This window comes from Carassius gibelio, chromosome A23 (assembly GCF_023724105.1).
Source record: "Carassius gibelio isolate Cgi1373 ecotype wild population from Czech Republic chromosome A23, carGib1.2-hapl.c, whole genome shotgun sequence".
Classification (NCBI taxonomy): Eukaryota; Metazoa; Chordata; class Actinopteri; order Cypriniformes; family Cyprinidae; genus Carassius; species Carassius gibelio.
In genome coordinates, this window is record NC_068393.1 from 20193229 (window position 1) to 20262758 (window position 69530).

General features: G+C 35.8%; 1 protein-coding gene and 2 long non-coding RNA genes across 3 annotated transcripts; 2 read left to right on the top strand and 1 right to left on the bottom strand.

Moving 5' to 3' along the window:
• The first annotated feature begins 17250 nt into the window (after window positions 1-17250).
• LOC127944926 (SLAM family member 5) lies at window positions 17251-21289 on the top strand. Its single transcript, XM_052541352.1, has 5 exons — window positions 17251-17377; window positions 18781-19107; window positions 19248-19307; window positions 19792-20043; window positions 20351-21289. The coding sequence occupies exons 1-5, from the start codon at window positions 17341-17343 to the stop codon at window positions 20488-20490; spliced, it is 816 nt and encodes a 271-aa protein (XP_052397312.1). The 5' UTR covers window positions 17251-17340; the 3' UTR covers window positions 20491-21289.
• Window positions 21290-32921: 11632 nt separating this feature from the next.
• On the top strand, window positions 32922-35884 carry LOC127944927 (uncharacterized). The gene is made up of 3 exons (XR_008150478.1): window positions 32922-33558; window positions 34241-34335; window positions 35265-35884. It is a non-coding gene; the product is annotated as an uncharacterized LOC127944927 (long non-coding RNA).
• Window positions 35885-37591: 1707 nt separating this feature from the next.
• On the bottom strand, window positions 37592-47095 carry LOC127944928 (uncharacterized). Its single transcript, XR_008150479.1, has 7 exons — window positions 46661-47095; window positions 41028-41115; window positions 40254-40356; window positions 39226-39353; window positions 39004-39084; window positions 38331-38458; window positions 37592-38210 (listed from the first exon to the last, which is right to left on the bottom strand). It is a non-coding gene; the product is annotated as an uncharacterized LOC127944928 (long non-coding RNA).
• Window positions 47096-69530: the final 22435 nt, after the last annotated feature.

Below are 69530 nucleotides of genomic sequence, written 5' to 3' on the forward strand. Positions count from 1 at the left end.
GTTTGCCATTTATTTTCCGGGTCTGTTGCTGTTGGTCGGTCGTCCTCTTTTTCAAACCTGCATCTGTGTAGAGCGATATGTAGGGGTTCTCCATCCCGTGACCTTCTTGAAGTTCAAACCTATGAAATACCGGTTCACCATAGCCGTCATCGGATGGATTCTGAGCATTACCTCAAGCCTCGTTGTTTCACTGAACATCATTGAACTTTATCATCTACTTTTGCCAGAACTGCTAGTTGATTTATGCATCAAAGTCTTCAGCTGCTTGATGGTCCTGAAGGCTCTGAAGCGCCCTGGACCAGGTGACAACTTCAAGAAGAAAGAGGGAGTGAATCAAGATAAACTCAAGGCTTTTCGGATCATTCGGATCATGCTGGTGTCCGCAGTGCTTAATTACAGTCCTATGATTATTTCTCTTGTGCTTTATTATTTAATAGATTTAAATAGGTTTCTTTTGATCTGGTCTGTGGCCTTGTGTCTTGGGCTCTTGACAGGGTTTGTGCATCCTTTACTCTATCTCAAAAGAGTTGGAAAAATCCCTTTTTGTTAGAAGAACTTCACACATTTTGGTGTCTTAAACACAAACAAATACTGAAAATAAGAAAATAATACTAAAATTACTATAATCTAATATAAAATTGAAGGGATATATCCTCCCTCAAAAAAAAAAAAAAAAAAAAAAAAAAAAAAGTAATTATTTACTACCCTTATGTTATTCCAAAACCACATTTTATTGTTCTGCCGAAGGAAGAGGAAGACATGTTAAAGAACATTGGGGTATAAACAATGCTGGACCCCACTGACTTCCATGTTAAATAATTTTACATAGAAATAAATGTAAACAGATTTGACATTACACAAGGGTAAGTAAAGTAGATCTTTCAAACTACAATTTTGAGTGAACTATCCCTTTAATCCTCTAGCAAAAGCCTGTCTAATACAGTAGCGTATAAGAGATTTAGCAGAAGTGTTGTGCATTGAATGACAAACTTCCATTTTCTGAATACATGCATCTCATTATTTGTTAATTATATTAAGATTTTTTTTTTATGTACTTAAAAAGTACTACAATATATTAATAAAACAATAATTTAACGGATATGTGATTTAATTTTTTCATTAAATTGCCAATTGAAATATTCCTGCATTTGGGTTGATTGACTGACATTTTATGTGCATGCTGCAAATTAAGTCAGACCCCCTGAAAAAAACCAACATGCAACCACAGCAAGGGATTAGAGAGTTAAGGTTTCTGCACAGTTTACATAGTTTCCAGTCATTTAGTTTGGTGTTTTATCAATTGTGCTCTACCGTGACAGCTAACAAGTGTGTTTCATCTTAGAAAAACATCATGCAATAACATTTAAATGTCACAACCTGAAAGGTGTACACCTATCAACTTAATGTCTGTGGTTTCACCTGTGAATTTGAATTTTTACCATCTATAATTTATGAAAGAGCAATATGCACTGAAATGGCATTCAATGAATCAGAAGACGGTCACAGTCATGTGTACCTGCTGCAATAACACTCATATCCCATTCACCTTTGGACATATTCAAACGTGCCATATTATGTTACAATAAACACAATGACCAATGCATTTATCTGAATTTAAATATGTTGTGGAATCTCAGCCATTATTTTTATTTTTCTCAATAGCTTGACCAATGTCATGCCTAGTTGGACAACAAAGGGAAAATGGGAGGATACATCTGCTTTTGTTGTTATTTGTGTTATATGCTGTGGTATTTGTGTTTTATGTTTTAGAGTGTTTATTTGTCACATTATACAAACCCAAGAAATTTGCTTATGCAAACTAGGTAGACCATTGTGGATGTTAATTGAATGATCGTTTGAATATATTGAAATATTACACACATTAAAATAAATGTTATTTTTAGTGCTATCAAACGATTAATCACATCTAAAATAAAAGTTTTTGTTTATATAATATGTTTGTGTACTGTATACTACATAAATACACACACATGTACATATATATTTAAGAAAAATGTTTTGTTTATACATAAATTATCTAGATTTATATATCATTTAAATATATATATATATACGTACACACAAACTGTAAATCATCAAGGAATCACTGTATATTTAATGAACCCTGATTCTGGATATTGTATTTTTTCAGTAGTACACTCTTAGAAAAAGGGTTCATTGGGGTTCTATATAGACTCATAGGGTTCTTTACTCAACTCCAAAGAACCTTTGATGCTAAAAAGGTTATATAATGACAAGAAAGAACCCAGATTTTTGGAGAAAAACTGAAATGGCACTTTTCTTGTGATATTGATTAACTACATAAAATGATATAAATATATACATTTTCTAACCCCCATATCTTGAATTTTGTAATCATTCACATGCATTCATAAATGCATTTGAATACACGGAATAATGCAGTCATCATGTAAATTTACATTAGCCTAGATGCATGCACTTTTTAGGCACGATTTGTTTAGTTTTTGAATATACTTGTTACTGTTAAAAGGCACATCATTAAAACCAAAAATACGAGTTCACATACCAAACCTAAACACGCTTGGAAAACGTAATTAGAGCTAGCTACTAAATTAGTTAAAAATGCCTATCCATATACAGCTATGATTCGCGAACCCCAAACTGACTCAAATGATTCGCGGACCCGCTACGAACTCCCGAACTGTCTCAAATGATTCGCGAACCCGCTACGAACTCCCGAACTGACTCAAATGATTCGTTATCCCCAAGCTTATTAAAATGATTCGCGATCCCGCTCCGAACTCCCGAAATGACTCAAATGATTCGCGAACCCGCTACGAACTCCCGAAATTACTCAAATGATTTGCGAACCCGCTTTGGACTCCCGAACTGTCTCAAATGATTCGCGAACATGCTTTGAACTCCCGAACTGACTCAAATGATTCGCGAACCCGCTTTGAACTCCCGAACTGTCTCAAATGATTCACAATCCTGCTCCGAACTCCCGAACTGATTCACATGATTCGCGATCCCCAAGCTTATTAAAATGATTTGTGGTCCCGCATATGAGCCAGTGTTTAAATGTCTTTAGAGAAACAGAACTCTACTGTAATATCAAAGTATATGTTTCAATTACTTTTCTCACTCGTTTTAAACAACAGCGTTTAGTTTCATCCAACTTCAGTTTATTTCCAGGTTTAAATTATGTCTGATTCTCTTTTGAAGAAATCTTTGACCAGACTGCTATTGCTTCATTTTGACTTCCCACCTTTAAAATATTTGGTTTTATAAAAAACCTGGAAATAAACTGAGTCCCATTTCCTCCATTTACATACAGTTATGGACTATGGTGATACAAAATCCATGAAATAATTAAGTTGTTTTTAATGATAAATTCTGCCAAAACGAATAATAGGCTACTATGTATAAGAAAAAGATGTCTTACTTTATTTATTGTTGAATAGCCAAGACTTGAGAGAATAATTTTATAAAGTCAAAAACCTTCACTAAAAATGTTCACGTTTTGTGTGTGAATATAATTTAAATAATGTGAAACACAATTTCCACTGTTAAACAAACTTTTATTTCAAACTAACTGTTAAATCACATCTACCAAACCGCAGGTACACAAGATTATTTGTTACACAAGATGCAAAATTGAAACACAATCTCACAAACATAAAAACAAATATGTAACTTTAATATAAAGATATTTTTTCATTGTCCTCCATCTATCAATTCAATCCCATTTCTCCATATACTAACTATTCAACCTTCTATACTGTCCTGTCTCCTCACATGTAAGAACCAAACACATGCTTCCTGTAGTCATGTTTTCTTTGCTGACTTTATTCAGCATTTCTTTGTGGATGTGACAGACTGCTACATTGTTCATTCGAATCTGCAACATTGTGCTTCTCAGCCAGGTGTTCAACCTCCTCAGAGCACTGACGCTCCTGTCTGCTTCCGCAGAGGCAGTAGGAACAACCATAAGTAGTCGAACAAGTGCTTCAATTTGGTTGAAAAGTCCACGGACTTCAGGCGACTGCTTCCTCAGAATAGTTGCGGCCTCTGAAGTGGTTGTGTATGAGTATTGCAGCTTAAACATGTTCAGCTGCACCTTCAGTGACCTTTCGTTTAATTCAGGATTCTGGTCCACCACAGCAGTGCCTACATCCCCAGTCAGGAGGGCTTCCTCCAGCTTCATCAGTGTTTTCAGACTACCCTGATCAAACCTACAGTATCTACAGTATCCAGCACCTTGAAGAAATCAGCTCTGTAGTGTTATTCTGGTGTTGTAGGTGTGAGTGCAGTAGTGACATTACCAATGAAGCGTTTTGGTGGACGGCGGATGTGGGGCATGGTTATGGGCTCAATATTTAGCATGGTAATCATCTCTGTTGCATGGCTATATATCTCCTGGAACTTCTCCTCAGTTCTCTTTGCCCTCAGGGTGGTCCTTACACAATCTGCTGCAGAGATCATACCAGACACTGATTCTGTTCGCTTCTGCAGTGTGCAATTAAGGCACTCCAACTCTTGAATTACTTCAGTGGCCATCATGAGCCCTAAAACTGTGGTACCTTTTCCAAACATCTCCAGCAGCCCTCTTGCTGTCACACCAGTGTTTGAGGCATCTGTATGGGCCATGTCCTCTAAGCTGAGTAGCACGGACTCGTACTGACGAAGCACAGACCAGATTGCTGGAGTCCTGGTCGTCCATCTTGTTTGACACAAGGGTTGCTAACTGTCCCAGATTCAAGATTCAAGCGCAACAACACATCTGTGGCAACGTTTGCTAGGTTTTCTCCAGTAGTGCATGAGACTTCGTAAAACCCCAAGAAGAACTTGTGAGGGACCAAATCATGGTCTACATACCTGACACATATGGCTTCCTGTTCAGTTCCTTCAATGTCCTGTGTTCCATCAATAATAATGGAATATTGGAGGAGAGGCAGCATGTGAATTGAGCTAATGATTTCCCTAATTATGCTGTTTGCAAATAGATTTAAAATTTCATTATGGATTTTGGGGGATGTGTAATCATGTTTTCTTGTTGACAGCCTTTTCTCTAAGCCAGTGACATCTGCACATCTTACTTTCAGTAATTGGTTTAAGTTACCCTCTTCAGCTTCATGGCCCCTAAGAGCAGCTCCCTGGCGTGCCAAGAGCTGTACAGAGCCTGCAATTTTCAGGAGACACCGTTGTAGGGGAATTTACAGTTAAGACCCAAGGACCAGATATATTTCGCAATGAAGACCAGGACTCAGAGATGAGTTCAATTAATAATAATAATTTTACTTGAAGAAAATAGTTTGCAATTTCATCAGCAGAAGTCAGCTTCAACACTCTCGAAGGAGTTCGCAGGCCGCCCCCAGTACAATACAAAATCAACCACAGTTATACCCTGACAGAGGATACTAATTGCGTCAATACATGAGTCAACAAAATTCTGATTGGTTCCAAAACCTAGATAAAACTCTCCAAAGACGTAGATCTGATACGCTGGACACTGGCAGTTGATTGTTTGTCCTGGGACTGTCTGAGCTTCTCCCTGTACAGACAGATACTAACACACATACACAGAGAACTTATCTAAAATTCAAGGCTTTCTAGCACTGGCAAGTGTCTTATCATTACGGTTGGATACACACACATAATATGTGGACATTAATCTTGAGGAAAAGAAATACAGCACACATAAGGTTACACATTTCACTCTTGCTATAACTTGATTAATAGTCAAACAAGAAATCATGTAATAATATAATATAATATCAGTATGAAGCAGACATGGGGACTTGGTCCCATCTCTGGTATGAAGGATATGGCAACTCGGCATCCACTCCTTCAGTCCCCCGTTTTAGATCAATGTGGGGTCTAATACCCCACATCTGGTCTAATAAATGAGGTCAGGTGTCGTTGTGATGCATGCTAAGAATGCAGACTGTTGGTCAACTTAAACATGTGCATACTTAAAATCTCTGGTACTGGCTGACATTTCTAGTAATAAACACATTATTTTGTACAAAATACTTCCCATATACATTCTTATTTCCCATATACATTAATCTACTTACTTAATCCCACAATATCGGCACTTGCACTAGTCTTTCTTCACATAATGTCTTTTCCAGTGAATCATTCTGTGTGTCCCTCTACCTGGAAAAGTGTCCTCACTTTCATCAACATATCTTTGTAAATACCTCTCTTCCTACTACAGCTACTTCACACTTACCCTCTAAAACCAAACATTTATCCAAAAGCCTTAAGACTAAATTTGCATATTCATTAACCAGATTTAACAAATCATTAAATAAAAACGCATACACTATAACCAATTCAAAAAAAAAAAATTTAACCCTTAAGAAGGATATTTGTCTTATTTGTTTTCTTTTAACATGTCTTATACAACTATGATGAATTTTAGTTAATTTGGTAATATAGTAAAATAAACTCATTACAATAAACGTATATATATTATTCTCTGGAAGCCGGGCTAAATGAATAACCACTGTTATTGCATTCCTGACATATGTCAGACCCTCAGTCACCTCACAGATACCAAATACAGACATTGCTTATAACCTAAATCCCAGTAAAGATACCCTTATTTTATGAAAATCTATCATTTTCCCGATCAATGGTACAATTATAGAGATTGAATATCCATTTTACCCTTTCATTCCAAACTTGGTGTTAAAAACACAAAAATAAACAAACCAAAAATAAGTAAGATCAATATTGAGCCATCTTTAAAAATAAAAATAATCATAATCATTATTTCCTCGAAAACCTAGAGCAGTTCCTAGTTTATTACTTAATAGCCCTTTTATTAAGCTTTACTTTCACCACAAATCCATTTGCAGTCATCATAGTTCACATGCTGTTTAAACATATATTAACCATTAACCCAAACTTGTCATTGTTAACAACATTTGATCAAAATTACATTTTAAGTATCGAAGTGTCTAACTTCAAAAATACAACTAACCTATCCACTTATTGTCATGCATATTTTATACCAGGACATTACTGTTAACCATACTCATTGCCTTATTATTACCCTTTTTTTTTTTAAATGTAAGTCTTGTCAATTATCATACCATATTACTGTACTCAGACTATATTAATGACACATTCAGAAGCAAATCCTCAATACCTCGTATTAAGTCAATTTAGTTCTCACTGTTTTGTCAGTTAGAAATGCTTACACATCAGCTACGTGATCAATGTCTTTAAAACCCTCGTTCATGTTTGTCAATTGGTAGTGATATTTATTTACTCATAAATTATTATAAACTAAAAAAAAGAGCACACAGATTTCCCAATACTATTACTAAATGAACAATACTATTACTTAGTTCTAAACGGCCAAATATTTATTAAAGAGACATCATCAGTTTCTGTAAATCTGTATTGAAGCAGTATACATTATCAAAAAGACCTGTCAGTGTTCACAGTATTAATTTGACTTGACAAGTGTTCATAAGCAGCTCCATAGAGCCTATTACAATTGTGTTGTTTAAACAAAATTTATTATTATAATTTTTTTTTTTTTGCTGTGCTATTTCAATTAATTCAAACCTCTTGTTATGGATTTGCTCCATTAAGGGGCTATCCACACGTTTTTGTTCAACTTATCTCTGTTCTACATAAACCACTACATAAAGCTTTTGCACTATAGTACACAAGCAGGATTCACTCCTTTGTTTTCCCACCAGGCTTCTTTATGTGAGGGTGCTCTCTGGATAATTTGGTTAGTGACGTAGCCAATCTGTCACTGTTTTTCTGCCGTCAAGTCTAAAATATTTACCTTCACCATTCAAACAACAAAGTGTTAACTTGTTAAAATTTAGACCCTCATTTAAATTTAGGCATGGATTTTAAACCCATTTTGGACGGCAAACTTAAATTTCACAAATCCAATCATATAAACACTCTTTAACATATTAATCCAGAGAGTGATTTAAATCAGTATTATAAAAGACCAAATAAGTCATTATTACCAGTAGCAGACAGAGCTGGATAACCAATCCTCTTAAAGCTCGTCCCATGTTTGGCATTGTCTTTTCATTAGTTCCACTCAGAATTATCGACTTCTGTAAAGTAATTTCACTTAACACATCTGTAATGATAAAACACTCATTCCAGAGGTTAGTGACTCAATTGAAACAAAACAGGAACAGAATTGTCCCCCAATAATATATATATAGCCATCCTCATGCATGCACATACTTAACACATTTATATTTTAATAGCTCATATTTAAGGTTTTCCTTTTGGTATTACATCGGAAGGATTTAAACTCAAACATTGTCTGTGCATTTTACCAAGTTTGTACCTAATCTCTTATCTAATCTCAAAGTTTGCCTGTTCATTAATGATTTTTATTTTGAGAAAAATCAGCTGGGTTGTTTTGGTCTTAAAATTATTGCTCTGTTTTGGTTACTCTTTCTTAGCAGGCCAATAATAGAAGAAGAGCACCATCCCTGCCTCCACTCAAGCACTCTCTCTCTCTCTCTTACTGTGCAAAATATTATTTATTTATTTATTTTGACAATTTTTGCCAAACTTTAACTTAGACTATAATATAAAATTCATTACAACATATAACCCTAAATTATTCAAATAAGTTAAAAATGTCAAAGTTTCTAGATCTAAAATCTCAGTTTAAACTGTTTAAAATACATAATGCTAGGAACATTTCTTTAAAATTATTTTTACCTTACATGCTTAATTCCCTTAACCTTTGTTATCTAAACCATCTCTTGATTAAGCAGAAGCAGTCTTCATTTTTAGCCACCACCATATCTTGTAATCATCTTATGCCATGCCTAATGACCTGCATGAGTAAAGACTATGATATAGACATATTAGTTCAATATAATTTTAGCCTCATAAGAATTTTTTGTCTCAGAATAATGGCTGTCATCACATGGTCTCAGATGGTTCTTGAAAGCCCATTGCCATTAACTTTTTATAAATAAGCTCCTTGTCCTCAGGGTGTGATCCACTGGCATAGTTGCATCAAGTTGTGGACGCTTGTCACAACAATCAGTCAAGGAATGCGGTTGCTGGTGATCAGGTCTGGAGGAGCTCACATTTTGAGGCAGATTGCTGTACTTCATACAGTTCCCCTCTTAATGATGCTCTAGGCCTATCAAGCATCTGCTCAACTCCACTACCATCTCACATATAACACCTCCCTTCAGGGCAGGTGCCCAGTGGCGGTGACCCCCTGCCTTAGGTTGTCCCCTATTGGCCAGAAGAGGATCTTACCCGTCATTGAGAAATCACCTCATGCACACTGGTAACCACTTTTTCCCGTTGCAACATCCTCGACAGTCTTCTTCCAGAATCCAGTATTTCCTGCAGCTTAGGAAAGGTGCACTCAAGAACCATGAGAGCCATTGACAGCACCTACTAGTGTTAAAACATTGAAAAAGGTTAATCAAACTAATATTTAATCGCTTAACTCAATTGGATACCTCCAAACTATCATGCTGAGATTACTCAGTCAATTAATTTTTCACACCCGTCCATTCATTGTAATTTTCTGTTGCTTCTGTAGCTGCAGCCATCAGGCCCTGTATGATGGTGGAGACTAAAAATAAGACAGATAAGTTACTGGTCATAGAACAAATAGCAATACAACTGTTTAACTATTCAAAATTATTTACATCTATAGCTCAGGGTCTGTATTATGATTTTAAAGACCTCATGTCTCTTCAACAATTGCTCCTAAATTGTTATTCATTATTTTTATAATCTCTTATTTCTTACATGCATTGGGCAGTTGAACATTTAACTACCAATTGCCCTCTTAATGCATTAAATCTGAACTCTTTTTATCATGTCCTTTAGCATCTCAGTGCCTATGATTTGACTGAAACACTGTGCTGTACTATAAATATCTTATCACTTAAACACAGGCTCAGATAATGGCATTTTAGCTTACTTTGAATGAGAGAGAGAGAACTCTGAGGGATTCAGGACTCGTAACAATGCATTTTCATTCATTTTTAACAATTTCATCGTACTATCATTTAACTCTAGCCCAGTTTAAAACTTGTCAGAAATTATATGCATTTTAAAAATAAACATCTTTATATTTGTATTTTTACTTTATTTTCGCAACTCAAATGTTTCTCAAAGTTCTTTGCAGTCATTGTCATTACTTTTACATCAACTTGTATTTATCCATTCACTCAATTCTGGCCATGGCTTCTGAATTTCAACATTGGTTTTAAATCTGTCAGAGGTTATCTGACCCAGGTATATTACTTTGGGTCTTGCTAGCATGCTGTCTTCAAAGTTACTTTGAAACCCCCGTTTATGTTACTTGTTTACAACTTTATCATCTCATAAACAAAAAATAATTTTCTTTTCTCTTCTTTTTTCTTTTTTTTTTTTATGATGCTGCGTGACTACAATTTTGCAATCCAACAATAAAATTACTCTTTTGGCCAAACATTAGTAAATATAGGAATTACATTTTTTTTTTTTTACTCAGAACATGTTTCTGGTACTTTTAAAGCTTAAGCCAGAGTCATGGTGGGGGTCAGCATGAGATAAAACAACGGCTTCATTGTAGTCAAAGTAATTTTATCTTTTTTAAAGCAAAACATAAGCTTCTAAGTTTTTCCAAAATGCCACTGCCAATTTGTGTGCCTTCAGTTGTTTTTTTCACTAACCCAGAATTCTGTTCAGTATTCCTTATCAGGACTTTCAACAATTATATTGCACTCAGTTACTTCGGGGATTATTTTTAACAAATCGGCACATACATTTATAAATGTTTATTTCTCTGGTTCTGTCTTTGTTTAAAGCCAATACATTTTTTAGTTTTAACTTTCCAATCAGAATCAAAGCTCAGACTGACCATTCTTTCAATGAATTCAGAGAATATTTTTAAAGTCAGAGCTTCAGAGCCAAACTGTTTACAGCATTTGCTCTCTTCTGTTTCATTATTTCTATCAGGGCTTACCAGGTTACCTAATTTGTCAGTCATATTTCTATCATAAACCAAAAACATATTGAGGCGGCGATCTTACCAACAGCACTTGACTTCTGCGTGATGAAACTGCAAAGTATATTCCAGAATTTCCATATACTGGTCCAATCCAATCAGGGTCATGAAAACTACATTTTAGCTCTTTTGGGGTTGTTCCTGAGGCATCCCAGATCAATCAATACTTTCCCTTTGCATATATCCCTATATTTTTTATAGGTGCACATATGAATTATCACTATTTATTTTTAAACACTAATTTTGGATACTCTGTTCCCTAACCACTGACCTGGCCTATTTCTAAGCTCGGGGCGCCCCCGTCTGTAATGGTGGGTGATCGAGAGTTGGAAGAGCGAGATACGACTAGAACCCCCGTCTAGCGTCTTACATTCTTCTCGGGATTTCCCATACCCCTACTTTGGCTTCCCTGGCCGTAAATGCACTGCCCTTTATGGCCTCTCGTGCTTTTCGGCTTTCTGTGCTTGACCCAGCACTGCCTATTTACGGCTCTATGTGTCCCTTGTCCCTCGGTGCTTGACCCAGCACTGCCCTTTACGGGTTCACATGCCTGTTAAGAATGCGTTTTTGTCCCCCCCTGGACTGTGCACACCTAGAAAATTTTTACGTCTCTCTCTAAGACCTATAGGTGTGCACCTGTTCCCTCTGTAACTGTACACATCTCTAAATATCTTATATCAAGACCTACCGATGTGTACTTGTACCCCTTATACTCACAAGGTTACTTATTTACAGGTATATTGTGACACCAATTTACCTTACTCCACCCTGGAGCTGGTGTCTACCCCCTCACGTCTGAGTGAGTCTATCGTTCCTCCTTCTCTCGACCCCCTCCACTTACAGACAGTCCCTAACCAATAATATTAAATCTAAAATCTTTCCTACCTTGGTTTGATGATTGATCAGGGATGTCACCAAAGAACTATTGCCCGCCGATCCTCCACCATTAACTGTAGGGGAATTTACAGTTAAGACCCAAGGACCAGATATATTTCGCAATGAAGACCAGGACTCAGAGATGAGTTCAATTAATAATAATAATTTTACTTGAAGAAAATAGTTTGCAATTTCATCAGCAGAAGTCAGCTTCAACACTCTCGAAGGAGTTCGCAGGCCGCCCCCAGTACAATACAAAATCAACCACAGTTATACCCTGACAGAGGATACTAATTGCGTCAATACATGAGTCAACAAAATTCTGATTGGTTCCAAAACCTAGATAAAACTCTCCAAAGACGTAGATCTGATACGCTGGACACTGGCAGTTGATTGTTTGTCCTGGGACTGTCTGAGCTTCTCCCTGTACAGACAGATACTAACACACATACACAGAGAACTTATCTAAAATTCAAGGCTTTCTAGCACTGGCAAGTGTCTTATCATTACGGTTGGATACACACACATAATATGTGGACATTAATCTTGAGGAAAAGAAATACAGCACACATAAGGTTACACATTTCACTCTTGCTATAACTTGATTAATAGTCAAACAAGAAATCATGTAATAATATAATATAATATCAGTATGAAGCAGACATGGGGACTTGGTCCCATCTCTGGTATGAAGGATATGGCAACTCGGCATCCACTCCTTCACCGTCTTAGGGTAGTAACAGCAACTTTGTGTGCATTGCTTTGGACATGTTCTGCAAATTTTTGAGTTGCCTTTTTCCAGTTTCGGAAACCAGTTTTGACAAATGTTGGATCTGCATTCTTGGCCAAATTTGATTTTTCATGCCCAAAAGCTTGAGCACAGAAAAAACATAGGATTCCATTGAGTCCTGAACTGTAGTGGAGCCAAGGAAATTCACGGTACCACTTTTCTTGGAACCTTAGCGTTTTGTTGGTGAGCTGCTGCACTGCAATGAGCTTGGGGTTAGCATTGTTGGGTTCAGCATCCTGCATTCTGCACGCTGTTGCCTGTCTCACCTATGAAATATGAAAATGTGCTAGCCTGTTTCTGACATGACATGATTAAAATTAAATACCCGACCCTTTAAACAGCACATACCTGCAACTCTGAGCTACTTTTCCCTGTCTCACCCTCCCTGTCTTTAAGCAGCTTTACCTCATCTGTTCTCTGATATGAAAGCATGGCATAAAAAATAAATAAACAAAAGTTCAACACAACTGAAACTATATTTTAACAGTCAACAGAAAAATATCAGGGCCTGATTCTGTTTCTCTCCCACCACACAAGTGAGCAGGTAAATAATATGAAACCACACCCATGTGATGATGTGAAAAATATTCTAAACAAATAACAACATGCAATTTGGCTCCTACAAGAAGAACATTTAATTTGATAATATTCAAACTGTATTCACTATTTATCATGTACACTTCTTCCCTTTTATCACCAACAAATCAAAATCACCTGGCCTTTCATACAGCACATAACCTAGCTGTAACGTTGTGCTGCTACTGCTTTTCCCTATCTCACCCTCTCTGTTCTGAAGCAGCTCCACCTCATCTGTGCTGTGATATGAAAACAACTGAGTTATGATCATATTGAGTCCACATAGCCAGAAAAGAGTGTCTGGATTTAACATTTTAAAAACTGGGTGTGCTACATTCATTTTCAGATTAATGTGTTAAAAAAAAACTGAGTATCAATAACTTTACAGACTAGATTGGGCTGATGTGTAAAACTATACTCAGGCTCACCACATAACCATAACACTATTTATAATATAGGCTAACTCAGGCTAGCTCGACATTAAGCCTTTTCTTTGAACATGTAAATCACAGTAAATAACTTCCATTTTAAATGAACAAATATTGTAAGTGAACAACAATAGCTCAATTTTAGAAAAACATTTATTATTAAGACTTGTTTTATTTCTGCATCTGAGTATAATGAGTTGAGTAGCCTATAACAGCAGCCAGAGTCTGCTTGTCATACATTGCTGACAGAAAACGCTGCTGTTTAAAGTGGACACAGAATGTTCTAGGCCAGTGGTCCCCAACCTTTTTAGCACCAAGGACCGGTTTAATGTCAGACAAAATTTTCACGGACCGGGCTTTAAGGTGTGACGGATAAATACAAAATAATTCGTATAAAACTTTATTGGCAGCGTCCTCTTAACATCATGCCAACAACATAACATGAATAACATCCTCTCTGCCCCCTAGCCCACTTTTTTTCACTGATTATGGTCACTATGGTGACGTTTAAACATGCCTAAAAAATAAGATGCACCACAAAAACGAATATAAATCCATGAAAATAACACAGAGCATCTGGCCTATTTCCAAAATAAAAGATCGCTATGGCTCAGCACACTTCTACCTCCACCTCTGTTATTTGTTTTGTAAAAATCCACCGCTCACGGCTCTTCTGGTCCAGTCAGCGCAAGGCTGTGCCACAGTGTTGTTTTGTGTTGAAAATGTAAAAAATATATATAATGAGCGAGTAAATCATGAATCCATTTTGCAAACCGTGTTTTTGTCTTATCCTGAATCACTACGGTGCACCTATAATAAGTGTTTATATTCAGACTTTCAGTCTGGTTGGGGTCGGCAACGCTGCAGAGTAGCACAGTACCTGCATGATGTAAACAGAGAGAAGTAGCTCCGGCTACAATGTTCTTCCGCCAGACGCGAGCGCCAAAAGTTACCGCCTGCAGGCTGCAGCTTTAATGTAAATTATTTATTCCTTCTTGTGCGGCCCAGGTACCGGTCCGCGGCCTGAGGGTTGGGGACCACTATTCTAGGCAACATTAAATGTTTAGGTTAGCTAGCTAACGGTCTGAAGTTAACTAGCAACACAGTGTATGTTAAGGTTAACTCATCAACAGGTGTAGACCATAGACTGTAAAAAAAAAAATAAGTAGACAGATATTTTGATTACCCTGACCTGAGCTAATTTACTGAATCAACCAACTCACATCTCCTTTCTTTTTTTTCATCCATGAAGAAAGTAATCTGTTGCTGGTGTTTCATGACTGACTGCGATACCGGCAGCTCGAGACTGGGCTGCTCAGTAGAACTTTCAGTGCGCTTAGTTACACTATTTAGAGTGTGCACGAGACATCCCTGGCTGTACACGGACGCGCGCATCGCCACAGACAGGCAGGATGTTTGTTCTGCTAGGTCCTTCTCCTCCGTTACGATGACGGCGCGCGGTTAAAACAAACCCATAACAAACGGGATTTTGAAAAGTGTGTGTGTGTGTTGGGGGGGGGGGGGGGGGGGGTGCTGTGAATCATCAAGGAATCACTTTTAATCCTTGATTCTGGATCTTGTATTTTTTCAATAGTACACTCTTTAAAAAAGGATTCATTGGGGCTCTATATAGAATCATAGGGTTCTTTAATCAACTCCAAAGAACCTTTTATGATAAAAAAGGTTCTATAATGACAAGAAAGAACCCAGATTTTTGGAGAAAAACTGAAATGGCACTCTTCGTGTGATATTGAATAACTACATAAAATGATATAAATTTATACATTTTCTAACTTCCATATCTTGAATTTTGTGATCATTCACATGCATTCAAAGAATGCACTCAAAATGCACACACGCACTATACTTCAACATGTAACTTTACATTAGCCTAGATGCATGCACTTTTTAGGCACGATTTGTTTAGTTTTTGAATATACTTGATACTGTTAAAAGGCACATCATTAAAACCAATAATATGAGTTCACATATCACACCTAAACACGCTTGGAAAACGTAATTAGAGCTAGGTACTAAATTAGTTAAAAATGCCTATCCATACAGATATGATTCGCGAACCCCAAACTGACTCACATGATTCGGGGACCAGCTTTGAACTCCCGAAATTACTCAAATGATTCGCGAACCCGCTACGAACTCCCGAAATGACTCAAATGATTCGCGAACCCGCTTTGAACTCCCAAAATTACTCAAATGATTCGCGAACCCGCTACGACCTCCCGAACTGTTTCAAATGATTCGCGATCCGCAAACTGATTAAAAGGATTCGCGAACCCGCTACGAACTCCCGAACTGATTCAAATGATTCGCGATCACCAAACTGACTTGCGAACCCGCTTTGAACACCCGAACTGACTCAAATGATTCGCGAACCCGCTACGAACTCCCGAACTGATTCAAATGATTCGGGAACCCGCTAACTCCCGAACTGATTAAAATGATTCGCGATCCCGCTCCGAACTCCCGAACTGATTCAAATGATTTGTGATCCACAAACTTATTTAAATGATTCGCGACCCCGCTCAGAACTCCCGAACTGACTCAAATGATTCGCGAACCCGCATATGTGCCAGTGTTTAAATGTCTGTAGAGAAACAGAACTCTACTGTAATATCAAACTCGCGAACTAATGACAAAATCTGTTCACAATCTGTGTAGAAATCCAAGACGCCAATGATCCTTCAAACTGCAATGAAACGGCTCTCACCTTTAGTGCACTCTGTTTTCCCACCCCTTCAACCCTTTTAACCTGTTAACTGTCACCCGTCCTCTCTGTGGGACGCCTACATTTACTTCATTACAATTAAATCTAATCTAATCGTGACTATATGTATATATATCGTTGGAAAGGTCTAAGACTCCCAAATATATATTTTATCAATGTTTTTTGTTAAAAATTATGTAGGAAAAGTAATAGATTAATTTATGACGAGAGTGCCCCCTCAAAAATCTACATTATAACAGGAATTTTGACCTTTGACATTTGAATTTGAATTTAAATTTAATTTCGTTTAAAAACGATTAAAAACGTTTGTTTGTTTGTTTGTTTATGACGTTTATAAAACTAAGAAATGAACGAAAAATATTTCATATTCAACACAAAAGGAAAAACTTAGATATGTAATTTAATATAATAAATGTAGCCCTACTAGTTTTTCCTCTATTTATTTAAACATTAGCCAATTACAAAACAGTCTAGCATTCCTTGTTCTGTTTTCTTGTTCCTCAGACATAACAGAAGGCTCTAAAAAGGGGGATAATAAATAAATAATAAATAACTTTATTATTATAAAAAATAATAAAGTTAGTAGGAACATTAACATATTAACAGGTTGATTATTTTCTGGTAAAAAAATAAATAATAATAATAATAATTATGTTTCCCGCACATCTGTCTGCCTGTTTGGTGTCTAAGCCGATTAATGCATATGGATCAGTTGGAAAAAGTTATAAAGGTGAGCGGACAGGTGTTTGAGAGGCAGTTTTCAGTACAGCACTGCCCTCTTCTGGTGGAAGCCATGTGACTGATGTCATTACAGGTCACTTCCTCCAAAGACCATCTGCTCAGTTGAGTTTCAGGTTCATCATCGAGAGGACAACAACTCAACGCAATATCAACAAATACATTCATCAGTATGTGGCTTCTCATCTTATATTTCATCTGTATAGAGGGTAAGATGACACACATTACATGCATATTTTAATTGGAATTGTATTTAATTGTCCTCAATGCAAAAGGTTTCACTTTAAAATGTGTCTTGAAACTCAGCACAGTTCCATGCTACTATGAACATTCACAGATAAGCGAATATTCTTATGACTTGCATAACCATGAACTTGTGAGAAAATGCAGCTGAACATATGGCCTGTAAGCACATAAGCAGTATAAATTATTGATTTCTGATCTTAAGTAAATATACACAATTCATAACAAGTCTATAACAATATATGCAATATATGAATGTTCTTTTTAGTAATTGTTTTGTAGTAAATAATAAAAAAAAAAAATCAGCTGTGGAATCAAGTCATGGCAATACATTTCTTGATGTTGCCACGACACCAACAAATCAGGAAAAAATATATATTTAAAAAAATATATAGCCTACACAAGTCACCTTAGTGGAAACACTGACATAACCATTTCCTGCTGACTTACACTCTGCATCTTTACAGTCACACAAAGCTAAATTTAGAAAAGGAAAGAAAGAAAGAAAGAAAAAAAGAAAGAAAGAAAGAAAGAAAGAAAGAAAGAAAGAAAGAAAGAAAGAAAGACATTGAATTTATATATTTTTTGGTAATCCCCCCCCCCCCCAAAAAAAAAACTAATCTGTTAATAAGTTAATCTAAAGAGAGCCATATTTTCATTTCTGCTGTTGGTTTCACTTTTCAAGGTAAAGAAACCACTTCTGTCCTTTACATGCAGTATTGTCTGAAACCGCAAAAAGACTTCCTTTCTCCATCTTTAGATCATGTTCTGTCAAACCACAGACCTGCTGATACAATACAAACAATCATGAGAAGAAGAAATCAAAGATCAAGCTATTAATTCAAAACCTTTTCATCATTTAATCAGTTGTTTGTTGGTCAGGGAGTCTTGATTTTTAGCCACTCGACCACACTTCAAGTTTAGATCTGGTTAAGACAATTCATATGAAATTAACTCTATAATCTTCTTCTCTGAAGGATCTTGCATCTAAGTCTATGGTTTCAAAAACAGTAATCCTATAATAGTAACTGCATACTTCATGCATGCTGCAGTGGATTTTAGGAGATTTCAGCAAATCCAACATGAAATGGTTACAACCATGCATGTTTTTGATAGATAAAATAATTCACATTTGTGATTCAAAAGATCCCGTAAATTAATAATTTGCATGTATTGAAATGTATGCATGAAAATATAAAATGACCTGAGCTTTGGTTTGTGTCGACCGCAGTGGGGTTATGTGGTGAACTGTCGGTTCCCCAGAACATCAAACCATTGAAATTCAACCGAGGTTTAGAAACTGTAATTATCATTACCATATTAGTCATTTGTTTACCTGTATAATTCACCTGTCTTCACACTGTTTCAGTGGGTGGAGATGTTGATGATGCTGAAACAGTTATAGTGATGGAGAGAGGGGTTCTCAATCTGCAACCTGGAGTTGATGATCTGAAGGGAGATGTTCAGATACTGTGGTCTTTTGAAAGTGGCAGACAAAATACACGTGTCGCGCAGATGCATCAAGGGAAAATGTACACTCATTATAACACGCAATTCACTGGCAGAGTGCAGTTAGAGCAAACAACTGGAATTTTAACCATCTCAGACATCAGGACTAATCAGTCTGGACTGTATGAAGCCTTAATCATCACCAGTGCACACATCACAGCACAGAGATACATAGTTCATGTTTATGGTAAGTTACAGCTGCATCCAGTAAGTTATAGGATAATAATTGTTAGATTTGGTTCCATAGTGATTACTGCACTGCAATATTGGCCTCTTTAAGAGAGATATGGCTTTAAGATGATGTGCATGTTTCCCTTTGTCCTAAAGCACCCGTCTCTGTACCTTCCATCAGGAGAAACTCATCAGTGAGTGTGCACCAATCAACAGGTCTGTCTATTTACTGGGGACACTTGTAGCTTACAATTCACACTTTTTTCTCTCAGTTGTGAGTTTATAATTCTGCCTTTTTTTCTTGGAATTGTGAGATTTTATCAGAATTACGGGGGGAAAATCAGAACATGCTACATATAAACTCAGAATTCTGAGGAAGAATGTAGAACTGCGAGATGTGAACCTAAGATTCTGAGAAAACTTATTGCGAGATGTAACTTTAGAATTCTGGTGAAAAGTCAGAATTGTGTGACATAAACTTGGAATTCTGGGAAAATAAGTCAGAATTGTGAGATGTAAAACTCACATTTTTATTCCATGGTGGAAATAAGCTTCCGTAAAATTACCCCAGAACTTCTGCAACAATACTAAAGAAAACATTACAATCATTTGAGCAGTTTCTATATAATGAAATTTGTTAGGACTCTTTTTTTTTTATTATAATAGCAGTAGAAATATCAGTGTCTTTCATGTATTTCAGGTACACAACACGAAACGGAGGATTTCTGCTCTGTGTTCTGCTCGGTGAAGAATGATCGTGACGTGTCTATCTCGTGGTATAAAGGGAGTGAAATAGTGAATCAGAACAGCAATCCTGATCTCAGCATCAACCTCAGTTTATCATTAGATCTTCATTATAATGATTCAGAGACCTACAGATGTACGGCTGTGAATCCAGTGAGCAATAAGAGCGTCCGTCTTCACAAGAAAGAGATCTGCTCACCACAGGAAGGTATGAGAAATACTACCTTTAGATCTCTCTTCCTGCCACAATAGCCTCTGTACAGCGTTTTCACAAAGACATTAAATGGCACAGAAGATTGTTACGTCCAGATTCGTAAGTTTCTGTTTGTGTGTTCAAGCAGTGATGTTTCTCTCTCCATCCCGGACGAGCCCCCATTTACTCTTACGTTTTCCTGATTGATCTAGTGCTGCTGCACATTCATTTCACCACCATCCATTTTTGCTGTTTCATTCCTCCCCTAGACCAGTCAGGAAAACGTAACAAGATGTTTCTGAACACGTCTCATCTCTTTCAGATTGTCTGGATCACTGTGGCGTCACTGAGGCTCTGGTTCGTCTGGTTCTGTCTGGTCTGGTGGGAATCACCGCTGTTGGATTTCTTATTGAACATCTGATGCTCTGCTCATCTCAGAGAAGAGCTGCTGCTTCTGTGTGATGGTGGTACTTTTGTTAGATTAGATTCTGCGTAATTGCTATTTACATTCTCACTCTTAAAATATAGATTTTGGTACTGTTGTATTTTATAACTGTGAACCAGTTTCTATAAAACAAAAACAACAAAGAAGTTCTGTAAAAATGTACAGTAGTATGGCATATTTCGATTATGTATTTCTATTATAACAAAGAGGCTTATTCATGTGGTCTGTTGTACATCTATTATTTAATTAGAGAATGAAACTAATGAATGTAGTTTTAGAAATAGTTCCTTACCTGATTGGTTGAGCAGTGTTTAACTGGTAACTAGTGCCATATTTAGTGTGCATAACATTGCTGCATTTTTTTGTTGTTAGACAATATACACATATTTTTTTTGCATATTTTTATGTGGGGGATTTAGAATGTAAGAACTAGGAATAGTTTACAAAATGTAGTTTTTTCCTGTTTTATTTATTTAATAGCACATCTCTAATGATAATTAGGGACACTAATATAAAATCTGATCATTTCTTTAATGAGATGCAGATGTTTTTCTCTGTATGTTTACTTCCTGTTGTTACGTCAAAAGAATCAGTTTAGCCAACACACAAGTTACTAACAGAAAGGAAAGCATTTGAGATGATAAAAATGTTTTTATTTAATCTTTCAGATGTTTTGGTTCTGCTTCCATCTTTTAATCAAATCAACTGTTAATTCTGCATAACCAGTTTTACTCTGAATATATTTTTTGTATGATTATGCAGATTTTAAGAAATACACTGTTGTAAATCTCTTTATTCAGAGAAGTTTAACAGAATGCACAGACAATACAAAAATCTTATAATGCTCACATTTCATACAGGAACAACAAATAAACTCTCAAATGCAAAAACCATCTTGGTCCAATACCAACAGCATATATCAATGATTAAAAAATACTTTCAGAAACAATCTTGAATCTTCACTGCTAAGTTAGGGTTTGAAGAAACAAATCAGAAAATGACACACATGATCCCAAAGTCAGCAGCTGATTTTCAAATCAGAATCAGAATGAGAATAAGCTTTATTCGCCAGGGGTGCGTAAACACACAAGGAATTTGTTGTGCTTCTGTACATACATACATACATACACATCTGACATGAGAACAGAAACAAAACTTTAAATAGTAAAACTTCGCAATAAATAATGTGTATGAAATGGACTCTTACTTCACTACTCAGAGATCACAAAAGCTAGGATAAGATTTATATGCCTTTATACACCAAAATGAAATGTGTGCTTTTTCTTTGCAAACTATTTATATAAAACAAAGGAGGTATTTTAGTGTACATTGGTGCTACATTTAAAAGCAACAGTTATTTGGCCATTCATACTAATGCTTAATTATTAGATTAAAGAGTATTTCTAAACATTTGGCACCATCTGGTGGACAATCTTCAGAGCCCTAATTATCATGCCCCCCCAAAAAAAAATCATAAAATGCCAAACATGACACCCTACTGTCTTGTGGAGTTCAAGGAAAGATAAGCATTGTTTAAATGAACAGCTGTGTGTCAGTAGCTGCCTCGCAATCACTTGAGATCTCTTGGTAAAACAGCACCAGAGTAACAGAAGAGGCACAGTGGTTACACTCCTGAGTGAGTGAAACGACATTTGATTCCTTACAGTAGACCAGCCTGTTATTTCATTCAGCTTACTCCTGCACTGGATGAGTTTTTATAGTAGGCTAATACAGTAACTATAAGTAACTTCCATGATCACTTTGGGAGTGTTGGCTGAGGCACTTCCTGTAAGTCAACAGAAAAACTCAACTACAGGATGCAATGCAAATCCAGTGAAAAATATAACTACTTTATGGTTAAACAATCCATTGTCAATGCACAGCAAAAATTACACAATCCTGCATCATATTTGCTGGATAAAATCCAGTAGTCCTACTTGTTTCTTACTAACTTCTAACAAAAGAAAACATTATTCTTGTCTTCCTTTGTACTGTTTTTCACATGTATGAATGATCCTGAAGACATTATTTGATGACTAATCCTGATTTCAAGGCCAGATGTTTTGTGTTAAAGCTGTGGATATTTTACTGCATCCTAACAGCAACAAAGAATTGTGTAATTCAATAAACCTGTGTCTGTGTTAGGTTCTCTGAAATTAAAGAGCATACGACATGGTCCACTCTTCTTCTTCTTCTTCTGCTTATTACGGGTCTGCTCAGGATCCGCTGTTTGACGGCGCCGCCCGGAGGTGGAGCTGATCCTCTGGGAGGCAACCAAAACGAATTTGACAGTCACTCGGGTTTGGTGACTTGAAGGCGGATCCGCCTAGGAGTCTCCTGCTGTGTGGGAAAGATGTTTTTAACATCAAATCTTTGCATCCAGCTAAAAAAATTCCATAATTCTCTATAATTCGCTTTCTCTAGTGAAAAAATGCATCTCCTGTTGCCTCTCACTTTACAATCCAGCCACATATTTGTTTAACTGTTTTAAATCTAAATCTGATTTCTCTCCTGATTCAGACTAGACCACTTTTTCACTGGAGGAAGTGTTTTTTAATGGATTATGAACTCCTATTTTAGCTGAAAGCAACAGTCTGAAGTTAAAAACATCTTAATGCTTCACAAGACATTTACTGATGGACTGGAGTGTTGTGGATTATTGTGATGTATTTATCAGCTGTTTTGGCTCCCATTCTGATGGCACCCATTCACTGCAGAGCATCCATTGCTGGGACACTGATGCAATGCTACATTTCTCCAATTCTTGATTTAATCAGTGAATGATTAACCCACAGATGCAATAATTGTCCTCATTATAACTGATCTGGAAGATTAATAAACCTCACAATGCTAAATTCTCTGTGCCGACCTAATAGATAATTTGTATTTTCCTTCAGTTTTTAATTTGCAGTTGAGGACCCTGGGAATCCCATGATGGTCCTGTGCTGTTTTAACCTCTACAGAACAGAATGAAGGAGTTTAATGTAGACGGATTGTAACCAGGAGGCTCTGATAGACCTATTTTAAGATGTCTTCTAACCATCTATTTGACATCTGATAGGAAACGATCTATAGATGTATTGCAGATGAGTAAACACTTTAAAGATTACGGCTTGCAGATGCAAATGCAGACGTCATATAGACATCTCTGTGATGAACGATCGCTATCAGTGTTGAGCATTTTTTCAATAATATATGATCATGTAAATGTTCTTTGCTGCTTTCTGTAACTTATTCGCTGTTTGAATAACTTTGGAGATAAAAGCATTGTGATTACATTACATTCAGTTGTAGTAAAATGATTTTATTATTATTTTATATTGGGTACTTGTCTAAAAGGCGGCATGATGTGTGTATTTGATAGATTACACTAATATAAGGCTACTTTTAGCCTTACACTGGAGTTGGTTAACCCCCTGTCTATGACACAAACCATTTGTTAATGTACAGTTTGTGCTTACATTTGCTGATAAGTCACTTATGAGATAAACATTCATCCTGTGAAACATCTAACCTCTGACCTAGAGTCACTAGACGCTAACATCCTGCAGAGGTGAGACTCTCTCTCTCTCTCTCTCTCTCTCTCTCTCTATTACATAATCACATAAACACTGCTCCGGGTGTGTGCTCACAGTGTGTGTGTGTGTGTTCACTGCTCTGTGTGTGTGCATTTCGGATGGGTTAAATGCAGAGCACAAATTCTGAGTATGGGTCACCATACTTGGCTGAATGTCACTTCACTTTCACTTTCACTTTCTAATCACAATGGGCATGCATTCAGCATTATTATTACATCATCATATCACCATCACCATTACATGACAATTGTCATCACCACATTATCACCACTATTGCCATAAAATCACCTTAATCATCACATTATCCTCACAATAACATCAGCATTATCATCAAATTATCACCAACAACACTATCGCCATAACATCACCATAATATCACATTGTTGATGGCGCAGTGGATAAGACACATTCCTTTGGTGTGAGAGACCTGGGTTCGAATCCACTGTGAAACACCAATGTGTCCCTGAGCAAGACACTTAACCCCTAGTTGCTCCAGAGGCATGTGACCTATGACATACATAGCAATTGTAAGTCACTTTGGATAAAAGCATCAGCTAAATGAATAATGTAAACACCTTTTTTTGTATAATATAACTGTATAATCTAAATGCACTCTCAAAAAATAAAAATCTGAGACTGTGTAATGCTGAACAACCAAACGTTTTATTAAGATAAATTATTATGTACATTAGTATTTACACTAACAAAAAATATTCTGCCACAAGGAAACAAATCTAAATAAATATAATAATATTTTTATATTATAAACACTATTTACCCTCCTACACTCACGTTTATGTTGACTGCAAGATCCTAAGTTAAGGTAACTTACAGGCTAATTGACGTTCAGTTACTTGCTAACGTAGCATTCTATCTGGGTAATACTATCACCAGTTAATACTATTTTCCACAGAATATGCATTTGTAAGCCTGGTCAGTCACTACTGCTAGTTTTTTTGTGGCTAGCTAGTTATTTTGCCTACTTACACTCTGATCTGCTTTATGAAAAAGCTTCTTATGTCCCCTTTCTTCTTCTTGGGTGGCATCTACAAAGTACAAAAAGGGGCAAAAAAAAAAAAAACCCGGAATATTAAAATGTCTTTACTCTGGCAGAGAGCCCTTGTAACTTACCGTCGGCGTCGTCAACATGCGCGCGCACACAAACCACCCGCTCGCTGCTAGTGCAAGCACAAAAGTAAGTAGTGCAAGCCCGCGCGTGTAGCCTGTCAGATACCCCGCCGCCAATCAAATTACGGGGTTTCTTATACTGTCGTCGTCCTGGCCGTTAGAATCGATCCAAATAGCAGTGCAAAGATCAAATTGCAGTTCAAAGGAGCTTGCTAAATATTGGTAGGGACAAATTTGTCATCTCAAAATATTGATAGGGACTAGTACCTAGCGTTAGGGGTGGGCGGATCGATCTAAATATCGATAGTATCGATGCCAACACTGGTATTGGTATCGGATCGATACAATTGTAATTTAATCGATATTTTAATTTAAATATATCTCATCTATGTTCATTATACTTTGCTCGTGTCTTCTACCTCTACAATCCTGAGCAAACGCTGCTTTCGCATCCTGGCCCACTTTGCTACACCTCCCCCTCCTGCTGCTCTGCTGTGATTCGTTGTTGTGTCGCCACGTGACTCACTGACACAACACGCCGAGGAGCAGCGAACAGAGTGAGCGAAGCTGATAGCACATTTAGAAGGGGGGTTCCAGGGAATGTAATTGCACAGGTATATTTGTTCTGTGTTTGTTCTTCAGTAATAATTGTGTGCACTTCATTTCATTTGCTTTTAAAACCAGAAAAAAAGGGAGATTTTTTGTATTCTTTATTTTATTATTAATTTTTCTTAAAAGGCTGTAAATAATTAATTCTACAGTGCCTAATAACTAATAATTTTGTGAATTCAATACATTAATAACAAATATTGGCTAAATAAGTGATCATTCATCTACCTCAGAAATAATGACATAGACCTACTGCACTCCCCTACACAACAGTTTTTTTTTTTTTTTTAAGTAAAAAGTATAGTATTGGTATCGGTACTGACTCTATATTTATTTGGTATCAGATCGATACCAAATTTCTAAGTATCGCCCACCACTACCTAGCGTCCCCCCTAAACCTACGCCCATGAATAAAACACAACACATGCAACTGAGGTACAAGAAGGCTTTACTTTCAAAAGTCATTGAAATCATTTAAAAATCAAATCGACAAGCAAAAAAAAAAAAAAAGCCTCAAGTCCAAATATTCATTTATCACCAATGAACTGTTTGACAAAAACTTCCTGCTCCGATGTCCAGATCTGAATTTTAAAAAATCACAAACAGGCTCCGAAGTCCCGATCTGAATCCACCGAGTCGCGAACAGCCTCCGAAGTGCCGATCTGAATCAAAACAATCAACAATACATCCTTAAAGAGTTCTATTTTTTTTAGAAAGAAAGAATAAATTGTACTGACCACAAACTGATAACTGTAGTGTTTATTGTTAGAAAGACTTCCTTTTTAAATAAATTCTCTTCTTTTTAACTTTTCATTCATCAAAGAATCCTGAAAGAATATCACAGTTTCAGCAGCACAACCCTGATAATAAATCATCATATTAGAATGATTTCTGAAGATCATGTGACACCGAAGACTGGAGTAATGATGCTGAAAATCACAGAAATAAAAAAGATTTTAATGTATATTAAAATAGAAAAATGTTGTTTTACTTCATAATAATATTTCACTTTTTTCAGTGTACTTTTGATCAAATAAATGCAGTTGTGATGAGTAAACTCCTTAAAAAAAATAATAATCAGTTTTTTCATCAAAATAAATCATTCTGATCCCAAACTCTGAATGGTGTGTGTGTGGCACTTACAAACTAATCCCCAAAATAATAAAGATGTTAAATACTCACCTGAAGAGGAAAAAATGTTGCATCACAATGAAAGGATGTGTGAAGTACACTTTTCTGTAAACTGAGCCAAACATTTTTTTTTACTGAGAATATTTACTGTATTGCGCAAGTTAGTTCATACTTAGATATAATTTTATATAGAATATTACATTTTCTTTTCATCATCATCTTTAAGAGTTCATGATAATTTCTATTTAACTTTATTCCTCAGTTGATAAATCCATCCACAATTAATAAAACACAACACATGCAACTGAGGTACAAGAAGGCTTTACTTTCAAAAGTCACTGAAATCATTTAAAAATCAAATCGACAAGTAAAAAAAAAAAAGCCTCAGGTCCAAATATTAATTTATCAGCAATGAACTGTTTGACAAAAACTTCCTGCTCCGATGTCCAGATCTGAATAAAAAAAAAAAAAAACACAAACAGGCTCCGAAGTCCCGATCTGAATCAACCGAGTCGCGAACAGTCTCCGAAGTCCCGATCTGAGTCAACCGAGTCGCGAAAATGCTCCGAAGTCCCGATCTGAATCAACCGAGTCGCGAACAGTCTCCGAAGTCCCGATCTGAGTCAACCGAGTCGCGAACATGCTCCGAAGTGCCGATCTGAATCAACGGAGTCGCGAACAGGCTCCGAAGTGCCGATCTGAATCAACCGAGTCGCGAACACTCTCCGAAGTGCCGATCTGAATCAACCGAGTCGCGAACATGCTCCGAAGTGCCGATCTGAATCAACGGAGTCGCGAACAGGCTCCGAAGTGCCGATCTGAATCAACCGAGTCGCGAACAGGCTCCGAAGTGTCGATCTGAATCAACCGAGTCGCGAACAGGCTCCAAAGTGCCGATCTGAATCAACCGAGTCGCGAACACGCTCCGAAGTGCCGATCTGAATCAAAACAATCAACAATACATCCTTAAAGAGTTCTATTTTTTTTTTAGAAAGAAAGAATAAATTGTACTGACCTCAAACTGATAACTGTAGTATTTATTGTTAGAAAGACTTCTTTTTTAAATAAATTCTCCTTTTTAACTTTTCATTCATCAAAGAATCCTGAAAGAATATCACAGTTTCAGCAGCACAACCCTGATAATAAATCATCATATTATAATGATTTCTGAAGATCATGTCACACCGAAGACTGGAGTAATGATGCTGAAAATCACAGAAATAAAAAAGATTTTAATGTATATTAAAATAGAAAAATGTTGTTTTACTTCATAATAATATTTCACTTTTTTCAGTGTACTTTTGATCAAATAAATGCAGTTGTGATGAGTAAACTCCTTAAAAAAAAATAATAATAATCAGTTTTTCATCAAAATATATCATTCTGATCCCAAACTCTGAATGGTGTGTGTGTGTGTGTGTGTGTGGCACTTACACACTAATCCCCACAATAATAAAGATGTTAAATACTCACCTTAAGAGGAAACAATTTTGCATCATAATGAAAGGTTGTGTGACGTACACTTTTCTGGAAACTGAGCCAAACATTTTTTCACTGAGTAAGAATATTTACTGTATTGCGCAAGTTAGTTCATACTTAGATATACTTTTATATGCTATATTACCTTTTCTTTTCATCATCATCTTTAAGAGTTCATGATAATTTCTATTCAACTTTATTCCTCAGTTGATAAATCCATCCACAATTAATAAAACACAACACATGCAACTGAGGTACAAGAAGGCTTTACTTTCAAAAGTCATTGAAATCATTTAAAAATCAAATCGACAAGTAAAAAAAAAAAGCCTCAGGTCCAAATATTCATTTATCACCAATGAACTGTTTGACAAAAAATTCCTGCTCCGATGTCCAGATCTCAATAAAAAAAAAAAAAATCACAAACTGGCTCCGAAGTGCCGATCTGAATCAACCGAGTCGCGTACAGGCTCCGAAGTGCCGATCTGAATCAACCGAGTCGCGTACAGGCTCCGAAGTGCCGATCTGAATCGAACAGGCTCCGAAGTGCCGATCTGAATCAACCGAGTCGCGAACACGCTCCGAAGTGCCGATCTGAATCAAAACAATCAAAAATACATCCTTAAAGAGTTCTATTTTTTTTAGAAAGAAAGAATAAATTGTACTGACCACAAACTGATAACTGTAGTGTTTATTGTTAGAAAGACTTCTTTTTTAAATAAATTCTTTTCTTTTTAAATTTTCATTCATCAAAGAATCCTGAAAGAATATCACAGTTTCAGCAGCACACCCCTGATAATAAATCATCATATTATAATGATTTCTGAAGATCATGTGACACCGAAGACTGGAGTAATGATGCTGAAAATCACAGAAATAAAAAAGATTTTAATGTATATTAAAATAGAAAAATGTTGTTTTACTTCATAATAATATTGCACTTTTTACAGTGTACTTTTGATCAAATAAATGCAGTTGTGATGAGTAAACTCCTAAAAAATAATCAGTTTTTTCATCAAAATAAATCATTCTGATCCCAAACTCTGAATGGTGTGTGTGTGTGTGTGTGTGTGTGTGTGTGTGTGTGTGGCACTTACGCACTAATCCCCACAATAATAAAGATGTTAAATACTCACCTTAAGAGGAAACAATGTTGCATCATAATGAAAGGTTGTGTGACGTACACTTTTCTGTAAACTGAGCCAAACATTTTTTCACTGAGTAAGAATATTTACTGTATTGCGCAAGTTAGTTCATACTTAGATATACTTTTATATGCAATATTACCTTTTCTTTTCATCATCATCTTTAAGAATTCATGATAATTTCTATTCAACTTTATTCTTCAGTTGATAAATCCATCCACAATTAATAAAACACAACACATGCAACTGAGGTACAAGAAGGCTTTACTTTCAAAAGTCATTGAAATCATTTAAAAATCAAATCGACAAGTAAAAAAAAAAGCCTCAGGTCCAAATATTCATTTATCACCAATGAACTGTTTGACAAAAACTTCCTGCTCCAATGTCCAGATCTCAATTAAATAAAAAAAATCACAAACTGGCTCCGAAGTGCCGATCTGAATCAACCGAGTCGCGTACAGGCTCCGAAGTGCCGATCTGAATCAACCGAGTCACTAACAGGCTCCAAAGTGCCGATCTGAATCAACCGAGTCGCGAACAGGCTCCGAAGTGCCGATCTGAATCAACCGAGTCACGAACAGGCTCCGAAGTGCCGATCTGAATCAACCGAGTCGCGTACAGGCTCCGAAGTGCCGATCTGAATCAACCGAGTCACTAACAGGCTCCAAAGTGCCGATCTGAATCGACCGAGTCGCGAACAGGCTCCGAAGTGCCGATCTGAATCGACCGAGTCGCGAACAGGCTCTGAAGTGCCGATCTGAATCAACTGAGTCGCGTTCAGGCTCCGAAGTCCTGATCTGAATCAACCGAGTCGCGTACAGGCTCCGAAGTGCCGATCTGAATCAACCGAGTCGCGAAAAGGCTCCGAAGTGCCGATCTGAATCAACGGGGTCGCGAACATGCTCCGAAGTGCCGATCTGAATCAACGGAGTCGCGAACAGGCTCCGAAGTGCCGATCTGAATCATCCCAGTCGCGAACAGGCTCCGAAGTGCCGATCTGAATCAACCGAGTCGCGAACATGCTCCGAAGTGCCGATCTAAATGAACGGAGTCGCGAACAGGCTTCAAAGTGCCGATCTGAATCAACCGAGTCGCGAACATGCTCCGAAGTGCCGATCTGAATCAACCGAGTCGCGAACATGCTCCGAAGTGCCGGTCTGAATCAACCGAGTCGCGAACAGGCTCCAAAGTGCCGATCTGAATCAACCGAGTCGCGAACAGGCTCCAAAGTGCCGATCTGAATCAACCGAGTCGCGAACATGCTCCGAAGTGCCGATCTGAATCAACGGAGTCGCGAACAGGCTCCAAAGTGCCGATCTGAATCAACAGAGTCGCTAACACGCTCCGAAGTGCCGATCTGAATCAAAACAATCAACAATACATCCTTAAAGAGTTCTATTTTTTTTTAGAAAGAAAGAATAAATTGTACTGACCACAAACTGATAACTGTAGTATTTATTGTTAGAAAGACTTCTTTTTTAAATAAATTCTCTTCTTTTTAACTTTTCATTCATCAAAGTATCCTGAAAGAATATCACAGTTTCAGCAGCACAACCCTGATAATAAATCATCATATTATAATGATTTCTGAAGATCATGTGACACCCGAAGACTGGAGTAATGATGCTGAAAATCACAGAAATAAAAAAGATTTTAATGTATATTAAAATAGAAAAATGTTGTTTTACTTCATAATAATATTTGACTTTTTTCAGTGTACTTTTGATCAAATAAATGCAGTTGTGATGAGTAAACTCCTTAAAAAAATAAATAATAATAATCAGTTTTTTCATCAAAATAAATCATTCTGATCCCAAACTCTGAATGGTGTGTGTGTGGCACTTACACACTAATCCCAACAATAATAAAGATGTTAAATACTCACCTTAAGAGGAAACAATGTTGCATCATAATGAAAGGTTGTGTGACGTACACTTTTCTGTAAACTGAGCCAAACATTTTTTGTGTCTCTGCCGGGGATTATAGATCAACATCGCCACCTGCTGTCGACACACGGTTATTGGTAGTGATGCTACAGTCAAAAATCAGTAATAATACAAACTTATCCAAATAAAATATATAAAATAATGGATTCTATTTTAATATCCTTTAAAATATATTTTATTTCTGTGTTAAAAAAAACACATAATAAATAATTCTGATCCCAAACTCTGACCAGTGTGTGTGTGTGTGTGTGTGTGTGTAGCACTTACACACTAATGCTCACAATAATCAACATGTTAAATAATCATCTGAGGAGGAATATAATTTATATAGGGGGATATAATTTGACATGCAATATTACCTTTTCTTTTCATCATCATCTTTAGGAGTTCATGATCATTTCTGTTCAACTTTATTTCTCAGTTGACAAATCTGAATCAACAGAGTCGCGAACATGCTCCGAATTCCCGATCTGAATCAAAACAATCAACAATACATCCTAAAAGAGTTCTATTTTTTTTTAGAAAGAAATAATACATTTTACTGACCACAAACTTTTGAACTCTAGTGTTTATTGTTAGAAAATACTTCAATTTTAAATAAATTCTTTTCTTTTTAATTTTCCATTCATCAAAGAATCCTGAAAGAATATCACAGTTTCAGCAGCACAACCCTGATAATAAATCATCATATTAGAATGATTTCTGAAGATCATGTGACACTGAAGACTGGAGTAATGATGCTGAAAATCACAGAAATAAAATAGATTTTAATGTAAATTAAAATAGAAAAATGTTGTTTTACTTCATAATAATATTTCACTTTTTCCCTGTACTTTTGATCAAATACATGTAGTTTTGATGAGTAAACTCCATGTCCAGATCTGAATTTAAAAAAAAAAACACAAACAGGCTCCGAAGTCCCGATCTGAATCAACCGAGTCGCGAAAAGGCTCCGAAGTGCCGATCTGAATCAACGGAGTCGCGAACATGCTCCGAAGTGCCGATCTGAATCAACCGAGTCGCGAACAGGCTCCGAAGTGCCGATCTGAATCAACCGAGTCGCGAACAGGCTCCGAAGTGTCGATCTGAATCAACCGTGTCGCGAACATATTCCGAAGTGCCGATCTGAATCAACCTAGTCGCTAACACGCTCCGAAGTGCCGATCTGAATATAAACAATCAACAATACATCCTTAAAGAGTTCTATTTTTTTTAAGAAAGAAATAATAAATTGTACTGACCACAAACTGATAACTGTAGTATTTATTGTTAGAAAGACTTCTTTTTTAAATAAATTCTCTTCTTTTTAACTATTCATTCATCAAAGAATCCTGAAAGAATATCACAGTTTCAGCAGCACAACCCTGATAATAAATCATCATATTATAATGATTTCTGAAGATCATGTGACACCGAAGACTGGAGTAATGATGCTGAAAATCTGTTGCAACACAGTCTCACTCTCTACTCGTCAAATGTCTGACGCATGGTCAAGTGATCTGGCGTCACTTTTTTGACGCACTGGGTATACCTTTGGCGTTATTTTTCAACGTGCAGGTTAGTCCGATAGACTTCTATAGAACTCAGTAGCGTTTATATTTGACGTCTTGGTTCAGCACACCGCAACTACACTGAATAAATAAAAATAAATAATAGGCTACAAAAAAAAAAAATATATATATATATATATATATGACAGAGATCGTTTTTATCTGGCCCTCCAACTTGTTTTTGAGGTTTAAATATTCTCGCAATCTGATATTAAAGTGATCTCTGTGCCAAAGCTTAGCGCGTTCATCAGTGGTGAGTTTAACAACACTCAACTGCAGGTAAAACAGCACTCAGCGGTGAGTTTGACCAAAGCAACACTCAACTGCAGGGAAAACGGCATAAAAAGGTGAGTTTAACAACGCTCCAAGGCGCGTGCAAGTAAGCAGTTTAACCGTTTTCTTACACACCATTCTCGCTTATCGCTTATTCATAGTTCATCATCTCTATGAAATCACGTTCAAGAAGTCTCATTCAGCACACATCGCGATACTTGCCATCAGTTTCCATGTGCCACAGGGTCGGTGAGTAGATATAATTACGCTCTTTTAATGCCTGTTATAAAATGTATTCTGTCTTTATTAATCAGATTAGCGCCATATTGTTTACTCGCTGTATTATATCAGTCATCCGAGGCTGTCTTTGAGTTTCATTGCGTTTAACTAAGTGAACACACCTGCTAACTAGTGTGATTAAACCCTGTCGGTCACGTGACGTGCCATAGACTTTCAATATATTCATTTCATGTCAAAGATGTAAATTTGTAGTAAAATCATGGTAACCACGGCATGTACAATAGCAACAAATTAAATTTGAAGTTAAAACCCAGGAACGGGACATTTACCATGTTTTTACCTCAGTAACTGTAGTTCTACTATGGTATATTAATAATCAATACAACAATAAAATAATCATCAAACTAACTTTGGTTGTACAACTGTAATTGTCGTTTTTGATGTGCTTTTATATTACAGATATCACACATTTACTGTACCATGCTTTTGAACATTTTTATGTAAATCCAAAAAAAGTAAATGAATGAAAGGACACATTTTTCCCTTCCTGCAGTTCATTCATATCAGTTTATATTTTAAATATTTTGCTCACAAAACATTATTAAAATTCTGTTTATAATTCTATTTTATTCTACCCCTCCCCCTTTCTTATTTTTATTATTATGTATTTTTTTTTTTTTTTGTTGAAAAGATGTAAAGGAAGCAGTCATCCCTGTGGTGTTTGTGGAGAGGTTTTCCTTCAGAAATGGAGAAGACTGAAAGCTGCGGAGGCAGACATTTGCAGCAGTAAGTCTGTGTTGGTTTTACCTTTTTATCAAACTGCTGTTATAAATTGCACAGCATTTGTTGTTTCTTAAACTTTTGCACTGTCCAAATACCCACACTTGCCATCTTTGCACTTGGCCAATCGATTATTTATTTGACGTATTTCCTATGTTTAGGCCAAGTGTTCGAGTGAGCATGGTGACCACAAGTGTGTGTCGAACTTTTCATGACCTGATGACAGTGGTTCCCGTTCCTGATCCTGGAGAATCCAGCACTGCACGGTTTTGGCGTCTCTCTTATCTCACAAACACACTTTTGAGGTCTTGGAGTCTTCACTGATGAGCTGATGAGTTGAATCAGGTGTGTTTGATCAGGGAGACATCTCAAATGTGCAGTGTTGGGCTTCTCCAGGACCAGGATTGGGAGCCACTGCCTTACGGGACACACTTAAGTGTTTACAGAGATTTTTTTTTTTTTTTTTTTGATTATTATTCAACTTTGCATTTTAAAATAAATTCTAATTCTCTTTTCATTAGTCCCTATTACAGAGGACAATTAAATTTTTGGGGCTTCTAATTAAGTGAAAAAAAAGCAGTTGCAAATGATGTACAAAATAAATATACTTTTCTGTACACCAAGAAAACATGCAACACTTTGTTTTACTTCCAAATTATTCTCAGTATCTAATTATTATTATTATTATTATTATTAATAATAATATTTCACATACATTGGAAAGGTTTCCGTGAGCAGATCAATTACACTACTGATAACATTCCTTTAAGCATGTAATATATTTTTTTATAATTCATATGAATATAGCTTGCTATTATTGACTAGCTTTTAATAATAGATGCATTTAATATATAATTATACAGCATCTTTACAGAGGCTGGTTTTATGGTCTAAAAGTAGCATGTAATAATATTTCCTTCCTTTCTGTCTTTCAGGATTGTTCGCAGATAATGATGTTCTTCTCGATCATGCACAAGGACTCACCTCTTTAACTCTTTATCTTCCCAACACACACAGAAATGCTCCCTTTATCAGTGTTTAGACTTTGCAGTGCAGTTTTGTTTTAGTTCTAAGCTTATAATGAATACATTGTGACCTTCCAGCAACCCATATATTGTATACAGAACCAGTGATCAAAACAATGGTTGAAAATAGTATTTTTATATTGATAAAGCATTGTGTTCTCTTTTTCAAGCTTCATACAGTAAACTTTACTTCTGGTGCTTTTATCATAAAAAAACAAACATCAGTTCTCATCAGGAGTTTTCGTAAAGGACGTATTCATGCACAGCCATCCCCTAGTTCCAGTCATGAAGTGAATGATGTTATTGTCAGTTTTATTTCTGCAATTTTATGTAGCAGGTGTTTGTTTTCCTGAACGTTATCTTTCTTCCATTGTTCGGACAATCAGTGTTTATTTGATGCTGTGCTGATGGAGGTTTATAGATGATATTGCACACTTGACATGCATGTCTTCATGGTCTTTATTTTCTGAGTTTGAAACAGTGTGTTGTATCACTTTTTGGTCAAATAAATTCTTCAGTGTTCTCTGAAAGACTATCTGTATTTTTCTAAAAATTTAGAATTTTTATTCTTCATAGTGGCAAAAACAACTTATTGACAGAGGATGCAGTGCAGTTATATGGGCAATTTGTCTTTGAATCAGTTTTTTTAACTCTGTTTTTATTGCTAGAGTTCAATTGGTAAAGAATGGCAAATCACAGAAAAACTAAAGTGAATAATTTTTATAGATTTAAAACAAAACAACATGCAATTTAAATGTTACAAGCTAATCATTTGATTAGAAAATGCACCTGTCTTTGAAAAAAAAAAAAAAGATTTAATGAGAGGAATCGGTTCGATAGAACTGCGAATGCTGGCCATGTGCTCATCAATATTGCCCAATTTTTGTCAAGCTGAAAACAATAATTAGCGCATTTGCATTATTGTTGGAGGAAGGTGTAGACGTTAATAAAACACAATCTAATAGGTAGCAAATGTTATTGATTGTTAACCAATCTATCCCTTCAGCCGAAAAACGAAAGTCATCGGTCATAAATGGATAAGGAAGCGTGACGCCGCTGCTCAGCTTTGATATCATTGGCTGTCAATGTCCCTTGTCATCGCAGGGTTGTCTGTGGTTGGACTATCCTTTAACCCATACTAAACAGCGCATCGTGTTACAGAAGAACGTTTTGCTACTATTATCACATTAGTAATATATTAAGTCAACAATTAAGGGTTGCTATGTTGAGGAAAATTACCTCTTTAGCGAGATCCTAACCCTAACCCTAATCATAACTTTGATGAACTACAAAAAAACAGCCCCTAGTTTCGCCTTTCCATATATAGAACGACGGAGGCTTGTGGGTAATGTAGTTTAAATCGTTTTATTGACGAAATGAAATAAATAATATATTTAATGGAAAACTGGATATATGAATAGTTTCATTGTGTAAACCTCTATGATATAATTGAAAGACAGAGTGAAATTTGGTATTTTAGAGGGAGCAATATTTAAAATGGCTTTATGAAACATTTCCATTTATTTCTGAAAACTGTGCCCGACATTATTTTATCAGCATAGCATAAGTAAAAATTCTTCTGGTTTTCTCTTTGATTCATTAATTGGACTCTGATTTACAGCCATTTCAAATGTACAGTTTTTGGCTCTTCCGGGGGGTGCTACTGGGCCCCTTGGGGTAGAAGGGCAGTAAAACCTACATGTATGTATTCTCCTCATAATGGACAACAAACTGAGCTGAGTCACATTTATATCTGACAGTTTTCATAGACTAACCTTTTCTTATTCTTATGTCATGAGCAGTAAAGCTTTTGACAGGACATGGTGAGGCCATCTGATGAAACATGGCAAAATTAGAAAGAAATGATTTAATAATAAAAATTATAGATTATTTATTTTATTTTTGAAGTTAACAGTAATAAATATAATGGATGAACCTGCAACAACATGCCATTATCTATTCCCCACTGTTAAGCAGTAATCAAGGACAATTTATACACATTGTGATACTTCACTTTTCCACAAGGAATAATTCATGGAGTACTCAGAATACTATATATATTAACTAATTAGCAACAATCAGTGTAAAAATGTCCTCCTCATCCCCTTATCTGGGTCCTCAGATGCTGAACATCAGTAATGTGCGTGCTCTTGGATTTAATGCAGTACAAGATCCATGTTGATCATTCCTGCTACATTCTCTGTTATCCCTCAAGTGTTTGTAACTATAAAGTAAATGGCTTTTCAAAATAATTCATCTAGTAAATCCCTTTATATAGATATATAGGCATATTTGTGATTAAATATATACAATAATAACTTTCTGGTGTATTGTTGTTCCAGATGTCATTAATGTTTAAGCAAAAAATAATCCTGGTAATTAATATGTAGTTTTTCAAGTGTAGAATAAACCCATAGTAGCCTACAGTATCTAGTAAAATTATGAATTTACCAAGAATTTTCAACACACAATATTCACCATATTAATTTTATTGAAGCATAGACTATGAAGTTGATAAAGTAGCTTCAAGACAAACACAATTCAAGGAAAATAATAAAGGATCAAAAATTCATTAATATCATAAATTAATCAGTTCACACAGATGAGTGATGAAATGTCCTTAAAAGTAAAAAGAATCCATTCAGTCAACTGTCAACAATCAGATCATGTGATACTTATGAGACATGTGATACTGTTCCAGAAAATAATGATTCCCATCATCACATCTAAACTGGTTTCATCTCCCCATCGTGTTCTTCTTCTCTCGTGTCTGGAAACTGTTTGTGGTTGATATCCAGCACTGATGTGGTGTAGCTTCTCTCAGCCAGAGGATCTCTCAGTCCTAAGATCCCAGACCTGGTCAAAGTGAAACAAACAATCCAGATGAAGTTGTTTAATGGACAGAGAGCTCAGCTTATGTTCTGTGTGATTTTAGCAGTGTGAGCAACTATTACCCTTGTAGTACTGTACACTTACCATTCTTCAAGCTGTTTTAAGACCTTTAGAGAAGGTTTTTCTCTGAAGACAATTTACCACATCCTCTTCTTTCAGTCCTTTCAAGAGCATCACTTGGTCAAAACCCCCCATTTGGCTGATGAGATCATCTGTACAAATTAAAATACTGCAATAAAAATTTCATTCTGCAAGAATTAAGGCAAAGGACTTGCTCATGAGACACCCCTTAGCATGTGACAGAATTTTTTGCCTCTATAATTAATCTATTGTTGCAGTAAATGTGTCTTTTTTCCCTCTCTAATTTATCTTCAAAGTTCCTGACTTCTCTCACAAATGTGTTTTAGTGTAAGGCCTGGCTTCAAACCAATCAACTATCAATCCACAATTTATAATACAACATTTATGAAACAATGAAATAATGTAAACCACTTACATAAAACTTGTATTCTTTTATTTAAGACAAACAGTTGGTGTTTTTTTTTTTTGTTTTTTTACTTAAAGTTTAAAAATATTCCAGTCACACTTTGCCTACATGATTTAATTGTAATAGCTGTATATAATTTTTTTTTTTATTAAGAATAAAAACATAGAAAGAATAAATTACGGCTGAGATGAACAGTCCTGTGAGATAAAATCATAAAGTGCTGTAACACATAACACAGCATTGCACAGCATTGCTTCAACACACACATACCAGAGGACTTCTGTCTTTGTTTGGGCTCAAGATGGCCGTCTTCATTCCTCATGAGCAAATCATTTCCTTGGTCTTCCTTCTCTTCGGAAAAACAAGATAATCTTACTCTGTGTGCAATTAACATTGCTCATTAAACATATAATTAAGTTAATTTAAAATAAGATTCAGACAAGAGCATTTGATGAGTAAATGTTGATTCAAAAATATTTTAAACAAATGTACCTGGGAAGAGCTGATCATGGCAAGATTCGCTGAGACTCAGTAACAGCTCTTTTAGTTTTTAGGAAGGTTTGTGAGGGTTGGCTCTTAAAAGAGCTGTTGAGCTTGAACAGCATTATCTGCAAACAATCCTGTAAGACAGAAAGAAAGAAAAATATTACTACATTACATGCATCTTATACATTACTGTGCGTATGTGTGTGTGTAATTATACAGCTATATTCATATATATATAAAAAAAAAATATTACAAGCTAACAGGACTGTTATCAGTAGTGCGCAAGTCTTAATAATGCCAAAGCGCAGTGCCCTTAATGAACACTAAACCCACATTATCTCCAATACCGCTCCGGAGCTCTATACCAGGCTTAGTGTATCCCATCATGCATCAATTTTTGGAATAAATTGTGAGACCTTTTGTCGAGATCTCACAAGGGGTCACGGAAACCTTTACAATGTATGTAAAATATTAATAATAATAATAATAATAATAATAATAATAATAATAATAATAATAATAATTAGATATTGAAAATAATTTTTCAATTAATTTATTTTAAAATGCAAAGTTGAATGATCAAACTAAAAATCTCTGTAAACACTTAAGTGTGTCCCATAAGGCAGTGGCTCCCAATCCTGGTCCTGGAGAAGCCCAACACTGCACATTTGAGATGTCTCCCTGATCAAACACACCTGATTCAACTCATCAGCTCATCAGTGAAGACTCCAAGACCTCAAAAGTGTGTTTGTGAGATAAGAGAGACGCCAAAACCGTGCAGTGCTGGGGTTCTCCAGGATCAGGAACGGGAACCACTGTCATCAGGTCATGAAAAGTTCGACACACACTTGTGGTCACCATGCTCACTCGAACACTAGGCCAAATACAGGAAAGACTTCAAATAAGTAATCAAGTGGTCAAGTGCAAAGATGGTAAGTGTGGGTATTTGGACAGTGCAAAAGTTTAAGAAACAACAAATGCTGTGCAATTTATAACAGCAGTTTGATAAAAAGGTAAAACCAACACAGACTTACTGCTGCAAATGTCTGCCTCCGCAGCTTTCAGTCTTCTCCATTTCTGAAGGAAAACCTCTCCACAAACACCACAGGGATGACTGCTTCCTTTACATCTTTTCAGCTAAAAAAAAAATACATAATAATAAAAATAAGAAAGGGGGAGGGGTAGAATAAAATAGAATTATAAACATAATTTTAATAATGTTTTGTGAGCAAAATATTTAAAATATAAACTGATATGAATGAACTGCAGGAAGGGAAAAATGTTTCCTTTTATTTATTTACTTTTTTTGGATTTACATAAAAAGGTATCAAAAGCATGATACAGTAAATGTGTGATATCTGTAATATAAAAGCACATCAAAAACGACCATTACAGTTGTACAACCAAAGTTAGTTTGATGATTATTTTATTGTTGTATTGATTATTAATATACCATAGTAGAACTACAGTTACTGAGGTAAAAACATGGTAAATGTCCCGTTCCTGAGTTTTAACTTCAAACTTAATTTGTTGCTATTGTACATGCCGTGGTTACCATGATTTTACTACAAATGTACATCTTTGACATGAAATGAATATATTGAAAGTCTATGGCACGTCACGTGACCGACAGGGTTTAATCACACTAGTTAGCAGGTGTGTTCATTTAGTTAAACGCAATGAAACTCAAAGACAGCCTCGGATGACTGATATAATACAGCGAGTAAACAATATGGCGCTAATCTGATTAATAAAGACAGAATAAATTTTATAACAGGCATTAAAAGAGCGTAATTATATCTACTCACCGACCCTGTGGCACATGGAAACTGATGGCAAGTATCGCGATGTGTGCTGAATGAGACTTCTTGAACGTGATTTCATAGAGATGATGAACTATGAATAAGCGATAAGCGAGAATGGTGTGTAAGAAAAGGAGGTTCTGCCAAGATGGCGCTCTGACCATACACGCTTTAAAGAGCTCCGCAAACTCAAACGAATAGCTTGATTTGTAGTGCGGTAAGAAAAAATATTAATCTTTCTTTTGAAGCATAAAAGGCTTCCATTACGACTATAATGATTGAAAATGGGAAAATCTGAAAAAAGAAAAAACAAGAACGTGTGTCAAGCCAATGCCAATTCTGCTAAAGCTGCGTCGACAAAACAGCAAGTTTCGAACAAACTTTTGAGTGACAATCTGCATGATTACCTCGAGTCAGAAATGGATTGTGCAGATATTATGCCTCCTGAGGTAGTTATCCCTCCTCTCCCCGAAACGCCATGTAAGTCTCCTGTTATTAAACAGCGAAAGATAGAGAGCATCGATGCTGCTAATATCCTTTCACAACTCAAAGATCTCTCGATTCTAATTAACAATCGATCTGATGGCCTGGAACGTATGGTGGCGGAAAATGCTCGAGCGATCGCGAGTATGAAAGAGACTGTTAACGAAAACACCAAACAGATAGCCGACGTAAAGACAGCTGTTGAGTTTGTATGTGCCGAAGTTAATGATGTCAAAAGCCAGCTCGGTCTGATGGAGACAAAAGTGAAGAAAGTCGAGGCGAAATCATCTGAGCATGAACAACGTTTATCCCATCTCGAAGGATACACACGGCGTTGGAATCTGAGAATCTACGGGATCCCTGAAAAGGAGAGGGAGGATGTTCGGGAGAGGGTTATCCAGGTCTGTCAGCAGCTCTTACCAGAAGCAAAGGATAAACTTCCTTATACCGTTGACACTGTACATCGACTTGGGCGTAAGCAAACGAGCAGCGACAAACCTAGAGGGATCATCTTTCAGTTTACCTCGCGCTTTTACCGTGATGCCATTTGGCGGGCAGCGAAAGACTCTCCTTTTCTCAGGAATAACAACTTAAAGTTGTCTGAGGATCTTTCCCCAACAGATAGAGAAAAGAGGAACAAACTGTGGCCTCTTGTGGACAAAGCACGTCGGGACAACAAGCGGGCATACTTTGTTGGAGGAAGAGCATTTGTGGATGGCACTGAAATTTTTCCACCAACCTGAGTGTCCCCTCTGATTGCTTATTTGCGTCACTCTTTCGAGATGCACTTTTGCCGATTCTGGAGTTCTAGGTTAATAAGCTGGAGTGCATTTCCACGTGAATGTTCTCAAGTTAAATACTTGATAATAATGTTTAACGTTGCACTTTATTAAAGTGGCACTGAGTTTAGCTTAATAGAAAACCAGGCGCTTGAATGCTATTTGTTTATTTGATACACGTTTGTTATGGGTTCTTACCGTCTTAAAGATAATACTCTTTACACGTATTTGGCAGGCTACTGCACTACATCAGTATATAGTTTTTACTGTTGTTTGCTGTGCTCGTTTTTATGCACATTTCTTTAGTCCGATCTCAACGAGTTATTTGTATTAGCTTATTATTTTAATTTTTTTATTTCCTTTTTTCCTTTATGGTTCTTTCTATTCACTCACTTAATGTTAGAGGGCTAAGAGATTCTACTAAACGTAAAGCTATATTTCTATACCTTAAACAGTTTAATTCAGATTTTTATTTTTTACAAGAATGTCATTCAGTCAAAGATGACTTTAAATTTTGGAGATCACAATGGGGATTGGACCTGTGGATGTCCCATGGAACATCAAGTTCAGCTGGGGTCTGTATCTTACTCCATCGCTATAAGGGGAAAATTCTGTTTTCTGACTGTGATCCAGGTGGTCGGTATATTTGCCTCCTACTTGAAGTCTCAGACATAATGTTTATTATTACCAATCTTTATGGACCTAATCAACAAAAAGAAAATGAAGATTTCCTTTATAGAATGGAAGAACGTATACTTTCATTGTTAAATAATTACCCCAACTCTTATTTGGTTTTTGGAGGAGACTTTAATGTGGTTCTGGATAATAATATTGATAGATGGCCCCCAAGATCTAATAATTCTAATTCCTACTTAAAGATGTTCATGCAAAGATTTTCTTTGGTTGATAGCTGGAGGGAAACTCATCCATCTTTAAAAGTATTCACATGGAATAATACATCTTTTTCGTGCCAATCTCGCATTGATCTATGGCTTGCTTCTAAAGAGCTGAATAATATTTCAACTGATATTATTCCTTCACCTTTATCTGACCATAAAAGCATTTCTATTCGCATCCCCATTTCATCTAATGTTAATTCATATAGTACTCCCTCTTATTGGAAGCTCAATAACTCAATTCTTACCTATAATGAAGTTAGAATTAAAATTGATGACATTATTACAAATTTTTGGAACAAAGCAAATGAAGAAGATAACTACTGCAGTAATTGGGAGTTAGCTAAATATGAAATTGGTAAATATTTTCGAAAATTCAGTAGTGACTTGGCTAAAAAGAGGAAGTCTAATGAGAGTAGTGTTATCTGTAAAATTGCTAGTCTTTTGGCCAAAAATGTGGAAGATATGACTGATTTTGATAAAGCTGAACTTGCCGAACAGCAACAACAATTAGATAAAATATACAAATATAAAGCTGAAGGAGCTTACGTCCGATCACGCAGAAAGTGGCTAGAGGAAGGCGAGCAAAGCTCTGCTTATTTTTTTCGTTTAGAAAAACAACAAGCTAAAACAAATACAATAAGGAAACTCATGATTGATGGAGTTTTAAATGAAGATCAAAAAGTAATTGGAAAATTCTGTTCTAAATTTTACACGGATTTATATACATCTAAATTTTGCCGTCAAGATGCAACTGATTTCTTCGAGTCTCTTCAGAATATACAACAATTAAATATGGTAGATAAAGATTTTTGTGATGCTCCTATTACCACAAATGAGATTGCAGAAGCAATTAATTCATTAAAAAATGGAAAATCTCCTGGCACTGATGGGCTCACCTCAGAATTCTATAAATTATTTAGTAAAAAAATAACACCATTTCTATTACAGGTTTTTAGAGAAAGCATAGAGAAAACATTTCTTCCTCCAACCCTATGTCAAGGAATAATAACTCTAATTCCAAAGCCAAATAAAGATCCCCTTTTTATTGATAATTGGCGCCCAATTACTTTATTAAATAACGACTACAAAATAATAGCTCTAGTTCTGGCCAAAAGATTAAAATGTGTCCTAAATTCTATTATTGATGAAACACAGTCAGGATTTCTGCCAAACAGACATATTTCAAACAACATACGCTTAATTTTAGATCTACTGGACTATTCATATTTAGTCCCAAAAGAAAGCTTTATTTTATTTTTAGACTACTACAAAGCATTTGACACATTAGAGCATGGATTTTTGTTTCAAGCACTAAATAGAATTGGTTTCGGTGACTCCTTCTGTAATATGGTCAAAATGCTGTATATGAACAGTAGCAGCTCCATTAAGTTAAGTAACAGTACCTCTCCCAGGTTCTTCTTGAACCGTGGAGTTAGACAAGGATGTCCAGTATCTCCTTATCTTTTTTTAATTGCTACACAATTTCTTAGTTCCCACATCAAAGCAAGCCATCTAAAAGGCATCAGTATTGGCAATACAGAGTTAATTATTAATCAATTAGCGGATGATACTGTTCTGTTCTTAGAAGACTCTAAGCAAATACCTGCAGCCTTATGTACTCTTCATCTCTTCTCCAAAGCCTCTGGCCTACGTCTCAATATTAATAAATGTGAATTACTTCCGTTAAAAGACAGTATGATCTCTTCAATTGATGGTATTGCAATTAAAAACTGTGTTACATACTTGGGTATAAAAATAACCAAAGATCATTCTAGATGTTCTGCTAATTTGGACCCAATTGTTCTAAATACAATGAAACGATTTAACTGCTGGCTGCAGAGAGACCTTTCTTTGAAAGGCAGAGGATTGCTTGTCAAAGCGGAGGGTCTATCTCGCCTTTCTTATGCTGCTCAGTCACTGTTCATTGATAAGAACACTTGTAAACTTATCGATGGAATCTTAGTTAAATTTTTATGGAAAAATAAACCACACTATTTGAAAAAGTCAGTGATACTAAATACTCAACAAAAGGGTGGCTTAAACTTCATTGATTTTAGTTCACTAAATAACATAATAAAAATAAATTGGCTTAATCGATTCCTTAAAAATCCCACCTCCATTTGGAATGTTTTCCCTCAGCATGCTTTCTCACAACTTGGTGGTGCAAAATTTGCTTTAATGTGTAATTATGATATTCATAAACTCCCTGTCAAGCTATCTAACTTTCACCAACAAGTCCTTCTGGCGTGGAATCTCATCTACAAACATAACTTTTCTCCTCACCGATGTTATATATGGAACAATAGGTATATTTTGTTTAAGAATAAATCTTTGTTCTATAATAACTGGTTCAATAATGGAATATATCATATTAGACAGCTCTTTAATAACGAAGGTCTGCTTTTTAGGTATGCAGAGTTTCTTTCAGAATATAATATACCGGTAACTCCCAAAGAATTTGCCACAGTAATGGATGCTATTCCTTCTGGGTTACTCATGCTTTTTAAAAACAATACTCTCTCTTTGGGTTCATTGTCTTATCCTGAGCTTGTAAATACACCGATTGGCAAAATGTGTTTCACTGAAAAAAAAGGAAGAAATTATAAAGTAAGAGTTTTATTCCTTGAAAACATTATCTCTGCCCCTCCCGCAATCTCATATTGGAATAGGCTTTTTGATAATTTAAACTGGAAAAATATATGGTCCATACAGCATAAATTTTTCCTGACAAATAAAGTAAAAGAAATATCTTTTAAATTAGTTCATAATATTTACCCAGTCAAAAATTTCCTTCAGAAAAAATTCAGATCTGATTTTGAAACTAATTGCTCTTTCTGTCAGAATGACACTGAAACTCTTCTTCACTTGTTTTGGTCGTGCAGTTACACTCAGAAACTTTGGAAAGATGTTAGTTGGTTTATCTCAAGAAATATCTTACAAAATGTTTGTATGAATCCCCAAATTGTTATATTTGGATTTTTTGAAACTGATTCTAATGCCTGCTTTATAATAAATCTAATTATTTTCCTGTGCAGATTTTATATTCATAAATGTAAATTCTCAAACTGTAAACCAATTCATTTGGTATTTTTGCATGAGATAAAACATTATTTAAATACAATCTCATCATCTCTTAACCAAAAAGCGATCAGAACTTGTAAAATATGCACGACTTATGGACTCTTTGCCTTGTTAAATGTTTAGATTTTCTTTCATGTGAGTAATGCCCTCTTTCTGTATCCTTCTTTGTTTTTGGTAATGTTATTTATTTATTTAATTTAAACACTTTTTTTTTTTTTTTTTTTTTTTTTGTATTATGTTGTTGTAATGTTCTCTGTCTCTATTTTTTGTTATTTGAAAATTATTGTTTTGTTCTAACTGTTTTAATAAAAAAAAAAAAAAAAAAAAAAAAAAATGGTGTGTAAGAAAACGGTTAAACTGCTTACTTGCACGCGCCTTGGAGCGTTGTTAAACTCACCTTTTATGTCGTTTTCCCTGCAGTTGAGCGTTGCTTTGGTCAAACTCACCGCTGAGTGCTGTTTTACCTGCAGTTGAGTGTTGTTAAACTCACCACTGATGAACGCGCTAAGCTTTGGCACAGAGATCACTTTGATATCAGATTGCGAGAATATTTAAACCCTTAAAAACAAGTTGGAGGGCCAGATAAAAACGATCTCTGTCATATATAATTTTTTTTGTAGCCTATTATTTATTTTTATTTATTCAGTGTAGTTGCGGTGTGCTGAACCAAGACGTCAAATTTAAACGCTGCTGAGTTCTATAGAAGTCTATCGGACTAACCTGCACGTTGAAAAATAACGCCAAAGGTATACCCAGTGCGTCAAAAAAGTGACGCCAGATCACTTGACCATGCGTCAGACATTTGACGAGTAGAGAGTGAGACTGTGTTGGAAAATCACAGAAATAAAAAAGATTTTAATGTGTATTAAAATAGAGTGTGTGTGTGTGTGTGGCACTTACACACTAATCCCCACAATAATAAAGATGTTAAATACTCACCTTAAGAGGAAACAATGTTGCATCATAATGAAAGGTTGTGTGACGTACACTTTTCTGTAAACTGAGCCAAACATTTTTTCACTGAGTAAGAATATTTACTGTATTGCGCAAGTTAGTTCATACTTAGATATACTTTTATATGCAATATTACCTTTTCTTTTCATCATCATCTTTAAGAGTTCATGATAATTTCTATTCAACTTTATTCCTCAGTTGATAAATCCATCCACAATTAATAAAACACAACACATGCAACTGAGGTACAAGAAGGCTTTACTTTCAAAAGTCATTGAAATCATTTAAAAATCAAATCGACAAGTAAAAAAAAAAGCCTCAGGTCCAAATATTCATTTATCACCAATGAACTGTTTGACAAAAACTTCCTGCTCCGATGTCCAGATCTCAATTTAAAAAAATCACAAACAGGCTCCGAAGTGCCGATCTGAATCAACCGAGTCGCGTACAGGCTCCGAAGTGCCGATCTGAATCAACCGAGTCGCGAACATGCTCCGAAGTGCCGATCTGAATCAACCGAGTCGCGAACAGGCTCCGAAGTGCCGATCTGAATCAACCGAGTCGCGAATAGGCTCCGAAGTGCCGATCTGAATCAACCGAGACGCGAACATGCTCCGAAGTGCCTATCTGAATCAACCGAGTCGCGTACAGGCTTCGAAGTGCCGATCTGAATCAACCGAGTCGCGAACAGGCTTCGAAGTGCCGATCTGAATCGAACAGGCTCCGAAGTGCCGATCTGAATCAACCGAGTCGCGAACATGCTCCGAAGTGCCGATCTGAATCAACCGAGTCGCGAACATGCTCCGAAGTGCCGATCTGAATCAACCGAGTCGCGAACATGCTCCGAAGTGCCGATCTGAATCAACAGAGTCGCTAACACGCTCCGAAGTGCCGATCTGAATCAAAACAATCAACAATACATCCTTAAAGAGTTCTATTTTTTTAGAAAGAAAGAATAAATTGTACTGATCACAAACTGATAACTGAAGTGTTTATTGTTAGAAAGACTTCTTTTTTAAATAAATTCTCTTCTTTTTAACTTTTCATTCATCAAAGAATCCTGAAAGAATATCACAGTTTCAGCAGCACAACCCTGATAATAAATCATCATATTAGAATGATTTCTGAAGATCATGTGACACCGAAGACTGGAGTAATGATGCTGAAAATCACAGAAATAAAAAAGATTTTAATGTATATTAAAATAGAAAAATGTTGTTTTACTTCATAATAATATTTCACTTTTTTTCAGTGTACTTTGATCAAATAAATGCAGTTGTGATGAGTAAACTCCTTAAAAAAAAATAATAATAATCAGTTTTTCATCAAAATAAATCATTCTGATCCCAAACTCTGAATGGTGTGTGTATGTGTGTGTGTGTGTGTGTGTGTGTGTGTGTTTGTGTGTGTGTGGCACTTACACACTAATCCCCACAATAATAAAGATGTTAAATACTCACCTTAAGAGGAAACAATGTTGCATCATAATGAAAGGTTGTGTGACGTACACTTTTCTGTAAACTGAGCCATACATTTTTTCACTGAGTAAGAATATTTACTGTATTGCGCAAGTTAGTTCATACTTAGATATACTTTTATATGCAATATTACCTTTTCTTTTCATCATCATCTTTAAGAGTTCATGATAATTTCTATTCAACTTTATTCCTCAGTTGATAAATCCATCCACAATTAATAAAACATAACACATGCAACTGACGTACAAGAAGGCTTTACTTTCAAAAGTCATTGAAATCATTTAAAAATCAAATCGACAAGTAAAAAAAAAAGCCTCAGGTCCAAATATTCATTTATCACCAATGAACTGTTTGACAAAAAAATCCTGCTCCGATGTCCAGATCTCAATTTTAAAAAATCACAAACAGGCTCCGAAGTGCCGATCTGAATCAACCGAGTCGCGTACAGGCTCCGAAGTGCCGATCAGAATCAACCGAGTCGCGAACAGGCACCGAAGTGCCGATCTGAATCAACCGAGTCACGAACATGCTCCGAAGTGCCGATCTGAATCAACAGAGTCGCGAACAGGCTCCGAAGTGCTGAAAACTTCGACTAACGAATGTAAAAAATAAATACATTTTAATATAGTAAAAATAATTAAGATTGATCTTCCCCTATATTATATTAACAGCTTAACTTTTAACGAGCAATGCACCATAAGATCACCTTTACACTATATAAAACACTATATTTCAGCCTATATTAATAACCTCCATGTAAAAAAACATAGAATACTGTTCTTACCAAATTCATTCAACACGTTATTAAATCATAATTAGTTTTTAAACACTGACAGGAACTTTCAGATCTGATTCCAAAGTTACTGCGTTTATAAAACAACTTTATGAAAGACTTAGATCACGTATCTAAAAATAAATCGCTATTGTAAAAGAGAAATAATAAGAGGAGTGAAGTTTCCTACTGTTCTGCTGCGTTTGGTCCTCATGAGCGTCTGACGCTCGGCGGCGCGTCTCCGCCCCTCACACGCGCGTTAACAGCGCTAAATCAATCATCTGTACTAATTATTATACATATACTTCATTGTCAGCTTCAGGTACTTAATATATTATTGTTCAATGATCTGTTTGAAGGAAAAAAAAGTTGTATTTCAGTGTCTCTGCAGGGGATTATAGATCAACATCGCCACCTGCTGTCGACACACGGTTATTGGTAGTGATGCTACAGTCAAAAATCAGTAATAATACAAACTTATCCAAATAAAATATATAAAATAATGGATTCTATTTTAATATCCTTTAAAATATATTTTATTTCTGTGATAAAAAAAACACATAATAAATCATTCTGATCCCAAACTCTGACCAGTGTGTGTGTGTGTGTGTGTGTGTAGCACTTGCACACTAATGCTCACAATAATCAACATGTTAAATAATCATCTGAGGAGGAATATAATTTATATAGGGGGATATAACTTGATATGCAATATTACCTTTTCTTTTCATCATCATCTTTAGGAGTTCATGATCATTTCTGTTCAACTTTATTTCTCAGTTGACAAATCTGAATCAACAGAGTCGCGAACATGCTCCGAATTCCCGATCTGAATCAAAACAATCAACAATACATCCTAAAAGAGTTCTATTTTTTTTTTAGAAAGAAATAATACATTTTACTGACCACAAACTTTTGAACTCTAGTGTTTATTGTTAGAAAATACTTCAATTTTAAATAAATTATTTTCTTTTTAATTTTCCATTCATCAAAGAATCCTGAAAGAATATCACAGTTTCAGCAGCACAACCCTGATAATAAATCAACATATTAGAATGATTTCTGAAGATCATGTGACACTGAAGACTGGAGTAATGATGCTGAAAATCACAGAAATAAAATAGATTTTAATGTATATTAAAATAGAAAAATTTTGTTTTACTTCATAATAATATTTCACTTTTTCCCTGTACTTTTGATCAAATAAATGTAGTTTTGATGAGTAAACTCCTGTAAAAAATAAAAATAAATAATAATCAGTTTTTTCATCAAAATAAATAATTCTGATCGCAAACTCTGACCGGCGTGTGTGTGTGTGTGTGTGTGGCACTTACAAACTAATCCCCAAAATAATAAAGATGTTAAATACTCACCTGAAGAGGAAAAATGTTGCATCACAATGAAAGGATGTGTGACATACACTTTTCTGTAAACTGAGCCAAACATTTTTGTTTACTGAGAATATTTACTGTATTGCGCAAGTTAGTTCATACTTAGATATACTTTTATATGCAATATTACCTTTTCTTTTCATCATCATCTTTAAGAGTTCATGATAATTTCTATTCAACTTTATTCTTCAGTTGATAAATCCATCCACAATTAATAAAACACAACACATGCAACTGAGGTACAAGAAGGCTTTACTTTCAAAAGTCATTGAAACAATTTAAAAATCAAATCGACAAGTAAAAAAAAAGCCTCAGGTCTAAATATTAATTTATCAGCAATGAACTGTTTGACAAAAACTTCATGCTCCGATGTCCAGATCTGAATTAAAAAAAAAACACACAAACAGGCTCCGAAGTGCCGATCTGAATCAACCGAGTCGCGAACATGCTCTGAAGTGCCGATCTGAATCAACCGAGTCGCGTACAGGCTCCGAAGTCCCGATCTGAATCAACCGAGTCGCGTACAGGCTCCGAAGTGCCGATCTGAATCAACCGAGTCGCGAACAGGCTCCGAAGTGCCGATCTGAATCAACCGAGTCGCGAACAGGCTCCGAAGTGCCGATCTGAATCAACCGAGTCGCGAACATGCTCTGAAGTGCCGATCTGAATCAACCGAGTCGCGTACAGGCTCCGAAGTCCCGATCTGAATCAACCGAGTCGCGTACAGGCTCCGAAGTGCCGATCTGAATCAACCGAGTCGCGAACAGGCTCCGAAGTGCCGATCTGAATCAACCGAGTCGCGAACGTGCTCCGAAGTGCCCATCTGAATCAACAGAGTCGCGAACAATCTCCGAAGATCTGAAAACTTCGACTAACGAATGTAAAAAATAAATGCATTTTAATATAGTAAAAATTATTAAGATTGATCTTCCCCTATATTATATTAACAGCTTAACTTTTAACGAGCAATGCACCATAAGATCACCTTTACACTATATAAAACACTATATTTCAGCCTATATTAATAACCTCCATGTAAAAAAACATAGAATACTGTTCTTACCAAATTCATTCAACACGTTATTAAATCATAATTAGTTTTTAAACACTGACAGGAACTTTCAGATCTGATTCCAAAGTTACTGCGTTTATAAAACAACTTTATGAATGACTTAGATCACGTATCTAAAAATAAATCGCTATTGTAAAAGAGAAATAATAAGAGGAGTGAAGTTTCCTACTGTTCTGCTGCGTTTGGTCCTCATGAGCGTCTGACGCTCGGCGGCGCGTCTCCGCCCCTCACACGCGCGTTAACAGCGCTAAATCAATCATCTGTACTAATTATTATACATATACTTCATTGTCAGCTTCAGGTACTTAATATATTATTGTTCAATGATCTGTTTGAAGGAAAAAAAAGTTGTATTTCAGTGTCTCTGCAGGGGATTATAGATCAACATCGCCACCTGCTGTCGACACACGGTTATTGGTAGTGATGCTACAGTCAAAAATCAGTAATAATACAAACTTATCCAAATAAAATATATAAAATAATGGATTCTATTTTAATATCCTTTAAAATATATTTTATTTCTGTGATAAAAAAAACACATAATAAATCATTCTGATCCCAAACTCTGACCAGTGTGTGTGTGTGTGTGTGTGTGTGTGTGTGTAGCACTTGCACACTAATGCTCACAATAATCAACATGTTAAATAATCATCTGAGGAGGAATATAATTTATATAGGGGGATATAACTTGATATGCAATATTACCTTTTCTTTTCATCATCATCTTTAGGAGTTCATGATCATTTCTGTTCAACTTTATTTCTCAGTTGACAAATCTGAATCAACAGAGTCGCGAACATGCTCCGAATTCCCGATCTGAATCAAAACAATCAACAATACATCCTAAAAGAGTTCTATTTTTTTTAGAAAGAAATAATAAATTTTACTGACCACAAACTTTTGAACTCTAGTGTTTGTTGTTAGAAAATACTTCAATTTTAAATAAATTATTTTCTTTTTAATTTTCCATTCATCAAAGAATCCTGAAAGAATATCACAGTTTCAGCAGCACAACCCTGATAATAAATCATATTAGAATGATTTCTGAAGATCATGTGACACTGAAGACTGGAGTAATGATGCTGAAAATCACAGAAATAAAATAGATTTTAATGTATATTAAAATAGAAAAATGTTGTTTTACTTCATAATAATATTTCACTTTTTCCCTGTACTTTTGATCAAATAAATGTAGTTTTGATGAGTAAACTCCTGTAAAAAATAAAAATAAATAATAATCAGTTTTTTCATCAAAATAAATCATTCTGATCGCAAACTCTGACCGGCGTGTGTGTGTGTGTGTGTGTGGCACTTACAAACTAATCCCCAAAATAATAAAGATGTTAAATACTCACCTGAAGAGGAAAAATGTTGCATCACAATGAAAGGATGTGTGACATACACTTTTCTGTAAACTGAGCCAAACATTTTTGTTTACTGAGAATATTTACTGTATTGCGCAAGTTAGTTCATACTTAGATATAATTTTATATGCAATATTACCTTTTCTTTTCATCATCATCTTTAAGAGTTCATGATAATTTCTATTCAACTTTATTCTTCAGTTGATAAATCCATCCACAATTAATAAAACACAACACATGCAACTGAGGTACAAGAAGGCTTTACTTTCAAAAGTCATTGAAACAATTTAAAAATCAAATCGACAAGTAAAAAAAAAGCCTCAGGTCTAAATATTAATTTATCAGCAATGAACTGTTTGACAAAAACTTCATGCTCCGATGTCCAGATCTGAATTAAAAAAAAAACACACAAACAGGCTCCGAAGTGCCCATCTGAATCAACCGAGTCGCGAACATGCTCCGAAGTGCTGAAAATTTCGACTAACGAATGTAAAAAAATAAATGCATTTTAATATAGTAAAAATAATTAAGATTGATCTTCCCCTATATTATATTAACAGCTTAACTTTTAACGAGCAATGCACCATAAGATCACCTTTACACTATATAAAACACTATATTTCAGCCTATATTAATAACCTCCATGTAAAAAAACATAGAATACTGTTCTTACCAAATTCATTCACGTTATTAAATCATAATTAGTTTTTAAACACTGACAGGAACTTTCAGATCTGATTCCAAAGTTACTGCGTTTATAAAACAACTTTATGAAAGACTTAGATCACGTATCTAAAAATAAATCGCTATTGTAAAAGAGAAATAATAAGAGGAGTGAAGTTTCCTACTGTTCTGCTGCGTTTGGTCCTCATGAGCGTCTGACGCTCGGCGGCGCGTCTCCGCCCCTCACACGCGCGTTAACAGCGCTAAATCAATCATCTGTACTAATTATTATACATATACTTCATTGTCAGCTTCAGGTACTTAATATATTATTGTTCAATGATCTGTTTGAAGGAAAACAAAGTTGTATTTCAGTGTCTCTGCAGGGGATTATAGATCAACATCGCCACCTGCTGTCGACACACGGTTATTGGTAGTGATGCTACAGTCAAAAATCAGTAATAATACAAACTTATCCAAATAAAATATATAAAATAATGGATTCTATTTTAATATCCTTTAAAATATATTTTATTTCTGTGATAAAAAAAACACATAATAAATCATTCTGATCCCAAACTCTGACCAGTGTGTGTGTCTGTGTGTGTGTGCGTGTAGCACTTGCACACTAATGCTCACAATAATCAACATGTTAAATAATCATCTGAGGAGGAATATAATTTATATAGGGGGATATAACTTGATATGCAATATTACCTTTTCTTTTCATCATCATCTTTAGGAGTTCATGATCATTTCTGTTCAACTTTATTTCTCAGTTGACAAATCTGAATCAACAGAGTCGCGAACATGCTCCGAATTCCCGATCTGAATCAAAACAATCAACAATACATCCTAAAAGAGTTCTATTTTTTTTTTAGAAAGAAATAATACATTTTACTGACCACAAACTTTTGAACTCTAGTGTTTATTGTTAGAAAATATTTCAATTTAAAATAAATTCTTTTCTTTTTAATTTTCCATTCATCAAAGAATCCTGAAAGAATATCACAGTTTCAGCAGCACAACCCTGATAATAAATCATCATATTAGAATGATTTCTGAAGATCATGTGACACTGAAGACTGGAGTAATGATGCTGAAAATCACAGAAATAAAATAGATTTTAATGTATATTAAAATAGAAAAATGTTGTTTTACTTCATAATAATATTTCACTTTTTCCCTGTACTTTTGATCAAATAAATGTAGTTTTGATGAGTAAACTCCTGTAAAAAATAAAAATAAATAATAATCAGTTTTTTCATCAAAATAAATCATTCTGATCGCAAACTCTGACCGGCGTGTGTGTGTGTGTGTGTGTGTGTGTGTGTGTGGCATTTACAAACTAATCCCCAAAATAATAAAGATGTTAAATACTCACCTGAAGAGGAAAAATGTTGCATCACAATGAAAGGATGTGTGACGTACACTTTTCTGTAAACTGAGCCAAACATTTTTTTTTACTGAGAATATTTACTGTATTGCGCAAGTTAGTTCATACTTAGATATAATTTTATATGCAATATTACCTTTTCTTTTCATCATCATCTTTAAGAGTTCATGATAATTTCTATTCAACTTTATTCCTCAGTTGATAAATCCATCCACAATTAATAAAACACAACACATGCAACTGAGGTACAAGAAGGCTTTACTTTCAAAAGTCATTGAAATCATTTAAAAATCAAATCGACAAGTAAAAAAAAAAAGCCTCAGGTCCAAATATTCATTTATCACCAATGAACTGTTTGACAAAAACTTCCTGCTCCGATGTCCAGATCTCAATTTAAAAAAAATCACAAACAGGCTCCGAAGTGCCGATCTGAATCAACCGAGTCGCGAACAGGCTCCGAAGTGCCGATCTGAATCAACCGAGTCGCGAACAGGCTCCGAAGTGCAGATCTGAATCAAAACAATCAACAATACATCCTAAAAGAGTTCTATTTTTTTTAGAAAGAAATAATACATTTTACTGACCACAAACTTTTGAACTCTAGTGTTTATTGTTAGAAAATACTTCAATTTTAAATAAATTATTTTCTTTTTAATTTTCCATTCATCAAAGAATCCTGAAAGAATATCACAGTTTCAGCAGCACAACCCTGATAATAAATCATCATATTAGAATGATTTCTGAAGATCATGTGACACTGAAGACTGGAGTAATGATGCTGAAAATCACAGAAATAAAATAGATTTTAATGTATATTAAAATAGAAAAATGTTGTTTTACTTCATCATAATAATTCACTTTTTCCCTGTACTTTTGATCAAATAAATGTAGTTTTGATGAGTAAACTCCTGTAAAAAATAAAAATAAATAATAATCAGTTTTTTCATCAAAATAAAACATTCTGATCGCAAACTCTGACCGGCGTGTGTGTGTGTGTGTGTGTGTGGCACTTACAAACTAATCCCCAAAATAATAAAGATGTTAAATACTCACCTGAAGAGGAAAAATGTTGCATCACAATGAAAGGATGTGTGACGTACACTTTTCTGTAAACTGAGCCAAACATTTTTTTTTTTTACTGAGAATATTTACTGTATTGCGCAAGTTAGTTCATACTTAGATATAATTTTATATAGAATATTACATTTTCTTTTCCTCATCATCTTTAAGAGTTCATGATAATTTCTATTCAACTTTATTTCTCAGTTGATAAATCCATCCACAATTAATAAAACACAACACATGCAACTGAGGTACAAGAAGGCTTTACTTTCAAAAGTCACTGAAATCATTTAAAAATCAAATCGGCAAGTAAAAAAAAAAAGCCTCAGGTCCAAATATTCATTTATCACCAATGAACTGTTTGACAAAAACTTCCTGCTCCGATGTCCAGATCTCAATTTAAAAAAAATCACAAACAGGCTCCGAAGTGCCGATCTGAATCAACCGAGTCGCGTACAGGCTCCGAAGTGCCGATCTGAATCAACCGAGTCGCGTACAGGCTCCGAAGTGCCGATCTGAATCAACCGAGTCGCGAACTGGCTCCGAAGTGCCGATCTGAATCAACCGAGTCGCAAACAGGCTCCGAAGTGCCGATCTGAATCAACCGAGTCGCGAACATGCTCTGAAGTGCCGATCTGAATCAACCGAGTCGCGTACAGGCTCCGAAGTCCCGATCTGAATAAACCGAGTCGCGTACAGGCTCCGAAGTGCCGATCTGAATCAACCGAGTCGCGAACAGGCTCCGAAGTGCCGATCTGAATCAACCGAGTCGCGAACAGGCTCCGAAGTGCCGATCTGAATCAACCGAGTCACGAACATGCTCCGAAGTGCCCATCTGAATCAACCGAGTCGCGAACAAGCTCCGAAGATCTGAAAACTTCGACTAACGAATGTAAAAAATAAATGCATTTTAATATAGTAAAAATAATTAATATTGATCTTCCCCTATATTATATTAACAGCTTAACTTTTAACGAGCAATGCACCATAAGATCACCTTTACACTATATAAAACACTATATTTCAGCCTATATTAATAACCTCCATGTAAAAAAAACATAGAATACTGTTCTTACCAAATTCATTCAACACGTTATTAAATCATAATTAGTTTTTAAACACTGACAGGAACTTTCAGATCTGATTCCAAAGTTACTGCGTTTATAAAACAACTTTATGAATGACTTAGATCACGTATCTAAAAATAAATCGCTATTGTAAAAGAGAAATAATAAGAGGAGTGAAGTTTCCTACTGTTCTGCTGCGTTTGGTCCTCATGAGCGTCTGACGCTCGGCGGCGCGTCTCCGCCCCTCACACGCGCGTTAACAGCGCTAAATCAATCATCTGTACTAATTATTATACATATACTTCATTGTCAGCTTCAGGTACTTAATATATTATTGTTCAATGATCTGTTTGAAGGAAAAAAAAGTTGTATTTCAGTGTCTCTGCAGGGGATTATAGATCAACATCGCCACCTGCTGTCGACACACGGTTATTGGTAGTGATGCTACAGTCAAAAATCAGTAATAATACAAACTTATCCAAATAAAATATATAAAATAATGGATTCTATTTTAATATCCTTTAAAATATATTTTATTTCTGTGATAAAAAAACACATAATAAATCATTCTGATCCCAAACTCTGACCAGTGTGTGTGTGTGTGTGTGTGTGTGTGTAGCACTTGCACACTAATGCTCACAATAATCAACATGTTAAATAATCATCTGAGGAGGAATATAATTTATATAGGGGGATATAATTTGATATGCAATATTACCTTTTCTTTTCATCATCATCTTTAGGAGTTCATGATCATTTCTGTTCAACTTTATTTCTCAGTTGACAAATCTGAATCAACAGAGTCGCGAACATGCTCCGAATTCCCGATCTGAATCAAAACAATCAACAATACATCCTAAAAGAGTTCTATTTTTTTTTTAGAAAGAAATAATACATTTTACTGACCACAAACTTTTGAACTCTAGTGTTTATTGTTAGAAAATACTTCAATTTTAAATAAATTCTTTTCTTTTTAATTTTCCATTCATCAAAGAATCCTGAAAGAATATCACAGTTTGAGCAGCACAACCCTGATAATAAATCATCATATTAGAATGATTTCTGAAGATCATGTGACACTGAAGACTGGAGTAATGATGCTGAAAATCACAGAAATAAAATAGATTTTAATGTATATTAAAATAGAAAAATGTTGTTTTACTTCATAATAATATTTCACTTTTTCCCTGTACTTTTGATCAAATAAATGTAGTTTTGATGAGTAAACTCCTGTAAAAAATAAAAATAAATAATAATCAGTTTTTTCATCAAAATAAATCATTTTGATCGCAAACTCTGACCGGCGTGTTTGTGTGTGTGTGTGTGTGTGTGTGGCACTTACAAACTAATCCCCAAAATAATAAAGATGTTAAATACTCACCTTAAGAGGAAAAATGTTGCATCACAATGAAAGGATGTGTGACGTACACTTTTCTGTAAACTGAGCCAAACATTTTTTTTTACTGAGAATATTTACTGTATTGCGCAAGTTAGTTCATACTTAGATATAATTTTATATGCAATATTTCCTTTTCTTTTCATCATCATCTTTAAGAGTTCATGATAATTTCTATTCAACTTTATTCCTCAGTTGATTAATCCATCCACAATTAATAAAACACAACACATGCAACTGAGGTACAAGAAGGCTTTACTTTCAAAAATCATTGAAATCATTTAAAAATCAAATCGACAAGTAAAAAAAAAAGCCTCAGGTCCAAATATTCATTTATCACCAATGAACTGTTTGACAAAAACTTCCTGCTCCGATGTCCAGATCTCAATTTAAAAAATTCACAAACAGGCTCCGAAGTGCCGATCTGAATCAACCGAGTCGCGTACAGGCTCCGAAGTGCCGATCTGAATCAACCGAGTCGCGAACATGCTCCGAAGTGCCGATCTGAATCAACCGAGTCGCGAATAGGCTCCGAAGTGCCGATCTGAATCAACCTAGTCGCGAACAGGCTCCGAAGTGCAGATCTGAATCAACCGAGTCGCGAACATGCTCCGAAGTGCCGATCTGAATCAACCGAGTCGCGAATAGGCTCCGAAGTGCCGATCTGAATTGAACAGGCTCCGAAGTGCCGATCTGAATCAACCGAGTCGTGAACATGCTCCGAAGTGCCGATCTGAATCAACCGAGTCACGAACATGCTCCGAAGTGCCGATCTGAATCAACCGAGTCGGGAACATGCTCCGAAGTGCCGATCTGAATCAACCGAGTCGCGAACATGCTCCGAAGTGGCGATCTGAATCAACAGAGTCGCTAACACGCTCCGAAGTGCCGATCTGAATCAAAGCAATCAACAATACATCCTTAAAGAGTTCTATTTTTTTTAGAAAGAAAGAATAAATTGTACTGACCACAAACTGATAACTGTAGTGTTTATTGTTAGAAAGACTTCTTTTTTGAATAAATTCTCTTCTTTTTAACTTTTCATTCATCAAAGAATCCTGAAAGAATATCACAGTTTCAGCAGCACAACCCTGATAATAAATCATCATATTATAATGATTTCTGAAGATCATGTGACACTGAAGACTGGAGTAATGATGCTGAAAATCACAGAAATAAAAAAGATTTTAATGTATATTAAAATAGAAAAATGTTGTTTTACTTCATAATAATATTTCACTTTTTTCAGTGTACTTTTGATCAAATAAATGCAGTTGTGATGAGTAAACTCCTTAAAAAAAAAAATAATAATAATCAGTTTTTCATCAAAATAAATCATTCTGATCCCAAACTCTGAATGGTGTGTGTGTGTGTGTGTGGCACTTACACACTAATCCCCACAATAATAAAGATGTTAAATACTCACCTTAAGAGGAAACAATGTTGCATCACAATGAAAGGTTGTGTGATGTACACTTTTCTGTAAACTGAGCCAAACATTTTTTCACAGAGTAAGAATATTTACTGTATTGCGCAAGTTAGTTCATACTTAGATATACTTTTATATGCAATATTACCTTTTCTTTTCATCATCATCTTTAAGAGTTCATGATAATTTCTATTCAACTTTATTCCTCAGTTGATAAATCCATCCACAATTAATAAAACACAACACATGCAACTGAGGTACAAGAAGGCTTTACTTTCAAAAGTCATTGAAATCATTTAAAAATCAAATCGACAAGTAAAAAAAAAAAGCCTCAGGTCCAAATATTCACAAACATTGACTGTTTGACAAAAAACTTCGTGCTCCGATGTACAAATCTCAATTTAAAAAAAATCACAAACAGGCTCCGAAGTGCCGATCTGAATCAACCGAGTCGCGTACAGGCTCCGAAGTGCCGATCTGAATCAACCGAGTCGCGAACATGCTCCGAAGTGCCGATCTGAATCAACCGAGTCACGAACAGGCTCCGAAGTGCCGATCTGAATCAACCGAGTCGCGTACAGGCTCCGAAGTGCCGATCTGAATCAACCGAGTCGCGAACAGGCTCCGAAGTGCCGATCTGAATCAACCGAGTCGCGAACAGGCTCCGAAGTGCCGATCTGAATCAACCGAGTCTCGAACAGCCTCCGAAGTGCCGATCTGAATCAACCGAGTCTCGAACAGCCTCCGAAGTGCCGATCTGAATCAACCGAGTCGTCAACAAGCTCCGATGTGCCGATCTGAATCAACCGAGTCGCGAACATGCTCCGAAGTGCCGATCTGAATCAACCGAGTCGCGAACATGCTCCGAAGTGCCGATCTGAATCAACCGAGTCGCGAACATGCTCCGAAGTGCCGATCTGAATCAAAACAATCAACAATACATCCTAAAAGAGTTCTATTTTTTTTTAGAAAGAAATAATACATTTTACTGACCACAAACTTTTGAACTCTAGTGTTTATTGTTAGAAAATACTTCAATTTTAAATAAATTATTTTCTTTTTAATTTTCCATTCATCAAAGAATCCTGAAAGAATATCACAGTTTCAGCAGCACAACCCTGATAATAAATCATCATATTAGAATGATTTCTGAAGATCATGTGACACTGAAGACTGGAGTAATGATGCTGAAAATAACAGAAATAAAATAGATTTTAATGTATATTAAAATAGAAAAATGTTGTTTTACTTCATCACAATAATTCACTTTTTCCCTGAACTTTTGATCAAATAAATGTAGTTTTGATGAGTAAACTCCTGTAAAAAATAAAAATAAATAATAATCAGTTTTTTCATCAAAATAAAACATTCTGATCGCAAACTCTGACCGGTGTGTGTGTGTGTGTGTGTGTGTGTGTGTGTGTGTGTGGCACTAACAAACTAATCCCCAAAATAATAAAGATGTTAAATACTCACCTGAAGAGGAAAAAATGTTGCATCACAATGAAAGGATGTGTGATGTACACTTTTCTGTAAACTGAGCCAAACATTTTTTTTTTTTACTGAGAATATTTACTGTATTGCGCATGTTAGTTCATACTTAGATATAATTTTATATAGAATATTACATTTTCTTTTCCTCATCATCTTTAAGAGTTCATGATAATTTCTATTCAACTTTATTTCTCAGTTGATAAATCCATCCACAATTAATAAAACACAACACATGCAACTGAGGTACAAGAAGGCTTTACTTTCAAAAGTCACTGAAATCATTTAAAAATCAAATCGGCAAGTAAAAAAAAAAGCCTCAGGTCCAAATATTCATTTATCACCAATGAACTGTTTGACAAAAACTTCCTGCTCCGATGTCCAGATCTCAATTTTAAAAAAATCACAACCGGGCTCCGAAGTGCCGATCTGAATCAACCGAGTCGCTTACAGGCTCCGAAGTGCCGATCTGAATCAACCGAGTCGCGTACAGGCTCCGAAGTGCCGATCTGAATCAACCGAGTCGCGAACAGGCTCCGAAGTGCCGATCTGAATCAACCGAGTCGCAAACAGGCTCCGAAGTGCCGCTCTGAATCAACCGAGTCGCGAACATGCTCCGAAGTGCCGATCTGAATCAACCGAGTCGCGTACAGGCTCCGAAGTCCCGATCTGAATCAACCGAGTCGCGTACAGGCTCCGAAGTGCCGATCTGAATCAACCGAGTCGCGAACAGGCTCCGAAGTGCCGATCTGAATCAACCGAGTCTCGAACAGCCTCCGAAGTGCCGATCTGAATCAACCGAGTCACGAACATGCTCCGAAGTGCCGATCTGAATCAACCGAGTCGCGAACAGGCTCCGAAGTGCCGATCTGAATCACCCGAGTCACGAACATGCTCCGAAGTGCCGATCTGAATCAACCGAGTCTCGAACAGCCTCCGAAGTGCCGATCTGAATCAACCGAGTCACGAACATGCTCCGAAGTGCCCATCTGAATCAACAGAGTCGCGAACAAGCTCCGAAGATCTGAAAACTTCGACTAACCAATGTAAAAAATAAATGCATTTTAATATAGTAAAAATAATTAATATTGATCTTCCCCTATATTATATTAACAGCTTAACTTTTAACGAGCAATGCACCATAAGATCACCTTTACACTATATAAAACACTATATTTTAGCCTATATTAATAACCTCCATGTAAAAAAAACATAGAATACTGTTCTTACCAAATTCATTCAACACGTTATTAAATCATAATTAGTTTTTAAACACTGACAGGAACTTTCAGATCTGATTCCAAAGTTACTGCGTTTATAAAACAACTTTGTGAAAGACTTAGATCACGTATCTAAAAATAAATCGCTATTGTAAAAGAGAAATAATAAGAGGAGTGAAGTTTCCTACTGTTCTGCTGCGTTTGGTCCTCATGAGCGTCTGACGCTCGGCGGCGCGTCTCCGCCCCTCACACGCGCGTTAACAGCGCTAAATCAATCATCTGTACTAATTATTATACATATACTTCATTGTCAGCTTCAGGTACTTAATATATTATTGTTCAATGATCTGTTTGAAGGAAAAAAAAGTAGTATTTCAGTGTCTCTGCAGGGGATTATAGATCAACATCGCCACCTGCTGTCGACACACGGTTATTGGTAGTGATGCTACAGTCAAAAATCAGTAATAATACAAACTTATCCAAATAAAATATATAAAATAATGGATTCTATTTTAATATCCTTTAAAATATATTTTATTTCTGTGATAAAAAAACACATAATAAATCATTCTGATCCCAAACTCTGACCAGTGTGTGTGTGTGTGTGTGTGTAGCACTTGCACACTAATGCTCACAATAATCAACATGTTAAATAATCATCTGAGGAGGAATATAATTTTATATAGGGGGATATAATTTGATATGCAATATTACCTTTTCTTTTCATCATCATCTTTAGGAGTTCATGATCATTTCTGTTCAACTTTATTTCTCAGTTGACAAATCTGAATCAACAGAGTCGCGAACATGCTCCGAATTCCCGATCTGAATCAAAACAATCAACAATACATCCTAAAAGAGTTCTATTTTTTTTAGAAAGAAATAATACATTTTACTGACCACAAACTTTTGAACTCTAGTGTTTGTTGTTAGAAAATACTTCAATTTTAAATAAATTCTTTTCTTTTTAATTTTCCATTCATCAAAGAATCCTGAAAGAATATCACAGTTTCAGCAGCACAACCCTGATAATAAATCATCATATTAGAATGATTTCTGAAAATCATGTGACACTGAAGACTGGAGTAATGATGCTGAAAATCACAGAAATAAAATAGATTTTAATGTATATTAAAATAGAAAAATGTTGTTTTACTTCATAATAATATTTCACTTTTTCCCTGTACTTTTGATCAAATAAATGTAGTTTTGATGAGTAAACTCCTGTAAAAAATAAAAATAAATAATAATCAGTTTTTTCATCAAAATAAATCATTCTGATCGCAAACTCTGACCGGCGTGTGTGTGTGTGTGTGTGTGTGGCACTTACAAACTAATCCCCAAAATAATAAAGATGTTAAATACTCACCTGAAGAGGAAAAATGTTGCATCACAATGAAAGGATGTGTGACGTACACTTTTCTGTAAACTGAGCCAAACATTTTTTTTTACTGAGAATATTTACTGTATTGCGCAAGTTAGTTCATACTTAGATATAATTTTATATGCAATATTACCTTTTCTTTTCATCATCATCTTTAAGAGTTCATGATAATTTCTGTTCAACTTTATTTCTCAGTTGATAAATCCATCCACAATTAATAAAACCATGGGCGTAGGTTTGGTCTCAGCTTTGGTGGGGACACCCCCATCAAAAATTAAGTTGTACGTTTGAAGGAGTATTTCTGTTCCAAAAATACTCCTTCCGGTTTGTCACAAGTTTCGGAAAGTTTTTTTCGAGTATGGCTCTGTGTGACGTTAGATGGAGCGGAATTTCCTTATATGGGTCCTGAGGCACTTCTGCTGGAAGAGCGCGTGCTCCCGTATAGCAGAGCAGAGACGAGACATCCACTGGCCAGAGCGAGAGCGTCGCGGAAAGTCACAAAAGAAGTGTGTTTTTGGTTGCCAGGGCAAGACAACCCTGCACAGATTACCAAAAAAAAAAAACAAAATAAAGGGACCAGTGGATGGAGTTTATTTTTACAGAGCATCAACGGAGTTGTGCAAGTGTTTGTTCCCTGCATTTCGAAGATGCTTGTTTTACAAACAAGGCCCAGTTTGACGCCGGATTTGCACATCGTTTATTTCTTAAGGATAATGCAGTCCCAATGAAAAAGGGTCACGATCGTGTGTTGGAACCGCAGGCGGTGAGTAAAAATGCTTCAAATATCTCTGTGTTGTTAACTTAGCTATCGGCACGTAAGCACATCAAGTAAACAACATGCGATGTTGTCATCAAACTGCACTTTCCACATGTACAGCTTAAAAAAAAAAAAAAGACGACATAAAGTGGAACTTAGTCATTTTCCAAAACCGCTAAGCAAATATATACAGTTTAAGTACATACCACATAGAGACGTTGTTGCGGAGGTTGCTCTTGTTAAATTTCAGCCTCTGGATCTGATTCTGGATCATAAATATACACTGAATCTGACTGTTTAGACGGCTGCATTTATGAAAATAAAACACCTAACCCTAAAAAAATTCTAAAAAAAAGTTTCTCAGCTGTTTTTTGTAGTATTAGGTGTCCATAATAACATACTAAAAGTTTACCAAAGTTTGACTACTAGAAAGGTGTAATTTTCAAGATGGCGTCCAAGATGGGCAGGTAGCCCTTAAAATATCCTAACTCCTTCATTATTTGAATTTGTCAAGTAATCTTATTTTCTAACCCCATGTTTTCTGGGTCTGTGAATCCATTGGGCTTGTCTAAATTGCACTGACATGATTACATACTTATGGAATACATGATTTTGTGAGAATTCTGTAAGGTTTTATCATTGTTTGGGGTGAACCAAAGATGTAAACAATTTAGCCTATGCCATGTAACTTGTTTTGCTAAAACATTCTATGTAAAAGTTATTGCACCCAAAAGTAACTTAAATTGGAGTTGTATAACTTTTGATCATAAACAACCCTGTATTAGCCCGAACAGAGGCCTGTGTGTGAAACCTCTAAAATGGTCACTCTTTTCAATTTTAATAAGGTAATTAATATGTAATGCCTCCTTTATAGATGTTTTAGAGTATAAAGGTGGCATTATACTAAACCCAACAAACATAAATTCACCATTTTCAGCAATTCAGAAGAATAGAATATTGACATTTGATATTGCGTGACTCATTGTAATGTTGTTGGCAGCACAGTGTATACCATTTTGCTCAAACAAAATTCATCCTTGACTACTTAAAAGAAAAGTTCTTTATTTTTTGTAATTTAATTAAAAAAAGTAAACTTTTTTTTTTGTTTTAATTCTGTTTTTTACGACTTACAGCTTAGGAAAATAAAAAATTCAGTATCTCAAAAAATTTGAATATTCCATTTTGAGCTTGATTCGTTTTATTAATTATGAGTATAAATACTGGGTACCTCCTGGGCTAGTTCAGAACATGCAACCACAATTATGGGATAGACTACTGACTTGACAGTTGTCCAGAAGACAATCATCATAACCCTCCACTAGGAGGTTAAGCCACAGAAGGTCATTGCTGTAAGGGCTGGCTGTTCACAGAGTGCTGTATCAAAATATATTTATATAAAGTTGACTGGAAGCAAAAAGTGTGGTAGGAAAAGGTGCATAAGCAACATGGATGACTTCAGCCTTGGGAAGATTGCCAGTAAAAGCAGATTCAAGAACTTGGGAGAGCTTCAAAAGGAGTGGGCTGAAGCCGGAGTCAGTGCATCAAGAGTCATCAAGCTCAGACATCTTCAAGAAAAGGGCTACAGCTGTCACATTCCTAAAACCAAGCCACTCCTGAACCAAAAAAAACATCAGAAGCATTTCACCTGGGATAAGGAGAAAAAGAACTGGACTGTTGCTCAGTAGTTCACAGTCCTCTTTTAAGATGAAAGTTAATTTTGCATTTCATTTGGAATTCAAGGTCTGGAGGAAGACTGGAGAGGGACAGAATCCAAAGTCCAGTGTGAAGTTTCTGAAGTTAATGATGATTTGAGTGCCGTGACGTCTGCTGGTGTTGGTTCATAATGTTTTATCAAGACCAAAGTCAATGCAGCCATCCACCAGGAGATTTTGTAGCACTTTATGCTTCCATCTGCTGACAAGCTTAATGTAGATGCTGATTTAATTTTGCAGCAGGAATTTAGCATCTATGTCAGGGATCTAGGAGGGAGGACCCAATTTCATTGGGAGGTAATAAGGTTTTATTGACAAAACAGACTGATACAAGAGGGTAGTGAAGTGAACAATAGATAACACAACAGGATAACAGTTAACAGGAACAGCTAGGGGAGGCCACTAGGAAAGCTTCAGGAAACAGCTGTCAGAATACTTGGCAACAGAGGGGGCAGCAAAACCAGGCTGATGGAGAAGACCACACAAGGCACCGTAGAGCAGATCTCAGACACTTGTTAACCACTGACTCTGAAACAGACCAAGTGCCAGGTAGGTAGAACCAGGACAGGACACATGGGGACAGGTCAGGAACTCAAACACAAAACTAGACAGGACAAAGCTCCACAAAAACACAAATTAAACTCAAGACAAGGAAATATATAAGCCAATGAACTAATAAAAGGTTAAGTAACAAGATAAAAAATTACCAGTTTAACCAATAAGAATCAAGACTAGAAAAGCCAAATTAATATTACAAATAAAAGCCAAAAGCAAGAACAAACAAATTACTAAAATAAGGAGCAAGACAAAAACATAGAACTACAAGGACTAGAAAAGGGCACAAGACCAACCAGACAAGGAGACACGAGCGCGTATTCAGCCACATACAGAGACAGAGAGGGTGTATGAACCAGCAAACAAAAAAGGGTAATGGTCACTATAAATAAGGAGGAAAATACATGAGGGACAGGTGAGCACAATAAGACTGACCAGGATGACGAGGGGGGTGTGGTAAACAGGAAACAAGGAGGAGGGGCTAAAGGAGCACATGGCCGAGAAAACAATTAACAAAGCCATGTGCTGATACTAGACACAACAAACAAAACATAAAACAAAGTGCAAAACCCTCACAACCTACCCACAGTGCCAAAACCACTTCCAAATGATTTGCTGACCATGATATTATTGTGCTTGATTGGCCAGCCAACTCACCTGACCTGAACCTCACAGAGAATCTATGGGGTATTGTGAAGAGGAAGATAAGTAACATCTGAAAAACAATACAGAGGAGCTGAAGGCCCCATCAAAGCAATCTGCAGTACCACAGACAGTAATTGCAAAAGGAGCCCTAACCAAGTATTGATAGCATAATTAAACCTACTTTGGAGATCTTGAACATTTCTGCTTTGTAAATATTTTTTTTGATTGATCTTTGAGAAAATATTCTAATTTTTTGAGATACTGAAGCTGTAAGTCGTAACCATCAGAACTCAAACAAAAACTCTTTACATATTTCAGTTTGTGTTTGTGCAATAAATGTAGAATATAAAAGGTTTGCTTTTTTAAATTAAATTACAAAAAATAAAAAACTTTTCCATGATATTCTATTTTTTTTCTTTTTTTTTTTTTTTTACATGTACCTGCATGTACTTAAGGGAAATTGTACATATTTTCCCCATAAATATACTTGTAACCAATTGCTTTAATATATAATTGGACTTGTAATCACTTATCTATCATGCAAATATGCTAGTTATAATATTACATGGCAAAAACATGTATCAGGCACCAATATGTCTGGTCTAGGAGGAATACAAAGGAGTAATGATCATTTTAAGGACATGGCGGCAGCCATTTTGAAAAACGGGGCCTTTCTTGGAGTCAAACTTTGGTAAACTTTTAGTATGTTTTTAAGTACATTTGATACTACTGTAAACCACTGAGAAACGTTTTGTTAGAATTTTTTTGGGGTCAAGACATATTTGCAGCTGACTAGTTAGCCATGGTTTGTTTTGGTTGGTTTTTTTCCTCAGCTTCCAAACGCTCTCAATGCAAAAGCCTACTGGCGCTCATGATTCTTTAGCTCCGCCCACACGTCATTTTTTTTTCCAGGAAAAGTCGGTACAGACTATCTTTCTCTTATGAATATAATAAAACTAAAGACTTTTTGGAGTTAGGAAGGATGCAGTACTACTCTATAGGTACTCAAGATTAACAGGATATTGAGTGAAAACGAGCATTTCACCCCCGCTTTAAGATAAATTATTATGTACATTAGTATTTAAAATATTCTGCCACAAGGAAACAAATCTAAATAAATATAATAATCTTTTTCTATTAAAAACACTATTTACCCTCCAGTACACTCACGTTTATGTTGACTGCAAGATCCTAAGTTAAGGTAACTTACAGGCTAATTGACGTTCAGTTACTTGCTAACGTAGCATTCTATCTGGGTAATACTATCACCAGTTAATACTATTTTCCACAGAATATGCATTTGAAAGCCTGGTCAGTCACTACTGCTAGTTTTCTTGTGGCTAGCTAGTTATTTTGCCTACTTACACTCTGATCTGCTTTATGAAAAGCTTATTATGTCCCCTTTCTTCTTCTTGGGTGGCATCTACAAAGTACAAAAAGGGGCAAAAACCCTCCCCAG

Bases quoted from the DNA above. Each gene is read 5' to 3' on its own strand.
- LOC127944926 (XM_052541352.1), top strand. From the start codon at position 17,341: ATGTGGCTTCTCATCTTATATTTCATCTGTATAGAGG. The intron at 17,378-18,780 runs GTAAGATGACAC...ACACTGTTTCAG, and splicing joins ATATTTCATCTGTATAGAGG to TGGGTGGAGATGTTGATGAT. The intron at 20,044-20,350 runs GTATGAGAAATA...CATCTCTTTCAG, and splicing joins GATCTGCTCACCACAGGAAG to ATTGTCTGGATCACTGTGGC.